The sequence below is a fragment of the Ipomoea triloba genome, chromosome 14 (genome assembly GCF_003576645.1).
Source record: "Ipomoea triloba cultivar NCNSP0323 chromosome 14, ASM357664v1".
Taxonomy (NCBI): Eukaryota; Viridiplantae; Streptophyta; class Magnoliopsida; order Solanales; family Convolvulaceae; genus Ipomoea; species Ipomoea triloba.
The window spans coordinates 12,024,539-12,093,279 of NC_044929.1; the positions used below are offsets into that span (position 1 = coordinate 12,024,539).

The window sequence follows — 68,741 nt, forward strand, 5'->3', positions numbered from 1 at the left end:
TCTAACCCCCCCCCCCCCCCAAAGTTGGAACATAGATTTCAATCATGTCCAACTTGTTACATATATATCACATAAACCATAAAACTCCACATCTAGAACTATAAGTCTTGAACCACATGAACCTTCGAATCATGTTGTGCCAAGTCAGTCCACAATGCACCTTGTCGCCCCAACAAAGCTTCTACAAAGCTACAAATCAGGCCAAACACCACAACCACAGCGCACCTGCCTCTCACACCCCACACCTTTATCACCGCAGCGCACCGGCCTCTCACTCCACAAACCTTTATCGCTGCTACCTAACACAAGTGTTTTCCCATTTTCTTGTTGCGTGCACACAAACTGGTTCCTCCTGAGCCATTCTTCTTCAGCCGCCGACCTTTCACAATAGTCGCGACATATGCCAGGTCTACAAGGACTGCCTTAACTCTCACACCTTAGCACTGCTCCAAATATGATACTAACCTCATATTAAATTAACTTAAACAAGCGGCAACAAAACAATAAACCAAACACAAGCCCTCAAGACTTATTGACACGACAAACCAAACAACTCAAAAACTAAACTTAAAGACCAAATCAAATCAAAACAACCTAACAAAATAAAATAAAACAAAATAAACCAACCGAATCCAAAAATTCATTACCCAACTATTCCCTTATTAGCTTCATCCTTAACCATCCATGATCCAATGCAAACCTACTGCCTTAGGTTCGCTTCTTGCACCACTTTCAAAGCACCTTTCACTAGTGGAAACCATACATTCTGGTCACCCCTCTACACAATTCACAAACCTCCATCTTCTCCAAAAAGAAAACCAAACCACCCCTCTGCTTCTACCTCGTCAATATCAAAGCAAACCAACTCCTTCGAACAAGTGTGGCACAACCCATCTGAAGCAATATTCTGCACAACCCCACGAGTTGAACGAACCAATTTTTTCGCTGAAAATGTCGCTGGAAAAGGCTTCCCGCACCTCCATGGGCCGGCGTGTGGTCGTAGGAGCTCTGATCAGCGGAGGCGCGTGACGGCTCCGTTGGCTACTCCGCTTCCTCAGGCGGCGTCGCCTCTATGCGCAAATCAATGCCCACTGGACTCTGATACCATGTTAAACAATAAACTAGCTATCTAGAAAACTCAATCAGTATTCGTATATATGTTATGTGTTTATATGTACATGAGAGTATAGCTATTTATACAAGTGTAGAACTAACCTAGCCACAAATTCCTAACACTAAAACCTAGGGTTAAGAGTAGATTTCTCAACTAACACCCTATATCTCTAACAGATCCAAACAATAAAAGGATTTGCTATCCATCGAGCTAGGGCTCACTATTTATAATTTATGAGTTCAGAAGAATTTTTTTTGTTGGGTGGCAAAGAAAACTTACAGCCACTACCAAAAAATATGCATAAGATAAACCCTGCCTTGTGATAACTAGTAAAGGACTACAAGAAGGTAAACCAACCTGGGTTGTTCATACTCAAACTAAGAAGACCTAGTATTAGCTCGAACCTCGAGGGATGACTAGGGCCAAGTCCAAATAGTTTGACCAAGTGTACATTGACACAGTTTAGAAATCCTGTACATATAGGTAGGTAAAACCTTGGTTTTGTAATATTACAATTGGTAACTCCAACCATTGGACAACGTACTGTAGCATGTTAACCCGCAAATAGCATGGCTCTTACAAACTTTATTCTAGTCCTAGACACGCCCAGCAAATGGGGCTATCTTCAGGCAGCTTGTGATAAAAGGACTTGCAAATTTGAACAATCACAGTTTGCATATTCTTAAGAGCATCACATGCACACTCAAGACTTTAATTTTTATTTTATTTTTTTAAGAATCAAATCTCAAAATAGTGGTTCCAAAGTGTCATTCGCCCATAGGGGTTAATTTGCAGTATCCAACAACAATGATGGTCAGTGGCATAACAACGCTCAATGGGTAAAGTGGTCCCTAACTCCATACAAGTCAAAATCCAATCAAGAAAGGTTTACTAGCTCAATTACATAACAGGCTAAGGAAAATAAAGAAGCTCCCCCTCAGCTTACATCATATTAAGGATAGGGTCCCTAGGAAGTATGAGAAAAAATTCTCACCAAAAGTTTTACTAGAACAAGCATGCAGCAGCTGAGGAAACAAAAGGTCACCCTGACTAGGCACAAAACAAAATTAAACTCTATTTAGAATATAGGAAAACAATTCTTCGCATGCGAATAAAATAGCATACTGTAGCAGAACCAGAGTGCATCAAAACAGGTTGAGCACGATAGCTCCTCGACTAGGGTGCTCGGCCAGGCGCGGTCCAAGTTTCTTGCAACCACCCCCTTTTTCGCAGGGGCGATTAGGAGGCTAACTAGCATATACGATTAGTCCTTTATCCTGCTAAGATATCACAAAATCATTGTAATAGCATTACACACTTCGTTGTAATCATCTTACACGACTTATTAATACATTTTGTCTCCGTGACTCAACATTATTTCTCTTGTTATTTATTTTGCTATTACACTTTCATATCTAATACTCTTGTTCTTAATTATTGGGTTTATTAATTCGGATTCCCGTGTTAATTAAATTCATTGTTGGTGATTTCATTGAGAACTCGACGTACCAGCTCGAGCATGCTATTTTTCACTAGCTAAGACAAGGTCGAGATCTAACTCTCGTAATCCGAACAATTCCCACCCAATCCAAGTCTGTATTGGCACAGTTGAGCACCCATATACCGGCCCGGGACTTGCTAGGGCTGAGGCCAACCACGAATGAACCCCCGGTGGAGGAAACATTCTCACGAAGGTCGTCGGGTCGTGGGCTCCGAGCCATGCTGCAACATGAACAAGCCTCTCGGGTAGAGCGGTCGAGGAAAACTAGTGAGCTAGCCCCAAGCTCTCACCGAGATGAGGTTGAGCAGTTCCGGAAGCGAATGGACGAGCTCTAAAAGGGGGTGGTCGCGCTCCAAAAAACTACCACCTTGTTGGCCCACCTCGTGGAGGGGATCCAAGGAGGTTTTCAATCCCCCCAGCTCAACCAAGGGCCTCTCGATGGGCACCTACACTTACCCCACTCCTCTCTAGGGGGCGTGATAGGTCGAGCACCCGGCTTCCCAGAGCCTAGGAACTCAAGTTAGTTGAGGGCAACTCACTACAACCCTAGAATAAACGAGGAAAGGGTAGTGCCAACCGAGATAAACGAGATCAACCTCGATTGCCCAACGTCTGGCCTCGGGACTTCGAGACGAAGTGGTCATAATCCAACAAGCCGCGACCTTGCCAAACCTCCTCGTCAAGGGGCTACAAGGAGTAGTGCAGCCCCTTCAACTTAGCACCAGGGCACCATAGGGAGTCGTGCAAGGGTGGTCGACAGTCGACCCTCGCCCCAACCTCTCTAAGACCAAGCGAGATGTTGGAGACCCGGCCTCAACGAGTGTAAGGAACCCAAGCTCGGCCACAATAGGCGTAAGGGGCCCGAGCTCAACTGCTAGGGCCACAAGGAGCTCGAGCTCGACTACCAGAGCACAAAGAGCCCTAGCCCGGATACCATGAGGACGAGGAGTCCAAGTTCGACCACTATGGACCCCCGAGGAGCCTGGGCCGCGACTAGCAAATTATTTCTCTAAATGCGTGAGAACACGAGCCCCGTCATGAGGCTTGGGACCCTTCAACTAATCATTGGAAGGAGTATAGACGATTTGGAGAACCAAAGAGTGGGTTGGACCCCCAGGGAGTCTTCAACCGAGATTGTTGTTCCGAAAAAGGTGCACGGGACGACCCCACCCTAGAAGCCCGAAGCTATTTTATTTTTTCAAAGGTAAATGGGGGACTTAACGTCAAACATCGACATATATGTATATTGATAAGTGCTTATTTGTTTATATTTTTCTCCCGTTCACTAAGTTATTTTGCTTTTAGATCATTCCAAATTTCATGAGAATTAGTGCTTATTTGTGTTATTTGGCAAGGAATATGAGGGTGAGAGCATTGGAAGCAAAGACGAGGATTTTCATGCATTTTGGATGCATTTGGAGTCAATGGGAGTCAAGGAGAAACTTAGAGATGGGTGCAACACTTCCAAGGGAGCCTAAGAGTTGTATTTTCAATGGAATTGGTCATTTGGGCAAACTAAAACAAAAGAGAAGCAAAAGGTCAATGTGTTGAAATTTCTACACGTCGACATCTTAGTGATTGGATCATATCTCAGCCTAGGAATGTCTAAATTAAGTTATCTTTGAACCATTGGAAAGAGGACTTCAAGAGCTACAACTCTGCAAGAAATATAAATTTCGTAATTATGAACGAAAAATGGTGAAAAATAGCCTATAAGTCAAAGCAACTACACAGAGTTCGGAAATGTAGTTTTTGGAGAGGAGGCATACGGCTAGACAAACAGCCGTATGCTAGGCTGGAGGTTTTAGGCCCAATTACAGTGCAAAGAGGCAGTTCCAGGGGTCTGGTATCCGTCCTAGCATACGGCCGTATGGCACTTGCTCGGCTCACTATTTAAGCTCGTTTTGAGCATTTTGAACTCGGTTTTGACCCATTGTTAAACCTTAGACACTCCCATTCACTTCCTTTCATATTTTTAGGTTAGATTAGGCATAGATCTATGCTCTTTAACATTTTTGGAGCTTGTAATCTTGGATTTGAAGCTTGGATTTCAAGATTGCACCACCCATTTCAATAGAGAAGCTTTCTTTCCCTTATCTCTTTTCTTTTGCACGATTTATGTTTATTACTTGTGATTTTGTGTTCTTTATGCTATTTAATCATGAGTAGTTAGTTTATGGGCTTGAGTTAGGGCTGTATTATCTATTTTGATGCTTAAGTTGTGGTTATTGTGAAAAAGGGGAAGAACCCCACCTAGGGTTCTTGAGTTTGAGTTGGGTCTTTAATCTATCTTGCAATAGTTGATACGTAGCAATTGTTGTTTGTGTTTGGAAAGTCTTTCATCTCAATGTGAATTGGATGAAAGACTTGAGTCTTCCCACTCTCGAACCCAATTTCCCTTCTATAGAAATAGGGGTAGATTGGGGCTTAAATAGCTTTTGTTCTTCAAGAACTTGGGTTGATACACCACGGAAGTAGGGAAATCCTTGTTCTAATCCTTGTTTTGACTATGATTTATTTGTGCTTGCCTCAAGACCCTAGGTAAAATGTTCTTCCCCCAAACTTAAGTGTTAAAGCATCAATAGAGTAATACCCCTAACATGAGTCCTATTTCTTTAATTTTTATTTATCTATTGTTTATGTGTTTGTTCCACCTTGTTGTCATTTTCTTAGGTTTCTTGTTGATTTCCCTGTGCTAGTGCCTAGTTTTGTGATTGCATATTGTGTGTCATAACCCCCAATCCTCAGCGGAATGACATTTCACACCCGTACACTCACCATCACTCATTTTTGCTACACATCATATTGTTTAGGTACGTGGAATCGTTCAGGTGCAGGTATAGCTTCCCATGTAGTTCTGCGGTTGACTCAAAAAGATGCACCGTAAGAATACTAACCACGTACCTAAAGTTTTAGCAACTGACGCACCTTAAGCATACAAATCATGCACCTTAAGAAGGAAAACAACACACCTTAAGAATGAAAACCACGCACCTTAAATACACACACCACGCACCTTAAGCACACAAACAAAGCACCTTAAGAACACAAGCCACATGCATCTAAAGCTTTAGGCCCTGTTTGGTAAATGGTTGTTGGCTGATTGGGTTGGCTGTTTGGGTTGGAAGGTATGATTTGTTGATAATATTAGCTGATTGTAGAATGTTGTTTGATAAATTGGTTGTTTGCTGATAGTTGTTTGGTATAATTTCTTTTCTCAAAAAGCTAATTGAAAAGGCTGCTTTGAGTAGCCTTTTGAATTTTAGCATTTTGGAGTTACAAAAAGCTTATTAACCAAACAACTAATAGTGGTCAAATAAGCCAAAATTGGCTGATAGGCTGATTATTTACCAAACAGGGCCTTAGTTTGGCGCACCTTAAGTACACAAATCACGCAACTTAAGTACATAAACCACACACCTTAAGCACACAAACAAAGCACCTTAAGAATACAAAACATGCACATAAGATTGAAACGGCACACCTTAAAAGAAAAACCGCGCACATAAAGCAACCGCACAACCGCACCCAAGAAGGCCAACTGCACGGGAACCCATTTATATTGAAACACATGATTCTTTACAAGATAATATCTGTTTTAATTTATACTTTCTCAAACTTGTTTAGCCCAAAAATCAATGCGCTCACTACCGGGGTTTGACATATAATTTATACTTCGTATATAATTTAATGCACTTGTGGAAAACATGGCACATAGGTCCGAAAGAACGTTGCTGGACTTGATAATTTTGTACATTACATGATTACAAAATACGAAATTGGATTAAAAAAAAAAGTTATTGTTTAGTGTTGCATTGTCCAACATTGTTAACATGTTGACATAAAAATAACACTCTTATTTTTGGGTTCTTAACAAGTTAAGACACGGTATGAACTTGTTTAACATATTAAAATTATTGTGTGTACATATTTACATATTTACACAAACTTATTATATGATGTGTTAACATTATGTATAACATGTGTACTATTTTAACATTTTTATTTGAAATAACACTATCAACAATAACCAAAACAACAACCATAATCATTATTAATACTTATATGAAAATAAAATTTATATTTGGATTATTTTAATATCAATTTCTGTTTTAGGTAATTTGTAATGCATTTTATTATAATACTTATCAATTTTAAAAGTTAAAAAAAAAAAAAAGTTTAAAGGATTTATTCGTCATTTCATGTCAAGTTGTCTAGCAAAATATGAAACATGTTAACTTATTGTGTCATGTCATATCAATCTATTATAAATTTGTGTTTCTGTATGCATTCCCGACCCATTAAGCTAAATGAGGTTGTGTTCGTGTATGTGCCCAACATGTTAACACAAAAGTGAAACTGAAACACTAATTTCCAGGTCAAAATGTTGCCAATCTCATAAAGTTTGAAATGGAAAATGTATCTTTCCCAATATTTTTCACCGTCTAACATCTCTTAACGTTACTAAGTTGAAGGTCCTACTAAATAGAGAAGATTAAATTGTAAATGCATTTTCATTAGTAAAAAAAGTATGATTTGACACATTTCCTATTTAGATGGCAAAAATGTGGTGAATAATGGAGTGAGTTGAAGAAGATTCTTTTTAAAATATTATTAAAATATATTTGCCTTAGAAAAAAAAAAAAAACAATGAAAACAAAATGTACTAATTATTGCCAATTACATGTAGTATGATGACATCTCGATTACCATTCTAAATCAATGATCATAAGTTCAAACCTTGTGGTGTACTGTGAGCTTAGATTCTTTAAGCTGAAAATGTATATAAAAACAAAAAGAACATAGAGCAGATACTATTTTATAAAGAATCTGACTATTAAAAAAGAAAAACTCCATACTAATTATTAATATAGTCATTCAAATGAATAGTTGGTCAAGGACTGTCGTCATGTCGTGGCATAATATTTATTTATTTATTAGAAAAATCAATTTTTAAGATTTCTTTTTGAATGGGAAAAGTGAAATTTGACCTGTCTAAAAGGAAAATGTTTTTTTAATCCTTGAAGCAAATATTGATTGAAATAATATTTATTTATTGGATAAGACCAAAATAAAAGTCCTAGTTTAGTTTCATCCAATCGAATTGTTACAATTTATGCGGAAATTTTTAAATGTAGAAAATTTCATTTCATATGACAAATTTGAAATTAGTCTATATTTATTTTAGTCAAGTAACTACTGCATGGTATACAATAACTTCACATATCAAAACTAATTATGTTCGTGTTAGATAGGGTCTCAAAATGTGACAAAACACTTCTTCATATGTTTTAAGATATGTTTTAAGATAATTGTATTTTCAAGACTGAAATAAAAAATTTCTGGTTCAATTACAATAACTCCACGCATCAAAATAAACGTTCTACCAATTACTTCTCTCTATTTTCATTTAAAATTTGAAGAGTGTGAGTTAAATTTGTGATCTTTTATGTGGAGGTAAAGTAAGATGAACAGAGATCGAAGTAGTCTAATAAAAATCTTATATAATTAATGGTGATGAGTAACATCTAATTTAGATGCAAGATAAACCCTTTACAAGTGGAAAATGTCTAACTTTGCAATTACATTAGTAGTAGTTCACTTACTAATTGCCACAAATTGGTGGGTTAATATATGTAGGAATACGAGCGAATAAGAATACTGCCTTAAATATAATTAGGTTAAAAAGATTACGGACTAATGTTGCTAGCTAGCTATCGATTAGAGATTATTATGGCTCTAAAGCAATGGAAAAAATGTGTTATGGTGATAATTTTGTAAATAATATAAAATTTTAAACAATAAAAGTGCAACATGTAAAATTACAAAGTGCATTTGATGATACATAAAAAATACACTCAACATTTGTGACTCTAAATATGCATCCAATGATATGTAAAATATAAAAATGCACTCAAAACAAAATGATTGGACTTTTGCATATTATTAGTTGTATTTTTGTAGTATTATTTAGTGCACCTTTTTACTTATAAAAATGAAATAATATTTGTCAAACTTTAATTTCATTGCATTTTTCACCTACCTACATTAAAATCGTTGATTATCTTAAATCATATCGGGTACTAGCATTAATCCATATTTTTGTTGTGAACTCATCCCTAACACCTAACCCATGCATACCATTAATGTTTCTTCTGTCATTTTGATATTGTCTTTGTCAAAGTTGAATCTAATGAAGTAAATCGATAAATAGTGTATATATATATATGTCTTGTCAAAGTTGAATTTAATGAAGTCACCTAACCCATGCATACCATTAAGAGCACCCCTATCAGGAGTGATTTCTTGGTTCATGTCAGAGTTTATTGTGAGTTGGATGAGAGATAGAAGAAGATAGAGAAGAATGAGCTCTCTCTGCAAATGTTGGGGTTATTTCAGAATTATGGGCCCCACTGAGTACACAATCAGCCACATAACGCGTGCGTGATGCGGTAGTTATGCGCCCAGCGGGCGCGTGTACTGCACGCGCCCGCTTTGGTGCGCCTAACTTTCTATTTTTTTTAAATTTTTTCTTTAAAATTATATTTGTTTTATTTTTTTTCCTTCTCCCCCATTTTCTCTTTTCTAATCACACTTACAAAAACTTCTCAAATACCGCGAAAAGACTCTATTGATAAGGATGCTCTAATGTTTCTTCTGTCATTTTGATATTGTCTTGTCAAAGTTGAATTTAATGAATTAAATAGATAAATAGTGTATATATATATGTCTTGTCAAAGTTGAATTTAATGAAGTAAATAGATAAATAGTGTGTATATATATATTGGGTTTATCGATGCAAACCCCACTCATCTTTCGAGTATGTGAGTAAACCCTAGTCCTGGCAAATGAGACGGTTTTGAACTCAGGACCTCACGACCGCGAGTGCGATGCAAACCCTAGCCCTGGCAAATGAGACGGTTTTGAACTCAGGACCTCACGACCGCGAGTGTCTTGGTCTTGCCACTCAGGCTGCCCTTACGAGCTATATATATATACACAACCTCCACCCACCCACCCCCGATACATATGACAAATCAAAGATTCTTCCTACTCCTCAACCCACAAAAGATTAAGTAGCTTTACTCCTCCCCTCCTATATATTGGCTGGAGAGAGAGAGATAGTGATTGGAAAGATAGAGAGAAAAGAAATGGGCACCATGGTTGGTCCTGATGAATATTCCTCAGCAGAGAGTGTCGGAGATGATGCCCAGAAGGAAGTAGATCAAGATGCCGGTGCCCTCTTTGTCCTTAAATCTAAAGGTACGTACCTCACTTTTACTTTTACTGCAAAAATTCAGCAATTTAATTAATTAAACCTCAGCTTCATCGTCTTAATTTCCATCTTATTATGTCCTCCGGCCTGTCCTCGTGTACATGGCAAATTATACAATTGACCAAATATACCTTACATTATAGACCCTGATCCAAAAATAGCATTCAGATTCTGTAGTTGTAGTTGACACATTCTATATCTACAGTTGAAAGTTTTTTTTATCTATAGTTATCATATTTTGTGTCAACAATTATTAATTCATTTGTTTAATGTATAGAAATGGTTAACTGTCTTAATTGAATGTACAGAATTTTTGTATAAGAGTTTACAATACAATATGAACCCTGATCCATAGTATGATAATTTCATATACATACAGAATTTTTGTATCAGAGTTTACCACGATGTTCTTAGCTATGTTCCACAACAAACATTAATAATGGAGTTACTATACCTCCTGCCAAAGCTTAAGGCCTTCCATATAATCATTAATTTGAATGATCAGTCTTAGCAGGCTGCTTCTATATTTCAAAAAGTGGGTCCACAGTATTACTACTGCAGCTAGTGCTGATTGTGTCACGGCCCGCACTCAATCAATTTATCCCATAGTTGGCATGTGATTTACGAGCTATTATACCAGAGTACATAAAATTTATTCACTCAATACAAATTGAGTAATGACGATTACGAGTTGCATTTAAATTAATTACTTCTTTAGTGTAATTTACGAGTTATTAGATTATAGCAGAATTTATTCCGTGTATATCATCTCATTCAGGAATAGTGATTTTGAATTTTTCTAGCCATCCAAAAAAAATATGTTTCAATTTTTACTTTTTACTTTTTTTTCTTTCTTTTGGTCTTTCCTAATAAATTAGTGTTGTAACAGATAATTAAGACCATTCATGTTAATAACTTTTACTTATTCAGTGAATCAAGTGTAAAGAGAAATATAATATTAATATAATCTGTCAGACAATGAATAATATAATTTAATTTATTGATTGCAAATAATAAATTGCAGGATCATGGTGGCACTGTGGATACCACTTGACGACGTCAATAGTTGCGCCGCCGCTACTGAGTCTACCGTTTGCTTTTGCACTGCTGGGATGGGCGGCCGGAATCGTGTGCCTCGTCGTCGGCGCCGCCGTCACTTTCTATTCCTACAACCTAATGTCACAAGTTCTTGAACACAATGCTCAAAAGGGGCGCCGCCTCCTCCGCTTTCGGGACATGGCCACTCATATCATGGGTAATTTACATTAATTATTTGGGAATAAGGGTCAAATAGGCCACCGAACTACACACGAAATTGCAATTAGGTAATCGAACTCAAAAACAATGCAATTGGGTCCCTGAACTACACAAATTCATGCAAATTAATCCAAAGTAACTTATTGACTTGATCATCGGGTTATCAACTTTAAAAATAATATTTTAAATTAATTAATTAAAATTAAAAAAAAAAAACAACAACGACAACAAACAGGAACAAGTCAATTGGGTCCTTTTTTAAATTTTAAATTTTAAATTTAATTTTAATTAAGTATTTTATTTAAAATTATTTTAAAATATTATTTTTAAAGTTGGTAACCGGAAGATCAAGTCAAACAAGTCACTTTGGGTTAATTTGCATGAATTTGTGTAGTTCAGGGACCTAATTGCATTGTTTTTGAGTTCAATGGCCTAACTACAGTTTTGTGTGTAGTTCAATGGCCTATTTGACCCTTATTCCAATTATTTGTATGTGGTGGCCTAATAATATATATTTATATGATATTATATTCACATCATAGCTTAATTTGCATAAGTTCGACACTTAAATACATCAATTTGAGACATTTAAGATCATTTCTATCTATATTATTGGAAAATACATTTTTTTTTTAAATCTTAATTTTGAGCCGTTGATCTATTTTAGATAAACGACTCATATCTCACCGTATTTTTCACCTAGGAGAGCGTGAACCATCCCATATATATATATATATATATAACATTAAAATACCCCTTTAATAAGTAAAATTCTAATGGTGTTTAACAATTATATTGCTCCAAGGATAAAAACTATATTTTTAAAAAATGTTAGGTGATATATTACAATGGCAAAAAATTAAAAATTAAAATGATTGGTATAAAGTAATTGAGGGACTAAAAATTTATTTTCTCATATATTAATATTTCGATTATAGTACTCCGTGTATTAATTTTAGATATTATTTAGATGAGGTTTTTAATTCCCTGAATTTATGGTGATAGTAGTGTGAGTATTAAATGCATGATTAATGACTTAATGTGATGTACAATAACAAAACGTACAATATTGACCACATTTTTTGGGCTTTGAGCCTTTGAATATTAATGGCAAGTGGTATGTGTCGACAGCAGCACCATGACTTATCAACTAGTAAACGTAATGCAACTTGTACGATTTTCAAAATTAGGCAATTTTTTTTTAAAAAAAAATAAAAATTATTGCAGATTACTTCTTATATTTTGTGCGAATTACTCCTTCCAATCCATTTTATTTGTTTTGTTCAGTTAACAAGATTTGACTGAAATTATTTTTAATTTAATTTTTTTTAATATTTAAGTTTAGTATTAGTATACAAAATTTATATATTTAGAAACTACCGTAAACAAATAAATTTTGAATATATATATGAGATTCAAAATTCATGTTACACTATGTATCAATATGGGTGTGGGTACAATATCTCTGGATGATCCTCTGATTCTTCAATTGATGTCTTGACGCTCCATTGAAGGCCCCCCAGATCTCTAGTGGCTTGATCTTCAAAGAAGAACTTATATGTTTGTTCTTCTGAAGGGCCTTCGGGTTCAAATGGCTTGATTGTTTGTTCTTCTGAAGGGCCTTCGGGTTCAAATGGCTTGATCTTCAATTGGAGATTTTGATCAATATGATAGGCATGGAGGAGCTTTGGACTTTCAAGGTCATGGGGCTTTTATTTTCATGATCATGATCTCTAATTCTCTAAATAAGCTTCAAGCTATTTCTATGACTTTTCCTAGGATGAATACATAGAAATAAAATGTCCTATTTATAGCTGTAAGATAAAGAGTTTTGATAAATTCAAACTCTTTTGATATTATCTAATTAACAAATTAGATAATATCAATATTATCCAAATACATTTAAATATACTAATATTAAAAAAATAACAATATTTAGCAAATTTTCAGTGTCAACAAATGCCCCCTCGAGACTTGCTTGTACGCCACTTGAGAGCATATACCACTCGAAAGTATGTAGTGCAAGTAAGTCTCGACACTACAGTTAAGATATAATAAGGCCGTTTTGACTCGTGCCAAGGAGCATGATATGAGGCCGTTTTTACTCGTGCTAAGGAGATATAAGGACGTTTTAACTCGTGCCAAGGAGTATCATTTAGCTTCCTCCATTTCAAATTTCATATGGGGTTTGCCCCCATATCGATGCCTATGAAGAGATGAGAGGCAGAGCTGTCCCACTGGGCGTGCCAATTTGTAAACAAATAAATTTTGAATATATATATGGGATTCAAAATTCATGTTACAATATGTATCAATATGGGTGTGGGTACAATATCTCTGGATGATCCTCTGATTCTTCAATTGATGTCTTGACGTTCCATTGAAGGCCCCCCAGATCTCTAGTGGCTTGATCTTCAAAGAAGAACTTATATGTTTGTTCTTCTGAAGGGCCTTCGGGTTCAAATGGCTTGATCTTCAATTGGAGATTTTGATCAATATGATAGGCATGGAGGAGCTTTGGACTTTCAAGGTCATGGGGCTTTTGCTTTTATTTTCATGATCATGATCTCTAATTCTCTAAATAAGCTTCAAGCTATTTCTATGATTTTTCCTAGGATGAATACATAGAAATAAAAGGTCCTATTTATAGCTGTAAGATAAAGAGTTTTGATAAATTCAAACTCTTTTGATATTATCTAATTAACAAATTAGATAATATCAATATTATCCAAATACATTTAAATATACTAATATTAAAAAAAATAACAATATTTAGCAAATTTTCAGTGTTAACAAATTTGTAAACAAATAAATTTTGAATATATATATGGGATTCAAAATTCATGTTACAATATGTATCAATATAGGTGTGGGTACAATATCTCTGGATGATCCTCTGATTCTTCAATTGATGTCTTGACGCTCCATTGAAGGCCCCCGGATCTTTAGTGGCTTGATCTTCAAAGAAGAACTTATATGTTTGTTCTTCTGAAGGGCCTCCGAGTTCAAATGGCTTGATCTTCAATTGGAGATTTTGATCAATATGATAGGCATGGAGGAGCTTTGGACTTTCAAGGTCATGGGGCTTTTGCTTTTATTTTCATGATCATGATCTCTAATTCTCTAAATAAGCTTCAAGCTATTTCTATGATTTTTCCTAGGATGAATACATAGAAATAAAAGGTCCTATTTATAGCTGTAAGATAAAGAGTTTTGATAAATTCAAACTCTTTTGATATTATCTAATTAACAAATTAGATAATATCAATATTATCCAAATACATTTAAATATACTAATATTAAAAAAATAACAATATTTAGCAAATTTTCAGTGTCAACAACTACATTAAAAGTATTTTAAACACAAAAAATCAAATTTAAAAATAATTAAAAACTACAAAAAATAAACAAAGAAGAAAGAATTAGTTTGACCAATAAATAGTAAGTAGTACATGAAATGGGACATAATGAATATTATTTAAAAGGAGTTAATTCTATTTTTGGTATTAGATTTATAGGTGACAATTCACTTTAAGTCCTTTTTTATTAGAACATCCATTTTTAGTCCTAATATTATTGTTGCATGACCATTTTTGGTCCTTTATCAACAAAATATATTAAATATCGTTAAATACAATGGCATTTCGGTTTTCAAATATGGATTTAAAAAAAATAAACATAAAAAGTATAGCGGTTCAACCTACTTTGTATAAAAAAGATTAAAATGTCTTTGTGTTTAATGACATTTCAACGATTTGGTTGAAAGAGGACTAAAAATGGTCATGCCACAATAATACTAGGACTAAATGAGGATGTTCTAATAAAAAAGGACTAAAAGTGGACTGTCACCTATAAATCTATGACAAAAAATATAATTAACTCTATTTAAAAGCAATGTTTATTTAGTGCACATCGTCAGATAGTGACAACAAGTGACATCTAAATATTTGAACTAAGATTTTAAACTTATTTAGTCCACTGAGTCGACTCGGTATATTCCTAATAAGTTAGGGTGCGAGCTAAGGATTTAAAGGTCTTTCATGAGACGGCTTGACTCATCGATATTAATAATAATATTTAAAATTTTAATTTCATATTGAATTTTAGCATTTGAAAATTTTAAACTTGCTACTAATTAATTTTGTTTTAAATTATTTAGACTCGTTATTAACTTTAAATTTTTGTATTAATATTTGTTTAAAATGTTTAAGGTTATTTTATTATTCAATTATTATTAACTTTTGAAATAGTTTTTAAATTTATTTTTTAAAGAATTTGGCTGGCTAGACCGCAGGCTTTAGCAGAGTAGGGCAAGTGCATTTTCTAGTCCCAACTCATATAACATGTCAACCCGCACCGTTAACCCCGAGGACCCGTTTGGTTTGCGAAAAATATTTTAAGGGAAATGGAAGTAAAATTACATGGAAAAGTAGTTATTCGGGAGATGAATTTCATTGTTTAGTTGGGAAAAAAAAATTATTGAGAATATTAATACCGTTGTTTAGTTGGATTTAGAATTATAAAGAATAATGAGTATAAAAACCTATATACCCCTACAAATTTAAAAAATTAATAATAATTAATAAATAACACAAGGGGTAAAATAGTCCATCCACAACTTTTTCTTCCCATCTTCCATGAAAAACAAAATCCATTCCTCAAATTTGAGGAATTCATTTTCCAATGAAAAATGAATTTCATAAACCAAACACAAGAAATGAGCATTTTCCATGATTTGAGGATAACATTTTTCTTAGAAATGTTTTTCCTCCCAACCAAATAAACCCGGATAGTATTGCATGAGACTGGCATGAGATACAAATGCAAAAGCAATATATAAATACTCCGTAATAAAGACTTGGTTTCAAAAATAAAAATAAAAACTTTAAAAGAAGAGTTGAGGTAATTATGTATAATTTTAAAATTCATGTTTGACTTATTTTAACTTTTATACTTTTTTTTAATACTATTCACTCTTATACAATGTAATATCTGTTCATACATACTTTCTCAACCTATTAAAGCACAAATAGTTAAACTTGTGACCTCTCATTTGAGAGAGCCACAATTATACTGCTTGACTATAAGATTTTTGACAATTTTTATACTTATTTATTATTCCGCTTAGCCAAAAGTTTGACTAATCATTTTTAGTACGAGCCTAACTTTTGGCCAACTTTGACTAAATCTTTGTTTTATAAATGAGTGCAATGTGAGCAAATTGTCAAGCCGCAAGTTTAAAACAAAAACTAATAATTAGTTAGGGAGAAGAAGAAAACAAAAACTAATACTCGTAATAATAATATAATAATTAGGTTTAGTAGTTAGTAGTAGTTGTGGTAATTGTGTAATACAAGAAAAATGTCTTTTAATCTTCCGACATTATTGGACTTTTGGTTATTTTAATATCATATTGAAAAACATGTTATTTGATTTATGAGAACGTTCGCAGCGTTATCTGAAGGTCTGCTTTGCATAAAATTCATTTTGAGCAAAAGTGTTTTGTCAGAATAAAAATTTAAATTGATAATGAGGTTACCACTTTATTATTTTATAAAAAAAATAAAAATTGTCAAATAAGCACATTAAGTCTATGAAATAGTGCAATTAAGTACAGCAAAAAAATTATAATGAGGTATTCTAAATTGATAAAATAGTTCAATTAGGTCATAATTTTGCAGCCATGGTTGTCTTGTACATTGACGGATTGTTGTTCTTCAATGGAAGCAATCATTGGCCTTCAAGCCTTCAACAATGGTCGGTGTTTTTTTAAAAATAAATTTTAAAAATAAAATTTTGTATGCGTAAGATCCAATTAAGCATCAAGACACCACGTGCTAACTTAGTCAGTGTCATATCAGTCGTGACATACTGAATAGATAAAATTAAGGTCTAATTGCACTATTTTGTTGATATAAGTATGTCATTTCATCCTTTTTAGAAGCTCCAATTGCACTATTTATTAAAGGACCAGTTTGATACTAATATATATATATATATATATATATATATATATATATATATATATATATATATATATAATACTTAACACAAGTTAAGAATGTGAAAATGAAATTGGGCAGGGCCAAGATGGGGCAGATACTTCGTAGGCCCAATTCAACTGCTGGTATGCTATGGTGCAGTGATTGGCAATACTTTGCTTGGAGGACAATGCCTCAAGGTTTGTCACCAAAATTTTATATTACATAAACAATATTATTCCATCAATTTTGGCATAGTTCTTAAATACACTAATGTTACTTAAATGCATTAAATTTTCTTGGAATCAGAAGCAAAATACTGTAAATTTGAGTGCATATAATATAATACGGAGTACAATATAATGTTTTGTTTTTGTTGATGAAATTCAGACAATTTATCTGCTGTGGAATCCAAATGGGAGCATGAAGCTGTACGAATTTGTGACTATATTTGGGGTGGTGATGTTGATTTTGGCTCAAATGCCATCTTTTCACTCGCTAAGATACATCAACTTGGTTTCTTTGATTCTCAGCCTATGTTACAGTGCCTGTGCCACTGTTGGTTCTATCTATATTGGTATGTTTTCTTACCATGACTTGTGAGTTTTGAGCTTGAACTTAGAATCTTATATGAATAGCGTAATCAATATTGGAAAATTTTTGAAATGATGCTCTGAATTCGACTCTTGTGAATGGAATAGCCGGTATTGACTAATTAAACTCATATTTGGTAAAAATCTGCATTATATTTTATCAGGAGTTTCATCCAAGGGACCAAGGAGGGATTACTCTCTTAATGGCGATAATGAAACACGTATTTTTGGCATATTCAATGCGGTGGCTATCATCGCCACAACATATGGGAATGGCATCATTCCAGAAATTCAGGTCACCTTTATCACAAAGTTTTAAATTCGAATCTTGTGAATGAAGCAATAATTAGGTACTTACCCCGGTCTTGAATTAGTATACTGGAATGCCTTGAAATGATCGAAAGTGTTAATTTACAGGCAACATTGGCTCCACCCGTGAAAGGGAAGATGTTCAAAGGACTGTGTATTTGTTATGCAGTAGTGTTATCAACATTCTTCAGTGTTGCCATTTCTGGGTATTGGGCATTTGGGAACCAATCTAAGGGACTAATTCTCAGCAACTTCACAGAAAATGGCAAAAATTTGGTTCCCAAAGCTTTCATTTTCATCACCAATCTCTTTACCATTATGCAACTCTCCGCTGTAGCTGTGGTAAGAATAATGTATTCTGTTATACTGATTTTTCGATAACATATTCTGTTTCAATTAAAAATTTAGGCGGGTACTGATTTTTCAATGTTTTGGCTATGAAAGGTGTACTTGCAACCAACAAATGAAATGTTGGAAAGAATGTTTGGAGATCCAAAGAGTGGAGAATTCTCTAGCAGGAACGTGATTCCCAGAGTGATATCACGATCATTATCTGTTGTGGTGGCGACTACGATAGCTGCAATGCTACCATTTTTTGGAGACATAAATGCAGTAATTGGTGCATTTGGGTTTATGCCGCTGGATTTTGTGTTGCCTGTGGTTTTCTTCAACTCAACCTTCAAACCTTCCAAGAGGAGTGTTGTTTTCTGGTTAAATTTGAGTATAGCTGTGGTGTTTTCCATCTTGGGAGTCATAGCAGCAGTTGCTGCAGTTAGACAGATTATCCTAGATGCTAAAACCTTTCGATTATTCGCTAATGTTTGATTCAAACAATAAAAGGGTTTGCTACCCACCAAGGACTCACTATTTATAATTTGAGTTGAGAAGAATTTTGTTTTTGGGTGGCGAAGAAAATTTACAGCCACTTCCAGAGAATATGCATTAGATAAACCCTGCCTTGTGATCCTAACTAACAAAGAACTACAAGGATGTAAACCAACCAAGGTTGTTCATACTCAAACTAAGAAGGCCTAGTATTAGCTCAAGCCTCGAGGAGTGACTGGGGCCAAGTCCAAATGGGTGGACCAGGGGTCCAGGATCAACCCTCTACAAGGCAGTTCTGATCTGGTTTGGAAAGTCCTAGCTCCTAGACCAGATCCTGTTACACTGTTAGCTCCAAGCCGGTTCAAGATTAGTTCAATCCGGAACTAGCCTGTGGCCCCCTCTATTCAGTACAATCTAAAAAATTAGTTGAGTTCTACCCCGTAAAAATCGACACCTTAAAATTTCCTTATAATTAAATATGCTTATCCTATTAGTTGGCTGGTTGTGTTCATCATAAGAGTTTAGCCCACCTCAACAACATAAACAATGTTCACTGAAATAATATATTGAAATAATCATTGGGAATTCCATAAATTAAATTCCTTACCTCAAAAAATTCGGAATCAGTTGACCAGATGATATGGCTAACCCATAACCTCACCAGTAACTAATCATTAAATTGCTTTGGTAAATCATTGTAATTATTGCTTGAAGCTCTGAATGGGAAAAAGAAGAATCAATAACTGACCAGTAGTTTGTGTATTTTACTCATCTTCATATATGTGCATATGCCCATAGAGTTTTTGCCAGTGAGATGCTGCTTCTTCTGGTGTCCGAAAAGACCATATGTGAGGCTTGGTTTTCTCCCGCTTTTCCAAAATTTCCTGTTTCATGAAACCCAAGAATAAGGAGCGATAATATCACATATTCAGAAAGTTTATATAATGGAATATGCAGTTAAAATGGATATTCCCCAATAAATTTCAGACCAGAGTAGTGATGTGGGATTGTTTTAAGCCTTGCAATGAATCAACTGTAAACATAAAATTCCATTGTGTATATGCTTTGGGGTAAAGATGTAAAGTATGTCAACCCAATTGAAAATTTTAAGTGTTACAGCCAGGAGAGGAAAAATTATTCCTAATCCAAAATCATGGTCCAATACTAAGAAGCTATTCAGTACATGGACACAGTTTGAAAATCCTGTACATATAGGTAGGTACAACTGTTCTCTGACTCCAACCATTGGACAGTGTATTGTAGCATGTTAACCTACAAATAGCATGGCTCTTACAAACTCTATTCTAGTCCTGGACACCTAGCAAATGGGGCTATCTTCAGGCAGCTTGTGATAAAAGGACTTGCACTGTATTCCAGCTCACCCAAATTTGAACAAGCACAGTTTGCATATTCTTAAGAGCATCACATGCACACTCGAGACTTTAAAATTTTTTTTTTGAGAATCAAATCTCAAAATCGTGGTTCCAAAGTGCCATTCGCCCATAGGAGTTAATTTGCAGTATCCAACAACGATGGCCAGTGACATAAAAACGCTCAATGGGCAAAGTGGTCCCTAACTCCAAACAAGTCAAAATCCCATCAAGAAAGGTTTACTAGCTCAATCACATAACATGTTAAGGAAAATAAAGAAGCTCCCCCTCAGCTTACATCATATTAAGGACAGGGTCCCCGGGAAGTAGGAGAAAAAATCCTCACCAAAAGGTTTACTAGCGCAAGTATGCAGCCGCTAAGGAAACAAAAGGTCACCCTGACTAGGCACAGAACAAAAAATAGCACCCCACAACACATTTGCCTTCATGTAAGACAACCATCAACACCAGAAAGATACTTATTCTAATGGTATAAAACACAAAAGAAGGGTAAGTGTGATACTATCTGTCTATCCCATATCAGCTCCAAAAGAGATTGTGGAATGTAACTTAAGTTGGGGACAAACCTCCACTCTTGAGCTAGCTAGCTTTGTAGTAGAATTAGAGTCTTGGCTTAAGTAAAGTACCGTATTAATGAAATTCTATATTATATCACCTTGTCCAGAAAATATCTTACAACCCTAAACCTGCTTTTAGGCAACTAGTGCAACACCAGGAGGGGATTGATCTCAAAGGTAACCTAAGAGTTGAGAAAAAGCAAAGACCTAAACAACACAGCACAAGCTAGCTAGCTAGCAAGCAACCATATAACCTTCCAATAAAAATGATCCAAACAATTTCTAAGCTACCATTTCTGTTTTAAATGAAATTAATGCAGTTTTGGTTGCATTCTGTGTGCACTATATCCCTTCTCTAAGACAAATCGATAGTTTAAAAACTTTAAACAGTAAAATGAAAGCATACCTCCACTTCAGCTTGGCGTTTAGTTTTTAGAGTCAAGCAATCATAAAGGGCACTCCATTTATCAGAACAGTTGTCGAGGTTACCGAGCCTATAGTACTGCTGCATTTGATGGACTGGAGCTGCCACAACGTAATGAAATTCCCAATTAGAGAAATTGAAATTGTCTCAGATATTGATCCGTATTATAATCTCAAGATATCAAATCTCATAAAAACTCCCTAAAATTCAACTCTAATCAGAATATAGGAAAACGATTCTCCGCATGGGAAGAAAATAGCATACTGTAGCAGAACCAGAGTGCATCGAAACAGGCTGAGCACGATAGCTTTCGCCGCGCTTCCTTCTCCGACCCCATTACACTCTACTCTCTCCTCCGATGCCAAACTTGGTGTTGTTCGGACTCCGGTTGTTTATTCTTCTCTAGGGTCTTTTTTTTTTTTTTAATAACACAACTTTCTAGTAAATTATAAATAAAAATGTTACTACATTCCCTTTCAAAATTTATATTTTAATATTATTATTATTATTATTATTATTATTATTATTATTATTATTTTGATTTCTATTGACTCGGTTACAATGTAGTCTCTGCTCATAGCTACTTTCTCAACCTATTGAAACACAAAAAGTCAACAGATGCTTACACTGAGCCCGAACCCACTCCCTTCCACATGGGAGTTAAAAGCATAATTTTTGTGCTAAAATATCATTAATTTTAATATTATTTGATTGAACTAATTTTATATCTCAAAAAATAATCGCGGTTAAAGCATAATTTTTGTGCTAAAATATCATTAATTCAATTCTTATTATTACAAATTCTCATATCAAAATGTCACAAATTTAATTTTTGTTAACAACTTTCAATCAAATCTATCGCACATGCTTTTTCACTTGTGTTGTCGCTATGGTTTCCCCATTTCTCTCTCACAAAAACAAAAATAAAAAGATTAGAAGAGCACATGGTAACTGTCAAACTGTTGAATTGATCAGAGTAATGAGACTGCGAATTTCCCTCTTCACCCCAAAAAAATACAGACCACCATTTTCAAATGCATAAACCAGGAAAGGAAAGGAAAGGAACAAAACTCAACCTCACATGTATGGAAATCAAATTAAGGTGTTAAATGACAGGATATTGTGACGCATTAGATTTTGAAATGACAATGGGCAACCAATGAACGCTTCTGAATCACTTCTTCTCATTTAAAAATATTAGTAACTAAAATACATAGGGTATGAACAAACCAATGCAATAGTTACAACCAATCCATTCATTCATTCCGCCATTTGCTGCTTGCTATTCATGCTACACAAATCAATCATGTGTAAAACCTGACGAAACCATGACTGCAAAAAACAACAAAAATAAGTAGTAATAAAACCTTGTCCTAGAACCCTAAAACCTCACAGAGCACAATGTAATCGTGCAAAAGAATCGCAAAAATGCAACCAGACCCAGACTCTTCCTATCTATGCCTATGCCATCCACCAATCGAAAACAAGCAAGCTCCCCATTACTCCCGCCAGCCCTCGCAGCATTTTCTTGTTCAACAACCCGCCTGCCGCCTTTACCTTTTACATGCATGGTGTGGGCTTGACGTATAAACAAATTTTACAAAGTATTGTTGGTTGTACCACGACTTCAATGAGAATGATAGACTTAGAGCAAACCGGCAAGCAAAGCACCGGGATCTGATTCTGACGTAGGTTGGCTAGCTGGCTGAGGTTGCGGAGGAGGCACTTGTGTGGCAGGCCTGGCAGCTGCCGTAGGAAGGGCAACTAATTGTTCCTTAATATACTCCTTCAACCTATATGACAGATGATTAAGCTGATCAATCTTTCATAATGTTCTGAAAGCAAAAACACCCAAATTATATTTGACATACTCAAAAGTTAGCGTAGGATCCCCAGAAGCAACTGTCATGCGCAACTGAGTTCTATCTGCTGGATCTGTTTCTATTCGTATCTGTGTATTGCAATGATATTAGATCATAGTTGTAGATGAATCTATTTAATATAAACACACACGATAAACTCAGAACTCAGAACCCATAACCAAAAGCCTAAACATGTGTAGAAGTGAGTATTTTGAGTGAGTGCTTAATGGAAATGGACAAAGTCGGTGTCCTTCAGTGAAGTGATCATTTATATTTTCGATCTATTGAGGGAATTCAAACTGGGACTTCTGTATATGCTTACCAAACACAACATGGCTCTTGTACTCTCTGAATAAAAAGTTGTGCTAGCAACCAAATTATTTGTATTAGGATCCTGCATTATTAAGAAATTAAAGTGCAAATTTCAAGTTAATTAAGGACATCAAGATTAATAATAATAAATAAATAAATATGGAATAAATAAATTGAGACTCAGAAAAAGAAGTGTAGGTCACTTACAAGACCCGGACAAACCATCAATCGGAAACTGTTAAATAAGTTTGCCATTTCCGCAAGTAACATTGGTCTTACACCTCTAACCTGATCAATATCATAGCTAAACAAGGTTAGATTTATACATTTCCTGATACTGTGTATAGACGATTCTTATCTTAAGCATGCAACGGTATTTTAAAAGCACAAACCACTTCTTGGAGCTTCAATGGTGGTCCAGATAGTGATCTCCATTGTGGAAAAAATTCTTCGGCGGAAACAGGTATAGGCTGAAGAAACTTATTCAAGACAGCTGGAAGCCGAAGTTTAACATTGACCTTTCAATGTGCAGGAATACATGGTTAGCCATGAAATAAGGCATTTTCTGTCCATTCTTTAGTTATTGCCTTTGTTGCAACAGATTTTAATTTAAAAAAATAAAAATAAAAATAAAAGTTGATAACTGATGATACCATATGTGTCCCAAACTTGTAAGAGAAATCAAGAACAGCTACATCCCTGCTTGGACGGAGGTTGACCACTTCAAGTGGACATTGAACCTGGTGAAGTTTATTTCAATCTTGAGATACAAGTAAAATTTAACAAACATGGATCATCATTCAAAAAAAAAAAAAAAAAAACATGGATCAAATAAAAGAAGAAAGTTATCACAAGTTCCACTTGTGACAAAAAGTAGAATCAGCAATATAACCTGTGCACGTGGAGGAATAGTCTCTGGTACTAATGACAGTTCCATTTTTAGATGTGATGGAGGCAATATTATAGCTTGAACTGATGTGAGTGGAGAAGTATTCTTGTTCCCCAAAAAGAGGACAAGCCGTCCCTGATGCACTCGCCACTCAGCTTTTATACCAATCTAGAAATAAATAAGCAAATATATATAGATTAGCTTAAGTTCACATTTAACAGTTAAAAATGCACTACAGACCGATTCTTTACCTGAATATAAGGATCTTCATATAATACACCACTATCCTTGAGACATAAAGCTTGAAACCTTTCTGTGATATTTCCAATTGGCTGTAAAGATCAAACAAGACACTTAGATGCACAATGGATCATAATAGGTAGCAAGCACTCTTCTGGACATTGAATCATTAGATGCTTCTAGAAACCAAAGATGAAATAATTGTCTTTCCGGCCTTCAGCAGCTTAGACACCAAGGGATGCTTAAACTTTTCTAAAGAAGAATGCAATTTTATGTTTTCATTTAAAAAATGTTTACAGCCTTGAGCACCAGATCACAACATAGTGATCCCAAGCACAGTACACACTTGGAAGAAAAACAATTAAGTTCTAGTAATGACATTGAAGGATTTGAAGCTAATGTGTCCATTTTAAGGTCTCTAACTTGTGCAGCAACACAAAAGTAATTTATAGTATACAAGTCAAAATCCTGTCGCTTACAAGTTTAGGTTAGCTACATCAGTCGCAATGGCTGTCGAAAGCATTAAATTGGCAAAACCATAAGAACCTAATTCACAAAGGGCAGGGGCTAAACATTTTTCAGCTACTGAAGAGTAGAAATCAGTAGTAATTATACAATTAGTCGTCTCTAGCTGAAGGACTTTAGAATATACAAGTAGTCAAGAGTACCTGCACAGTATTTGTCTGCTCTTCAACTGGTGCAAGTGCTAAAGCCTCCTCCACATTTGAATCACCTTTAACACCAGAGACCAAATGCTTCTCACCTTGGACATCACCAGGATGGCCTTCAATAGCCAGAGTACCTAAAAGATCTCCAAGAAGATCAGGAGAAGGCGCTGAAGGGGGTTGAGGATCAACTACAGTCAAAGTCCCATTTGCCTGTGTAATCCCTTGGTCTACTGAGTTATGGTCCTGTTCATGCTAAATATCTAATTGTTACCAAATAGACAGATGCTGAAATCAATCTTATAGTCTATATAAAAATCTAGTTGGGGAAACCTTACATTGCTCACGCTTGGAATTTTTACAAGACCTAGCTGGCTAACAGGTGGACTTCCATTAGCTGGCCGTTGGTCAGTCACTACCAGTGCATTAGAAGGCTGTTGCTGCTGTGCACGCAACTTGATAGCGCTTTGCTCAGCAGTATCAGCCTCAGAGTCCTCAGCCTTTTTTATCAGCGCAGACTGAATTCAGAAATAAAATTAATACTTGCTCATAGGGTTAAAGAATAAAACAATTAATATTTAAATATTGCAAACGTGAACCATGCAGGAGCAGTCATTTTTCCTAATAAGTGGATAAATCATATAAAGAGCCAGGTCAGTGTGAAAGCAATTATGCATACCTGTCGTTCAGGGAACTTTGGCATTTCAGCTAATACATCCATCATAACTGCACCTTTTTTACTCAGCTCAAAGTATTCTACAGCCCGTTGCTGTATTTCAACATCAATGCAGCTTTCATATCTGAAAACATGCACTTTATCAAGTAACTTAATGGTCTTTTAATATATCAGCAAGAGAATGAATATGCTGGACAAAGTACAATTCTTACTTTCTGAAGATTGCCCAAATTTGATTCTGTAGCTCTGGATCTGCTGGTTGGGTGTGCATCAAAATCTTAGCATATGTTGAAAGGAGAATAGGAATTGTTGAAGTCCTGAACAATCTCAATTTATTTAACTTATATATGAGCTAATGGCTATCAATGGGAAGACAATATCAAAGGCCAAAACTTACGAAACAGCAGGAAGCTTCTCATGTATCACACTAAAGATTTCCTTTGGACTACACCCAGGCCGTCTTGACAGAAGATGACTGTACTCTCCAAGGACGTATGCACTCACCTGTTACATTATATAAATTCAAATCATACTTCAATGATCCAAATTAAAATGCCAGCAAGGTGTTTAAGTCTATATTGTTAATCTTACTATAGAGACCACCTACCACATCAACATTCTTAAATTGGCAAGCAATGCTCTGATAGAGTACAATACATTTCAAAAATCATTAAGTGTAAAGGCAGATAAACATACCCTGACCATTGTCTCGTGAATAGCAGGCTTATCAAGATACTCTTTTGCTTTCAAAGCTGCATAAGGCTAATATAAGGGGGGAAAAAGAATGAAGTTACTTGAGCAATTGTTTAGAAGAAGCAAAAAGATTTATCTGTATGGACGAGATCAGGTATTAGTTACCTGTAGATCCTCATTGTTTGTAACAAACTGCACAACACGGAACCATATGTCATCACTGACAAACTCTCCAGCCTTGTCAATCAATTGAAGGATCACATCAACATACCTGCCAATAAACCCACCACAGAGAGGGTGGGAGATAACTTTACTGTATTGTGTATGAAGACAGAGACTATCTTTTCAAAGAAATTTTATCTAAATCTGGATCTTAGCTGAAAGAATAATGCCCTTAAATAAACAGAACACTTCATAAAGAACATTTTGTAAGTTTAGTTACCTTCACATAAAATAAAAAGGTGACTAATCTAATGATAAGACACAATATTCATCCACATTGAGGAATTTGTACTATGACACAACCATGTCAAAAAAAACAAACAAAAAAAAACAAAAAAAACAAGCAAACAAACAAACAAACAAAAACAAAAACAAAACAAAACAAAAAAAAACAAACAAACAAACAAAACAAAAAAAACAAAACAAAACAAGAAATCAGTGTACAAACAAATAAATAAAATACCACCATATACTTACCATGACAAATCAGGGGCAAACTTCTCTGCAAGAATTGCAATCTTTAGTGACAGCTCCTCGCGCATTGCAAACTCTGCTGTACTGAGATACTGAGAATTAATAAAAGTCAGTAGCAGTTTTTTCAACATTATAGGGAAATTTCAACAAGATTTTAATAGACAACATTACAAGAAAAGCTTGTCAAGGAAAATTGAACACGGATCAAGAATGACCCAGTGACTTTTACCTGTAATAATTCTTCAACTATGTCCTTTGCATTAGAAACATCGCACATTCCATATAGCAAATCAAGAGCACGTCTTCTAATACTGTTTGGATTAATTTATCATCAAGACCAGAAAACAACAGAAAGTAAATAACTAAAGTTTATCATAACTTTGGAAGTTTCAAGTGCATATGTGAAAACACAAGGAAAAGAGTAGTATGTTGTAATGATTAAGATATGTCTATATGGAGTTTCTTGACATATCTATCAGATAATTGCATCTGACAGCCAAATTTATTACTCCGTATTTATGTCTTAGATTTTATCTAGTTTCAAGTTCTGCCATGGACTTTTGAAATTGGCCATTGACTAATGTCTCCAACAAACAATGAGAGATCTATGGCTCAAGCAAGGGGAGGTGAAGAAAAAGCACTTAACCTGATATCAGGATCCTTCAGTGATGTAATAATCTGTGGTTGGTGTCTTTTGATAATGTCCTGTACATCTGTAACCATGAGCATCCGAGTCATATTTTCCTGTAAATGAGAAATAACCATTAGAAATTAGTTTTTGCAGAATCAGTTATTCAAACTATGATGTACAAGCAATAAGACAGAAATAGGGACAACAAAATTCTGAAAGGGGGAAGATGAAAAAGAGGCCTATAAAAGTTAATGGTAAGAAGTGAGCAAGCTGATAAACAAACATATATGGCTTACCAAACCAAGATATCGAATATTTGGTTCACGAACAGCAATAAATTTTCCAAGCAATGCAACACATTGAGACATCATTTCTTTTTCTGCATCCAGATGCATGACCTGCATCATAGCAATCAGAACACAGTGACTAAGTGAGACATGAAAGTGACTTTGAAGGTGATAGCTGAAAACAGGGAAACATAAATAAATAGAAATCGCACACAGTTTTAGCAAGAGCACTGTAGCAAAAATTAACAGAAGTTCAAGAATTCGTTGAACACCAAATAAGGATCTGAACATATGTGAAATAAGTAGATGCTGGAAAAATATGTCAAATAGTGGTCAGCCAGTATTCAATTGATGTAGAAATAAATAATATGTTAATATGTAGTTAAAGAGATAGCAGAATAAGGGCAAAGCAATTACTGTAGGCACCATTGCATTTATTTAAATCAAGGAATGAAGGAAAATGTAGAAACTTGTTTTGAGTGTGAAGAAATTGATCTAAATGTGAAAAGAAATGACTTTGTCGTAACTCGTAATCAAGACAACAGCAAGCTGTGTACTTCCTATTAAAACCAAATACAAAATTAAAATAAAAAGAAAATCTAGACAACAATTAGATCAGGAAAATATCAACTAATTACATTTCAAACAGCAATGCTTCTCCATCTTTCTAGTGAACTTACAAGAGCAAGAGCTTCAAAGAGAACTGCATGTGAGGCATTGTTCTTGTTCACATTCTTCACAACATCAGTTCCCATTAGTATCCGTTGTAAAACCTAATCAATGATCAAGAAACCCAATTAAAAGAATCCCACAAATGGTTTACCATTAACAAAATATATTTCCTTGTTTTTGTGCTAAGGTGAAGGAGACTGGACCTCAAACAATGATCTCCGAGTGTTTGGATCTTCTATAGTCGGAAAGTATTGAAGAGCTCTCATTGTCTTCACCTGCATAACATAAAACAATAAGTAGGATGCTTAATGTTATTGATCAGATTAAGCTCAGTATATTATATTCCCTATCAATAGTAAAAAATCTCCTCTATGCCCGCCTCAACCATGCTCATTGTTCTTTTTTATCAGTATGTCAAATTGATTCCTAAGCAGAGTTAACAGTTGAAGTGTCACATCCATGGGCCCCTATTCAGTGCTTGAAAATTCTCCAGTTTTTTTTTAACTGAAACAGGAAATGGCAAATTGAGGAATCTTCTACTCAAAATGTATTGTTTTCTAAATTGGAAGGTAGAAAACGAAACACATTGGGGTCGTTTACTTCATTTTTCTGTTTTTCTGTTTCCAGTTTTCTATTTCTCCATTTCTCCAGTTTTCCTTCTCCATTTCTCCAGTTTTCCATTCTCCAATTTTCTGATTTCATTTTACACATTTAATTTTTAAATAAAAATTTCAGTACACTAATACTAAATGTGCAAAAGGTAACAAAAGTCGATAAAACATATTACAAAATAAATTACAAATATTTCAATCATTTTAGTACATAGTTTGAATAAAAATTAATAATAATAATAATAATAATAATAGTAATTAAAGGAAAAAACGATAAAGGTATATAATAATAATCATAATCATAATTAATATTAATAATAATAATAAGACAAAAACTTGTGTGAGACCGTTTCACGAGTCTCAATATGTTAGACAGATAAGATCTTTGAATAATAAGGTCAAATATTCGATTCATTAATCAAAGATCCAACTCGTCTCACAGATTGAGACCAGTGAGACCGTCTCACACAAATATTTAACTAATAATAATAATAATAATAAGTAGGTTTTCAAAAAATAATAATAAGTAAATAATACGGAGTAGTAATTAAAGGAAAAAGGGTAAAGATATATAATAATAATAATAATAATAATAAATATGTTTTCAAAAAATAATAATAAGTAAATAATACGGAGTAGTAATTAAAGGAAAAAGGTTAAAGATATATAATAATAATAATAATAATAATAATAATAGTAGTAGTAGAGGGAGGTGTGACGTGTGTGCAATTCTCAGAAAAAGGGTGAAGAAATAAAAAGCACAGCTTAGGTTTCAAACCGTGGACCTCCCGTATGTGGTACTGTAGACGCGTGTTTTTGCCATATCTCCATTTGGAGAGATCCAAATTTCCTTTCTCCAAAAGTGTATACAAAGTGGAAGAATGGAGAGGAGTTAGGTAATTGGAAAGATGATTTTAGTAAACAAACTTTCCATTTTCCATTCTTCCACTCTTTCATTTCTCTATTTTTTTGGAAAATCCTCTATTTTTCCAAGTTAGTAAACAACCCCATTGTTTCCATCTATCTTAAAAAAGAAGGTTGGGGAACACCAAGAAGATGTTCACCAAATTTTCTACAGTAAATGGAAATAATTTTTCCATAAATTTTCTAAATTCAAAAACACATTAACCATCACTCACAATTATCACCAGCTATCTCTCTCCATTACGAAAGCAACATCATTATCACCATTATTATCACAGCCCACTTCCACCCACAACACCGTTAATACCACCCTAACACAATTATCCAACTTTCATTTATTACCACAATCAGTACCACTAGCCATCGAAAGTATGCTTTCATCAACCACCAAAACTGATTATTATCGCTCACCACACACCATCCACTATAAAGGGTCAGGCGCATGTTATTTGGATGACACAAAACTCAAATATTGAATTTGAAATTTGACTTGAAATTTATATAACCAAAAATAAATTTTTTACTTTATAGAGTAAATTTTCATAGTGACATTTAATTTGAGATAATTCTGTGTCATGTCACAACCAAATTTGGATATGGCAATCTAAACTATAAATGTGACTCAAATTATTCAAACAATACAAAATTTATAACAATATATGACTTTACGAAACTCAACACAAAATACAACAATCTAAAATCCAAACTTCATCTTTGAATTGGTTTTATAATGACTTTTAGACGCTAGAAGTTTCAAATGTCAAAATAGTGGTGGACCATGTTACAATCTAAATTGAAAGCAAACAATTCACACCAATATGCGAAATTTTTAATCTATCTCGAATATCATTCACCACAGAATCTTAACTCCATATTTCATAAATAGGAAAATATTAAAATAATTAAATTTGAACATGTTTTCTGGTTTTCCCATGGAAAATTATAACTTTAAATACTAGAAAACTGAAAATGGAAACTGTAAACTTTAAATCTAAACAGGCCTCATGTACTTCAATAAGGTGCATGGATGACAAATTCAGTTTTTAGTAATTAATTAGAGTTTAGATTACTGGCACTTCTAATCACAGAGAAAAATGTAGACAAGACCTGAAGCCAAGGAGATGGAATTCCATAATAAGTATATTCTTGAGGAACATCTTGATTCCTGGCAAGTCTTTCCAATATCTTAACGCACTTTGGAAGACAATTCCAATATGCTTCATGGTTATTTGATACTAAAGCAACCAGTAGACTCATGGATGACGTTAAGACACCCAAATCGCGTTCATCCAATAGTTGTGCCATTCGATCTGACCTGCAGTACAAGAAAAACTACAATCAACTGAAATAAAAGTTGAGTAATTCCATAAATAAACTATATGAAAGCATAATCATACTGACCATCCATCTACATTCACAACATCAGGATTTTTTCTAAATAGGCGTAGGAGACACAATCCAGCTTTCTTCCTTACAAGTGGCCGGCAACTACTTGAAATCTGAGCAGAAATTGAACAGTCAAGCACATCCTTTGTGATACTCTAATTCTAAGAAAATGCTAAAACATATATCCTCTTACCAGCAGCCTTTGGACATCAGGTGCCAGAGACTCAGCAAACTCTCTTCCACCTATGTTTCCAACCTACACAGAATATACAGCAATTGAAATTGTGCACAAAGATAATAATCTATAAAAACTTGTACCTTAACAAAACAGAATAGAAAACAGAACCATGACCACAAGCAGATTGGGAGTAAGCTTAGTTGAGTTGAATTGATTTTAGTAGATAAGAATTTGGAACTGCAAGTGGACCAATGATCATACCAATGTTAGTGCTAGACACTGAAATGTCTCATTGCGTCCAATTATGTCATTCCGCACAGTATTAATTGCTAATCGCAAGAAGTCGTGATTCTCATTGAGCAAACATGATGTGACTATGTAACCAACCTGAAAAAAGTTAAAGCAATTAATCAAGCATAAGTATTCTCATTACTGAACTCATTAAGAAAACAATAGCATCTAAAAATAGAAAACACTGTGCGCATGTCTGTACACTCCATGCACACAGACACATATGTATATCCATTATCTATATTCAATATTGCATTAATTTGTTGATACACCAATACTATTATGTTTTGATTCACATAACATCTTAATTGATCAAATTTCTAAATCAAAGAACTTGAATTTATTTGTTCCTTTCTTGAATACAAGCCTGCAATTCTTCTTGACCATCTAGAGTTGCATAAAATTGAACTTAAGGTTTATAATAACATAGGATTTGTACAAATTTTCAATACCCTAATTCAACCCCATCCACGTCTTGAGGTAAATTAGGACGTTCATCATGTTTGCTCATAATAGATATTATTTATGTACCTTATTAAAATAAATCAACCAATGAAAAAGGAGCACAAGTCCCATGTGGTGCTCTTGGTATAACTATAGCAGCTCATTGTTCACAAAATACTATAGCAAATTAGCAATTACATTTTTGGTCAATTCCAGAGGAATTGCCATTCTTCATTTGCTTGATCTTTAATTTCACTGAATCCCAGTTCCTAAAATAGGAATTCCCCTTTCCCCTAGAATTCAAACTCCTTGTGCTCAAGGAATTGAAAATGTTTTCATTGGAAGAAAATACTTCCATCCTCTGCGTGTCTGTGTGTGTATACTGAATGAAGCACAAAATTATAGAAATACAAGAATAATAAGCACATTACCTGCTTCTCAGGATACTTCGGAGCAGATATTAGAGAAACAGCTTCCATATGACCAAAATCCACATCATAACCAAGCATAAATATGTAAAGCATTTTCCAAACATATTTCTTTTTCTCATAAGGTGTCAAACCCTGTTAAAAGAAATAAATATAAAACGGGAGAAGCAAAGTCACTACATAATAAAACAAAAACAAGCACCTAACAGATGAAGAGCAAAATTCAAAATAGCAAATGCTCAGTAACTAAATTAAATTCTTTATCTTGATTTTGTCAATACATTTATATGCAAAATGCATAACCAATAGTTCATACTTCATAGTCTATCAAAATGTTTGCATATGAAGTAAAAGAAAATAGACCAAAGATAGAACCACTTATAGTTGTATATCTTCCAATAAAATAAACCTTGTCAGTTGTCACTCACACTTACTATATGAGGCAACATGCAGAGTTTACAGAAAGAATACATTGGGTCCCACACTTTATTAAAGGAAATGCAGAGCTCACAAAAAGAATGCATTGATTTATCATCATTTCACTATCTGTCCTTGTTTTTGAAAAATAGACTGTATTCTGATTTGACAGATATCCAAACATAGAAATTCTGTTCAATTTACTACTCTTTAGGCAATGGAAGCTGATCAGTTTGTTGATGACCTCAATTCTAACCAAATATGAGAATAACAGGGCAGATAGGTCATTATATTTTATTTGTCTCAGATCTTAACAAATTAAGAAGTCCTTAGAGGAATATGCCTCATCAAGCATTCAAGCAGACAAAACTTCTGATACTAGAGGAAATGTAAGCAACCTAACAAAATCTTCGTAAAGCCTTCAAGATATCCATTATAAGGCCAAGGGAAGAAAGTTTCTCAACAACAATAAGCCACCTTTCATATGTTACTTGAGTCACAAATATATCTCTTCCAGAGACTAAACATTAACCTGAAAGGCTGTGTTGTTCTAGACAAGTCTGCAGTTAATTTGCCCTCTCCATGACAGTAAGAAAGTCAAGCACATGATTCATTATTATTGAGTTAAGTGTGAGCTTCCAAAAACAAAGAGTGGCAACCTTTCCAGCAACGAACCACCCTCAGTGTTCAGGTAGATCAAATTTCGTTTCACATAGGTCTGAATTAGAGCAGTATCATAGATTACAAAACCTAATGCAATCGTAAAATGCTCTTCACAAGAATCATTTCATTGCACACACTATGGTTATCACTTCATAACTTACTCCCAATCACATTAGATTGGCAAACTCAGTTGAAGCATATAGTCTGACAAACCACAAGCAAACTCGGGTCAAATGGAAATTTATACTGCTATCTAGTCTTGGCTTAACAAGAAGGATTGTTTTGTGCAGTTAATTCAATAAAATAAAATTATGTAATTGTAATCCCATAATCAGGAGATCACCCCAACAAAATGTGGTTCAATTGCTGCTCTTAACAAAAACTATTAATCAGCTTTGAAATACATTCTTTTCTGAAATTACACCTCCTTAACTTGTACTCTCATTTCTAAGCTCGTAAGCATATAACCTAATTATACCAAGCTTATTATTTCTCCTAAATTCAGCATTATTCTCTAGGAAACTATCTCCTCAGAGCTTTCGAACTAATAGCCTAATTAGTAATTAGACCTGTCCACAAAAATGAAGTTCAAACAATATTCACCAAATTCCATTTGAAAACACCATGGAATAGTGATGCTTCAGCTGGACCTTTTCAAGGTCAGATTCAAAAGTGAAATGCACTTGACAAAAAAAGCAAAATCGCAACGCAAGGGAAAACAATCGTACTCCAGAGCATATATTGGAGCGAAGTAAAATATTTTAGGCGCGAGTGAGGCGAGGCGTACCTTTTCGTTCTTGAATCGAGTACGGATATTCCCGAGCTCCTTGTCGACGCGGAGACGCTCCTGCTCTTTGTTCTGGCAATTGCGAATGTCGCTTATGAACACCGACAGACCCCTCATGCCAGACAACGCCATCTCCCCCGGACGCTCAGATCCGATCCAGCTCAGAGGCGGCTCCCAATTTCTTCTCGATCCAACGTTTCCACACAGGTCTTCCCTTCAAAGATCGAGCCTCCAAACCCACATAAAAAATGCGCTACTGTCAATTCGTCTCCCAGTGTAAAAACGCGCGTATGTATCTGTATGGATAGAGAGAGAGAGAGAGAAGAGGAGGGAATAGAGAAAGTGTATTGTGATCTAGAGAGAGAGAGAGAGAAAGGTGGACTGAGAAAAATTGGAGCAGCCGTCGGCCAGTGGAGGAAGACGACTTTCTTATTGGTCTAATTTCGACATCATTTTGTTATATATATTTGTAACATTTTACTATTAAAATTTTAACAGTCTCAGCTTTCATATTTGTATTTATTTAAGGGTTCATTAAGGATGTTCCTGTGGCGAAATAATTTGCTGTATGGTAAATGCAAGGCTGGAAGTGGGTGCTGGGCTGATAACTTCTAAACAAAAAGTGAACTTTTTGGAGTTGTCTTTTATTAGAAAGTTAAAAATTTGATGGGCATAATGAATTAGCAATACCTATACTATGGACTCGAGTCTATAGTTCACCGTTCAAATTATAAATATTCAGTATGTAAATTGTGAGTATTTAATTGTAAACATTCAGTACATAAATTATATATTTTAGATTTAGATTCACAGAATAATTTGCCATGAACTAGAGTGATACGATCTTTCAAATGAGACAAATTATATCTTGGATCATTGATACATATTTATTTTTTGTGTATTATAAGTTTATTTTAAATAGTATACCAAAAATAAATTTATATTTTTCTAAGAATCAATATACATATTCGTTCATAGTAATATGATAGTGATCCACTTTGCATCCTGTTGTGTAATTAACTAATTTTCATTTGTGTGGCTTAATGTAATAAGTTTGAGATCTTTAATTAATATACTCCGTATGTATTTAACCTTATAATATATTTAATATAGGCAAAAACTTGTGTGAGACCGTCTCACCATGAGTCGGGTCGGGTCGGATCAAGATGCAAATGGAACACTTATATGCACAAATGCCATACGTATATGTTCAAATGTAATACTAATCAGGAATAAAATTTTTAGGGTAAATGTAATACTTTTAAGGGAAAATACAATACTTTTACATTTCGATTTAAAAGTATTACATTTTTCCTCAAAAGTTATTATATTTGCCTTTATAAGTGAGAGGCACTTGTCAACATTACTTATTATGAAAAATGTATTACTTTTTCTCTTATAAGTAACAAAAATTGTATTTTTTATTAGTGTTATATTTGAACATATAAGTGTGAGATTTGCACATATAAGTATGACATTTGCATGGTGTTTTGACCCGACCCGACCCGTATCACGAATAAGGATCCGTGAGATGGTCTCACACAAGTGTGACCCTTTAATATATAATATGAAGATAAATTAAAATTGTAGAATATGAAAATAATTCGCATTTTCATAAAAAATAAAATAATAGAGACAAATTCACTAATGTTTTTTCAACAAAATTGAAAAACATCGTTATTTTGTCATCCAAATAGAAAGCAAGCAGCTGAGTAAATAGTAAAATTCATTTACGCCTCAACTGCCCTTTGGAAAACTAGCAAAAGGGACAATCTGCCTTTTTATCTTCTCTTTTCACTACCTCCTCCTCCCTATTCTCTCCATTTTTAAATTAAACAATGAAAATTTGAAAACAAAAAACAAAAAAAATCAACTTAATGAAATTAGCAATTTTTAAAAATTTATATTACGTGTGCTCATATTTTACATTATACTCTTTGAGGTGTATCATTGATTTTCAAATTATAAATCCTTTAAATACGTAGGTAAACCAAATGTGAGAAAAGATAATATAAATAAAAACAAATTACTATCAACAAGCGCTCGTGGCCTAATGGATAAGGCGCCTGACTTCTAATCAGGCGATTGTGGGTTCGAGTCCCACCGGGCGTGTATTTTTGTTAAGTTTCAGGTTTGTTTTTGGCTATTAACGCCATTATAAATACCATATCTAATTTATCAAATCCCGTTATTTTAGATAGCTTGGGAAAGAATGCAGTAGTTTCCAAGAATAGCGTACAAATCTTTCCAACAACTAACTTGGCCATCATCGAAACAATCCATTACGTAAAACTGCTGGAAGATTACTTCAAACTTGATCCATTACGTAAAACCACAAAACAAAATGGTACAACATGCTCCTCCCTCCTCAGTATGAGCAGCAGCAATGACAATATTATGACAACAAAAGAACAGTATGCTTTCAGTGAAAAAGTAGCTAAAGCTCTAGTAGCATACTAGACACAATTCTGAACTAAATCTATTGTCTAAAGACATTGATACATGGTTGCTTACAACTGCAAGCAAGCTATTGTAAGATTGGAAAACCCACAGAAGAAAAAATTCTACTCCGTATATCATCTGGACAACATAGGTTTACTTAACATCTTTAAATGCCCTTCAACTTGCAGTTGGCTTTGAAATTGCCTTCTTGATAGCCTCAGCATATGTTCTATGTTGGTATGTGAGTGTGGATTCAAGCAAGTCCCATAACGATGTCTTAGGATTCCAGCCTGCTCATTACACACACAACTGTCAGATTATATTCTCAAATCTCCTAGTGTATTTATTTAACAGAATATGGGAAAAAGAATGAATACCGAGTTGCTTGTTGATTATTGTCATGTCTGGAATTCTCTTGTCACTATCATCATACCCCTCACCATAGAATTCTTTAGAGCTTACATCTAAGGTTGGACTGTCAATTGCAGCTTCCCCACTGACCTTCGAATATACCTGAGTCAATGCAAAGTAACAAGCTAAGAAAACTTTGCAAAGCATAAGCATTCTGTTACAGTGTGCCCCAAATTCATTCATCTCACCTTCGTCATCATTTCAGCAAGCTGCCTGACAGTAACTTCATTGTTAGGATTGCCCACATTAAAAATATGGCCATTTGCCCTTGAAGGATTTTCCTGAGGAAAATAAAATAAGTAATCAGCTAAAACATGTGTTAAAAAAAAAAAAAAGCAAGCAAAACAGAAAGCATGAGGATGTTAGACCCACAATCATCAAAACAACAGCTTCAATGGCATCCTTGATATATACAAAGGTTCTCTGAGATTGACCTCCATCAACAAGCTTCAATGGTTCACGTCTCAAAAGGTTCTGAGCAAAGAGGAGAACAAATAATAAAAGATATTAGATACCAAAAGGATAACCACTAATACATATTTGTAAGACATCACAGGGTTTGCAGTTTGATTAATGGTGAGCTAAATCTACTTCCAAGCAATAGATTTGGGTGCAAATCTCACCACCCTCATATGTACCAAAAATAATACAGTATATAAAAGACATCATACATACATTACTGAAGCATGCCAAAACTCTTGGAACACCCTCACTGGGACCATCAATACCAGGAATAAAATCCATCCTAGGACCAATCCAGTTGAAGGGTCTCACAATGGTGAATTCTAGACCATTCTCAGCACCCTCAGCTGTTAAAAAAAAAACACCAGGAAGTGAGAAATGCTGAAGAGATATTCAAATTTCCTATACCAGTTAGATCCAGAGTAGAAAGTTCACACACCATAGACCAATCTCTCAATCAATTGCTTTGCACATGCATAGGACCACCTCTGCTTCTCAATGGGACCAAAAATGCAAGGAGATTCATCTTCCTTAAGAACATAGTACGCAGGATCCTAATAGACATGGCACAAATGATTTAGAACATGCCCAAGTTTAGTCTAAGCATGCCATTTAAAACGCTGAGGCATTTTGAGAAGTGAAGAGTGAAAATTTTCTGGTAGTCAACCAACACTTCAAAAGCAAAGGCAGTAAAACTGCAGGAGGTATATTCCAAAAATGTATAATATCAAAAACTGTGAACCAATGACATAAGTTTAAAGCATCAGTTACCACTTTATCTCATGGACTTTGAGTACAGAACTTTTGGACATCAATCATAACCAGAACAAGAGTCATAAAGTGTCACAAGAGAAACATAAAAGAGATTACAACTCACACTATTTTTGAAATCTCTCTTCTCCCATGAAACCATAGATCATTATACAACTCCAGTTTGTTTTTAAACTTCTCAAATGTGTAAAATGTAATAGAGATAAATTTAACATTAAGCTGAAATTCCATTATTTACCTAGCAAATATTTCCAACCAATACCACCCAATTGTTGTAGGCTAACTCTCACTTCAATTAAAACTATTCATTTATAAGAGTTAAAAAGCAAGTCTGCAAGTCTATGGTAAGAGTAACTCAACACTCTGAAATTACAGGCACGCATCAAAGACACGATCAGTCCAAAGTCAAAAAGGATTCCACAACACAATCATTCCAGAAAGGAAAATATCAAATCAGATCCAGTCTCTACTTAGTCATTCAAAATTAAAAAATGTAATAAAATACAGAAGACACCAGACACTGAAAGCTCACCTGCCGCAACGGACTATCTTTGGGTAAGAAGCAGCCTATGGTTTTTCCATAAACTTCACAGGTAGAAAAGTGAATAAGACGCTTGCTATTCTCTGAACAGTACTTGACCTGAAGTCAGAAATCCACATCAATGTCAAGGCCTTCTAATCCAACAAAAATAGTAAAACCAATCTTCTTTATAGGGAACAACCAGATTAGAACAGTCAATTTCAACTAGAATCAATAACACTGTTGAAATTAGAAATAAACATACCACAGGCAGAGCATCAATGAAATTGCTGTAAATTGTGTCAAGAGGACGGGTGTTGTAATCAGCAGGAGTGCAGATCGCAGCAAGATTTATGGTCTACAACACGATATTAAAATGTCAATACCAAATTACATTAATCACCTTGGAGACGTAAAGAATAGCCAAAAATCAGAGCAAAGCAGACAAATATCTAACACAGTTAGCAACAGAACAATTTAAAATAACATAACTTAACAATAACTTTATCACGTTACGATAATTGAGACAAGTTTTCTCAATAATCTCATTATACACAATTAGATCTCATTTCCACAAACTACATCGTAAGCGAAACGAGGTCCATTAACATGAAAAATCAATACGAATACTCTCTAAAATGTAAATAAAATTGTTAAAGAAATTTTAGGAGGCGAAGGTGAGAAATGAAAGGCAGTACTCGAAAGAACGCCATGCAACGCCAATCTAAAAATTAAAATCTACGCAAAATTCAGGTGCTTCAAACGCAGCCGCAACGTGGAAATGCAGATAACGGAATGCGGATAATGAAGAGAATATGTACAACTAAAAGAGCAGCAGTCCAGTAAAAGTGAGAGAAATTACCAGATCTGCCATCTTGATGAGGCCTTCAAGGCGAGAGTCGTTCTTGATGTTGAGGCGGTGAAACTGGATGCGATCGGCCCAGGGGTGGGAGGAGGCGGGCTCGAGGAGGTGCTTGATCTTGTCATTGTACACGTCCACCGCGAGAACCGTGTGCTGCGTCTCCGCCATCAGCTTCTCGCAGAGGTGGGACCCTATGAACCCTCCGGCGCCAATCATACATATCTTAATCGGCTTTATCGGATTCCCGTCCAGATCTACTCTCCCTGCCATTTCCGCTGAAATTCGCACTCTCTTCTCTTCTCCTTCCTCGGCTTTCAGTTTCTCCCTTTTCTCTATACAAAAATGGCGATATTTTTCTGGATTTCACGGTGGTAGAGGGGAGGCTTTGGGCATTTAAAGGAGGAAAAAGGAGGGAGGGGAGAGATGCCCGGAGTCTGTGGCCCGGCTTATTTCCTAGTGTACGCCGTTATCTGCACACGCTCGCGTTTGTAATCATTTCTACTCGCTGTTCCAAGCTGCCACGTGGACGATTGGAGAATCAGGGAATGAAGACGATAGCACCTAATTTGATTGAAATCATACTTTTACCATCGATAAGGAGAGGAGACTTCTTATCCGCAAAACTTTCACCATTTTCCCACCTTACTCATCGTGTATAAAATTGTGTTGCAAATTTTATTTTTTTTTAAAGAGTGCATTTCAATACACATATGACGTTAGCCTTTAGCAATAATAATGCAAAAGGTTTGTGTTAATGCAATTTCTCTCCTTCAAGTTAACAACTTCTCCATTTTGTTCAAGTTAACAAGTTCTCCCTATTATTCAAATTAACAAGCTTTTGTAGTGTTTCAACCTTTTTCTTTCCCTTCACATTTATGGCTACCATTAAAGTTGGTTGGTTGAGTGCATTTATTATGAGGTACGAAAATGGCTTCAGTATGGAGACCGGGAAGAGGTATGATGGTGAAAGAAATCTCGTCAAGCCTCTTCTCACCTTATACTTTTTTCATGAGAATGATTTGTAGAGAGTGTTAGATGGTGGGCCCTGCTCTTAGAACACAACGTTCTTCCACAACTCAGTGCGAAGAAGTCCTATGAACAACCATATTATGAGATTAATGAATGGCAATAGAGACTAAACTGAAAGAGATAATGAACTAAATAGTCTCATGGTTAATTATTTTCAAATTTTGTATTATGAGGATAATGGAGATATTCATTATGTTTTGGACAATCTGAAAACAAAAATTGACCATATTCAGAATGCTAGCCGACCTTATGAGAAAAATTCTCCAATGAGGAAATTAAAGATGTTATATTTGACATGAAGCCTGACAAATCTCTCGGTCCGGATGGCCTTCTGCATTCACACAATCAATTAACATATTAAAATAACTAATGAACAGATATACTACATTGTAACAGAGTCAGTAGTACTAAAAAAAACATATTAAAATAACTAAATTTCATATATTACTTATTAAGATATTAACTCAATAAGATATCAAAAAGAGTAATTTATTATTTAAAAAAAAGAGTAATTTACATCCAACAAAAAGAAAAATTTACAATTCGATGTATCTTTAATCTTAAGTAATCTTCTTGGTGTCGTTTTTACTTCTCAAATTTCTCCTCAATCAAGATGAGGGTTTTGTGCTAAGAATAACATATATTTGAAGATTCATTGAGGGATTTTGAAAAAATTTACAAAATGTCCAACATATCCTTTAATAATTTAGAAATTCAAAATAAATTATTAATGTAACAAAATCTATAAATAATAGATTAAAAATGCCACATTTAACATAACTAAAGGAAAAAAATTATATAAAGAGTAATAATTTATAGATTAAATCTATAATCTAAATATAAATCATGAACTAAAAGCAAAATTTTTCCCTAATAATATATGTTCCATCATATCTCAGAAGTTACACATTTGCTATGTGAATATGTGGCATTCAACCAATGAGCTGTCGCTGCTTCCTGTCACGTGCTTCACATTATAGATTATTTTTATTTATAATCCGGATCGCAATACTAGGTACGTTAGATCACGCGCCCATGTTACGGCGTTACTCTCGCATTCTTGCTCTTCACTTACAAACTTTCTTGTATGTTCTTCCTTGAGCAAATAATATTATATATATCCTTCCAATTTCCATTTTGAGTGTGTCACAAGAGAAATCTTTATGACTTTATAGTGCATGATATTCTGATTTTTTCTTTTTATTTTAATAGTAAACTAATCCAGTATAATGCTCCAAGTAATCACACTTTACATGCCAAAAGAGTTAGGATTGTCTTAAATGACAAGTTAAATTTGAATTCTTATTATATACTTTTCGAACGATGTTATATATTCTCATTCTGCCAAGCATATTGTGCTCAAATAACATGTAGTAATTCCTATATGACAGGTCATGAGGTCGAGTCTCAGTGGAGATGATATTAACTCTTTGTGTTTCAAAAGGTTGAGAAAGTATTTAATACAGTTACTTGCATTCAAAAATATATAATGCAAGTAACTGTATTAGATACTTTCTCAATAACTTCCTTAATTAAATATTTTTCTTGCATTCAAAAATATATAATGCAAGTAACTGTATTAGATACTTTTTCAATAACTTCCTTAATTAAATATTTTTAAAAAACTAAAATTAGAATGTATATATATGCATTAAACATCCTTCTTAACATGGATCTCTTTTTTCTTTTTCTTTTTTTTTTTTTCTGCACAAAGAGTCAACAGCCACTCAGGCTCGAACCCACTCCCATCATTCATGTGAGAGTGTTAACCAGGACATCGAGTGCCACCAAATCACAAGGTCTTTAGCAACATAGATCTCCTTAAAATACAAGAAAATATCTTGTTAAAATAATGAAGAAATGCTTAATGTGGTCAAATTATGTCTGAAGAATAGCATTACTCTTTACACGTCTAGCCTTAAAAATATGCAGAAAAAATAGCATTGTTCTTTACGGAGACTAATATTGAACTCTAGTTAAAAGGGAAGAGATTCACATAATCTCATCAATGCTCTCATTGGTTTAGCAATACTTTGATTAATAAGTAGATTCCATTTTTAATGTAGGGTGGGTGGTCAATCATGATGGTAACAAAAAAATAGTTTGGGAACAACCCTAATCGAGTTGGTCGAGCTATTGACTTGATAACCCTAATGTTACAAGTTCGACTCTCAGAGTCTCAGTAAGAGCAGTCTATTGACCTTCTTAGTTTGAGTTGGTCAATTATGAACAACCTAGTCTAGTTTACCTCTTTGAGGTTTTTGCCAATTAGAAACACAATAGTTTACCTCTTTCAGGTTTTTGCCAATTAGAAACACAATATGAGATTTACTTAATATATACCATCGAGTAGTGGCTACAAATTTCTCCCCTCACTCAAAAAAAAGTTTTATTGTCAGTTAAAGATATTAACATTAGGAAGTTCGAAGTAAAATACTGAAGCAAAAATCATGTTTGTATGACGTGTTGGAATTTTAGCTTAAAATAGCATTTAAGTGGTTATTTTGTGGTACAAATATATATAGGGTCCACTTTCAATTTGGGTCGGGTCAAAGTTGATTAGAGTTCTTCGTAGTGTGACGAAGAGATTGATATATTGTACGTTCAAAATGGATAATGGGTGAATGAGAAATTGGTTCTCAAAGTATACTCATTTGAGTTGGAAAATGAATGTGGAAAGGCTGTCTTTGTCCCACATTAGTTTCGAAGTGGGTTTGCACCACTATATATACAAAGGGTCTTTCTAAGGCATATTGAATTATATAGCATAGAGGCTTTCTCTCACGGCTTGACTCGTGTACGTGACTGTCAAATCCTCTCGCCTTGTAAGTACCACAGAATTAATTTTAAATTGATTCCAATTTTGCTATGCCAAATCCTATCGCCTTTGTAAGTACCACAGAATTAATTTTGAATTAATTCCAATTTTGAATTACAAAATTAATTCTCAGGTTAATAGTCGACTTTTGTAGAGGTTATATAGACTGATTTTATTATTAGTGTTAATGCCATTAGTGAATGCTATGTATAATGTATTCCATTATCTCCTACAAATAGCCTTGCTGTTGGGCAGATTATTTGTACTGATTTTTGAACTTACAAAAACATTGTTTTCTCTCATCTCTCTCAAAATTGTTTTCTTACTAAAGAAATTTTGCCAACATCTTCTATAATATAGTGTATCGATTTATTCACCAATCTCCAACATGACATGTAAGAAAACGATCATTTCAACAAGAAGCCAACCTCTTGAGAGCAAGTTCACTTGTTTAGGTTTTTTCTTGATTTTTATAAGTCCAAGTAGGGGAGAGGAGAGAGAAAGAGTGGATGGGAAAAAAAAAAGAAAAACAATTTCTGAAAAGAAGAAGAAGCTAAAGTCTATTTTATGCACCCAGCCTAATGCGTGCAAATTATGCTATGGACTCGGGTCGCAAGGTGGACCTAAGTCAATGTTTACAATTTTAAAACTTTATGTTTACAATTTTAGAGCTATATGTTCACAATTTTAGAACCTTATAATATATGACTGTCAAAGCGGGTTGGCCCACCCCATCGCGGGCCTAATTTCTGGCGGGCTATTGCAGGCTAGCCCATTAGGCCCGCTGGCTAGGATTCATGCAACCCTAGCCCGCCCCCCGCGGGTTGGCGGGCCCCGCGAGATCACATTGTAGTACACGTGAAAATATTCACAGCACTGTGAATATATATAGTGCGGGTTCGCAGGCGGCGGGTCAAGCCCGTTAGGCCCGTTCTTTCGAGGGTCATCTTTATTGTAGCCCTAACCCGCCCCATCGCGGGGCTAGTGCGGGTCTGCCCGTGGGTTTCGGCCCATTTTGATAGTACTACCTTATATTAACAATTTTAGATATCAATATACAAAATTATATTACTCAATATTCACAATTTTGTTATATAGATTCAAAAATTATTTATATTATTGAATATAGAGTTATGAAATTCTGAATATAGTTCGAAAATTGTGAACATAGAATTCTACAATTATGAACATAGAGTTCTAAAATTGTGAACATGGACATGGGTCCACCTTGCAAGGTGGACCTGGGAGGTGGACTCGGGTCCATGGCATAACGACCGGTGTTATGCACGCGCCTTACTAGGTGCACATTTACGCTCAACGCGCAAAAACAAACCTTGCTTTCTTCTTTTCTCTCTCTGCGCAAACCCCACTATATAAAAACAAATATTTATAGGAGAAAAAATCAATGAAAAACCATCTTCTCCATTTGTAAAAAATCATTTACTTGATGACGCATATATGCCATGAGGGTAATCAATGCGCTGACCTTCTTGCGAACCACTGACAATCTACGACATGGGGCACCACTATCTTCGAAGTTCCTCATATATGCCGTGAGGGTAATCAATGGTCTGGCTCATCTCTTGGACAGTGACGCTCGGGCGTGTACTTACAGAAGAGTTCGCTAACTCCTGGAGCCCTTTGGCTCCTTCCTTCCACCAAAAAAAAAAAATCATTTACTTGACTTTTTTACTTGCCAAAACCAAGTAAAAATCACTAATGGGAATTACCTAAGTAGTGTGAAATGGGTACTAAGTAGATTATTGGCAAAGATTGAATGTTTTTGGTTTTCTTTACTAAGACTATTTGAATTTTGTCAATATTTATTATAGCGATTTAATGGGTACAAAAAATGTAGTAAGTTTTATTTCATTGTCATTATTGAAGATTTCATCCTAATTCCAAGATATAATTTTTAATTAATGAGATATATTTTTATGGAATTGTATGTGAGAAAATCCGATTTTCCCTAATGTAATATCTAAAGAGGTAATATATGGAGAATATTTTTATTCAAAATATATACAAACTATCATATTAATTTTTTTAAATAAAATAAATTGGTACCTAATAGGGTTATAGGGCAGCCTACGTACCATATGTGGTTAACAAGTGCACTTCCTAATCTTTAGAGGGCTTACAAGTGCACTTTCGAATCTCAGGAGGATCTAAAAGTGCACTTTTCGACCTCAGGAGGGTAAAAGTGTACTTCCCGATCTCATGAGGGTCTAAATGTGTATAGCAGCACGATTATCACACCACAACCGCACAGGCACTCTCACCTCTACACCTATCTCTTTTAGAAAATTATGCACCCAAACTATTTCACAACACTCTTACTCTTCCACGAGACCAAGTTGCCTCCCACAAATACACAATATCTTGTTGTAGACCTCCTGTCATCAGGCGAACCAGCCTAATCTGCATCGGAAAACGCCTCAACATCTGTGTGTCCACGATCAGTATAAAGAACCCCTTTCCTAGGTGCACCCTTCAGATATTTCACAATACGAACAGCTGCTTCCTAATGAGTTTGTGTAGGTGAGCTCATGAACTAGCTCACCACACTTACTAGCAATGCAATATCTGGACAGGTAATCGTGAGATAGTTCAACTTTCCTACTAACCACCTATATCTTTCTGGATCTTCAAACATCTCCCCCTCACCTGCTACAAGCTTAACACCTTGTTCCATGGGCGTATCGCAGGGCTTCGACCCAAGTAATCCAGTATTATCAAGAAGATCCAACACATATTTCCTTTGTGAAAGAAATATGCCTTTCTTGGAGCGAGCAACTTCAATACCCAAGAAGTATTTCAGTACCCCCAGATCCTTAGTATGAAACTCAGTTCCGAGGAAGAGCTTAAGAGCACTAATTCCGTCTTCGTCACTACCTGTGATTACGATGTCATCGACATATACTATCAACAAAACACATCCACGGTTAGTGCGTTTATAAAAGACAGTATGATCACACACACTCCTCTGCATTCCAAATTCCACAACTGCATTACTAAACCTCCTAAACCACGCACGTGGGGACTGTCTCAGACCATACAAAGATTTTTTTTAACTTGCACACTCTCCTAGACTCCCCCTGAGCAACAAACCCTGGTGGTTGCTCCATATAAACCTCCTCAAGTAAATCACCATGCAAAAAGGCATTTTTCACATCTAACTGGTGCAAAGGCCAATGATTAGTAGCAGCCAAAGATATAAATATGCGTACCGAAGTCAACTTAGCTACTGGGAAAAAAGTCTCGGTATAATCTACACCATATGTCTATGCATACCCCTTAGCCACCAAGCGTGCTTTGAGTCTTGCAACAGAGCGGTCAGGGTTCATCTTCACCACATAAACCCATTTGCACCCAATGGCTGTCTTATCGGGCGGAAGATCCACCAAATCCCAGGTCTGATTCTCTTCAAGTGCAGCCATCTCCTCCCCCATCGCACGCCTCCAGCCATCATGAGACATAGCTTGTTTCAAAGATGCTGGAACTGAAACTGACTCTAACTGAGATATAAAAGCACGTGAAGAAGAAGACAAATGGGTATACGACACAAATGATGTAATGGGATGAACACAACGACGTTTACCTTTACGAAGAGCAACCGGAAGTCCGAGATCTGTTGACGACGATTTTGGTAAGGAAGGATCGGCCGGTGGACCTACTAGCGCTTCAACTTCTCTCGACCGCCGGTGATAAACCTGTGTAACAGGCGGCCTAGTCTCATCCCTACCCATCGAAGGAATGGTAACAGTGTATGTAAGAAAGTCATCTGAGATTGAACTATAATCAGACGGGGTGAGAGCTTCTTTAAACATGGTGTCCTCAAAGAACGACACATCAGCAGATACTAAGTACCTTTGTAAGTCAGGAGAATAATAGCGGTATCCTTTCTGAGTGCTAGAATACCCTAAAAATAGACACTTCAGAGACTTAGGATCAAGTTTCCCCCTAGGACGGATATCCTGAACAAAACAAGTGCACCCAAACACCCTAGGAGAAAGGGAAAACAACGGGGTGGATGGATAGACAAGGTGATGTGGAATCTGGCCTTGGAGTACTCTTGAGGGTAACCGATTAATCAAGAAAGATAGCTGTATGAACAACATCTGGCCAGAACATTTGGGAACTTTCATTTGAAACAATAAGGCTCGGGCAACCTCCAACACATGGCGATTTTTACGTTCTGCAACACCATTCTGTTGGGGAGTGACGACACAAGATGACTGGTGTATCACGCCATTTTGACTCATATAATTGGAAAAACTGCGGGAGAAATATTCAGTCCCATTATCACTCCGTAAAACTTGAATCATTTTATTGAACTGTGTGTTAACCATAGAACAAAAATTACAGAAGATCTCAAATAATTCATCTCTAGATTTCATGAGATATAGCCACGTGTGTCTTGAGAAATAGTCTACAAAGGTTACAAAATACTTGAACCTAGACCTAGTGATAAGCACCAAGAATAGCACAAATTAAGGGTCCAAAATAGGATAAAATATAAAGTTTTGCCACCCGTTCATAACAATCTCATGCATTTTAAGCTCAGATGTGATCAAAATCTTCTAACATTAATTTTAGGAAAAGTTTTGAAGTATTTTTACATATCGGAAAAGGATTTGAAGCCAAAACAGAGCAAAAGACAAACGAAACCGCGAAGCAGGAACTTCCCACGCAGCCCAACACGCGTGTGGAGGGGCGTGGAACATTTCCAGTAGCTCTCCACGCACGCCCACACGCGTGGTGTCGAGCATGGTCTGGTCACAAGGGCCACTTCGGGAATTTTAGCTTTGGGTTGCATATTTAAACCCCTTTTTCCCAAAATCTAAGGAGGGCAGCCATAGAATAGTTTAGATCTGAAGATTTCTTAGGGTTTTCTCCCCTATTGGGAGAAAACTTTCTTTCTTTCTTTCTTTTAGAGTAGATCCAAGATCAAGATAGGAGGATTGAAGTTTCAAGAACAAGATGTAAAATGAGTTATTCAACATGGATGGTACTCTTCTCTTCAATGTTCTGATTTAATGCTTGCTTACTTTGAAACTTTCATTTCTTCTTCTTGTTTCTTTGTTTAATGATAGCTTAGAGTAGAAAGGGCATTGGTGGCCCCGAAGCTAAACTATGTGGTTGATTTGATCTAACTTTGCTTGAAATATGTGAGCTTTTTGATTGTTGGGTGATAAACTTGTGTGGTTGATGTTCTTTATGCTTTGTGCCTAAGTGTGGCCACATTAGGTAGCAAACCCAGTGAAAGTGAGTGTGTGCGCGATAGCGGCCACTCACGAGTCCAACTCACCCACATCTCCGCCCTTAGTCCGAAAGGAAGAGATCTGAGAGGAGTGGTAGACAAGGTGTTCGATAAAATGCCTCAACCGAATGAGGATGTGGGAGTCCAAGTGTGACGCCACTTGGTGAAGTGCCATGAACTCCTTAGCTAAATCCACGTCATTTGCTTGCAAAACCCTAGATAGCAGACCACATAGGTTAGCCACGAGCCCCAATCTCCACCTTTCCTTTTCCTTAAACATAACCATTTTAAACCTTCCAACTTTCTTACAAAATGACCCCTAGCCTTAGCTATTCCCGTAACTCTTTCTTTTCAACCTCCTAAATGCCAACACGTATTCGTTCCAATTTGTCATCCTTGAGAGACACGACACTGGGGAGTCTTGACTCTTCGTTTTACCACTTCCATACCACCTACATCCATCTCACCCTAGACAAACAACCTTGTCACCTAGATGGCACTCAACACGCCCCCCTTACATCTGAATGAACTAACTGAAATAAAGACTCGACCCTTTTATTGACTCTAGGAGGATATGGTACCCGATAATGCTTAGCAAACTCGCAAGACTCACATTGCAAGACAGACAAAGATTCTAAATTTGAACATAACTTCTTCAAAACAGACAAAGGTGGGTGACCATACCGACAATGCACCTGGAAAGGAGATGTACTACCCAATAAACTAACCGGAGAACCTTCAGGATTAGAAGCGAATTGTTCCAGCACATACAACCCACCAGTTTCCTTTCCTTTACTAATAATCGCTTTCGTTAAAAGATCTTGAAACAAGCAATAACCAGGAAAGAACATGACACAACAGTTTAGATTTTGGGTGATTTGACTTATCGACAATAAGTTGAACGGAAACTTCGAGAGGTATAACACATGAGAGAGACATTGAGGGAGTTACACTAGCACTACCGCTACCCGAAACAGAGGTGGATGAACCATCCGCCAGGGTAACTGTAGTACTATACAGAAAAGGAGAATACTTAGAAAAGATATTTAGATTACCTGACATATGGTCACTGGCTCCAGAATCAATGGCCCACTGTCTGGACGAGGATGAGACACAAGCAGTAGGATTACCTGTTTGGACAAACGTGGCTGAGGGAGATGGTATCGACTCCTGATTGTCTAGAGGCTGTGGGGTAGGCACTTTCAATTGCTTGAACATAGCCAATTCTTCATCTGTCATCACAACTACATTACCTTCTGGTTTGGAAACAAAGTTAGCATACCTATGTGGTCGGAGTGGTTTTGGACATTGGTTGCGCAGATGACCGGGATCTCCACAATTATAACAAAACCTCTGACTTCCTCGACCCCCTCCACGTCCTCTACCAAAGCCACCACGTCCTGAGAACCGACCTCCGCGGTTAGTGGAACCCCCACTTCCATTATCTCCTTGTGTCATAAAAACATGTTTCTCCGAGACTCCACTACTTGTACCTGACGCATTCTGGACCATATGAAAACTTGATCTATTGAATCTAACTCTTTATTCCCAAGCAACTGAGACTTAAGGACATCATATTCCTTATCCAACCCCGAAATCCAACTAAACACATGCAATTGATCTTGTTGTTTTTTCATTTTATTCACATCATTTGTGACCGACATAGCAGCACATAACGCTTTACTCACACTTTTGAAATCATAGAAATAATGTCGGATGTCCTGTCCATTTTGAGAGGGACAATGAACATCTTGAGATAATTGGTTCAATTTCCTCATGTTATCTGTTCCACTAAACCACTTATTTACCAAGTCCCAAACTTCTTTCACGGTTTTACAGTGTTGCATAGACAGAATTATTTTTCTATCAATACAATTTATTATAGGGGTGAGCATCGGTCGGTTTCGGTTAATAATCGACCGATAACCGAATAACCGACGGGATTTTTAAAGGCTTCATAACCGACCGAACATTTAGTTATAACCGACCGAAACTGAATATGTCGGTTTCGGTCGGTTATTTCGGTAACCGAATAATCGAAGATGTTAACCTACTCATACATTACACATACACTAATGACTCATTACTCATAGTCTCATACACTCATAGGAGTCATAGGCTCATACAGTACCAATTTTCAAGTTTCAAAAGTTTAAATTCAATAATAAATGAAATACAAAACATTCAAATATTCAATACAAAACAAAGTTTAAATCCAAACATAAACTCCAGTTCTTCAAAGCTCCAGTACCATCAAACTGCCATTCCAAACTTGCTACTGCCAAATGCCAATCTTCAAAGCTAAAGACATGCTACTGCCAAATGCACATCTTCAAAGCTAAAGACCTGCTACTGCCTAGTTCATCCAAAAATAAAATAAAAGTGAGTATATAAATTTGAGATGTTATAATGTATACACAATCAATTAATCTAAAGTCTAAACAATTAGTAACTTACACTATCAATTGACTCTTGTTCTTCTATTCTTCTAATCAATCACCGGATCTAAACTCATCTTGGACATATCTAAATCATATCAAATCACAAACATTAAATAAATAAATAACAATAAGGAAATTACAATATTTAAGATAAAGAAATTATTTTGATACTAACCCATGTCAAGTTTATACATCTCTCCAACGTCATGCTCAACTAAATCATTCATTGAAATGAGATTTTCTTCCCGTAACCAATCTTGAGTGCACACAAGAGCTTGTACAATTTTAGGAGTTAATGAACTCCTATAAGTATCAAGCACACGTCCACCTGTGCTAAATGCAGATTCAGATGCTATGGTGGATACAGGAACTGCCAATATATCACGAGCCATGCATGAAAGAACGGGAAATCTATGAGCATTTTCTTTCCACCATCGGAGAATATCAAATTCACCACCACCAGTCTGAGTATCAAGCTCTTCATTGATGTATTTGTCCAATTCAGATTTCTGCTCCCCACGTCCAATTTCAACCAAATAGTTTTGAAAATCAGTTTCAATGTTTAGAACATTATGTGGTTGATCATCACAATCCTCATTAATGACACTCAATGATTGAGAGAAATTGCTACCCTCACCTTGTGAAACTTTCAACAACTCATTGTATTCATTAAACAGCTAACCAGTCACTTCTCTAAGTTTAGAACACAACACCGAAGCTTGATCAATTGAATACATTCTCTTAAAACAAAAATCAGCAAAGACGTATTTCCTTCTAAGGTCAAGAACAGTTGCAACATAAAGTAGCATATTCATTTTCTCAACATTCCCCCAATATTTGTCAAATTTCTCCTTCATTCTCTTTGCCATAGCACTAAATTGAGGGTCAGAACTCCTTATCCAATCACGCAAAGTACAATACAATTCACAAATTTCAGGAAAGTATGCATTACAAGTCACATATGTAGTACCGGAAATTTTCAATGTGAAGTCATAGAACCGTTGCAAAAACTTGCTCATCATCCTAACATTTTCCCAATCATCCTGATCGGGTGTGCCATCATTGAACACAAGTTCATGCCTATAATTGTGGTCAATCTCTTCAAATCTCTCAAATGCTCTTTCAAATTTTTGAGCGGCCTCTAGCATCAAGTATGTAGAATTCCACCTAGTGCTACAAGCCTACAATCCATGCTCAACAAAGATTTAGATTGAATTTTTTCCAATTGTACACATTCTTTAAACCTATGCAATCTAGCCGTTGATTGCCTCACATACCTCACCGCGGATCTAACACGAGCAATTGATTCATTCACTTACTTCAACCCTTCCGTGACAACCAAATTAATTATGTGTGCAACACATCTCATATGAATGATTTTTCCCTCTAAAACTGTTCCATTCACATTATTCAACTTCTTTCTCAAGTATGTAGTAGTCACATCATTTGAACTAGCATTATCCACGGTAATTGTGAAAACCTTGTCTATTGCCCAATCACGCAAGCATTTTTCAATCATCTTGCCAATATCTTTACCTTTATGACTACTAATTGGACAAAAATTAATTATTCTCTTTTGCAATTTCCAATTATTGTCAATAAAGTGACAAGTAAGACAGAGATAATTTTCCCTTTGCAATGATGTCCAAGTGTCTGTGGTAAGTGATACCCTAAGTGAAGACAATTGCATTAACTTAGACAACTTTTGTTTCTCCTCTAAATACATAGCATAACAATCCCTAGCAATAATCCATCGTGATGGAACCTTAAACCTAGGACAAGCAATAGACAAGCATTTTCTAAATCCCTTAAACTCAATAAACTTGAAGGGCATTTCATGATTTATAATCATTTCAGCAATGCTCTTCCTAAGTTCCTCGGCATTATACTTTGCACAACCTAGTGATCCTTCCCCTTCACTTGATGGGACAAGTAATTCAGTTTAGCTAGGGTCACTACTAGCACAAGGCATTTTTGGACAGCTTGTAACATGTGCTTTTAGTGAACTAGTGTCATTCAGTTTAGTATCAGTAAACAATTCTTTCATACAATAATTGCATTTAGCTTTTTGCTCACACTTTTCATTACTAATTTTAGTAAAATGATCCCATACCTCAGATCTTTGTCGGCTAGTCTTTCTTTTCTTATTTTTATTTTCTCCATCATTACACTCAATTCCAACACTTGGTGCAGTATCTAGCTCTTTTTGAACCGTTTCATGACTTTCATCAGCATGCATTGATCTCACGGTTGACATCTATAATTAAAAAATAAATATTTTAATGCTGGAATTTAATACTAAACAGTGAATAAACTGACATTAAAACTAAACAAAGTAAATTTAATACTAAACAGTGAGTCAGTGAATAAACACTGTAAATTGCAAAATATAAACTGAATAAAGTAAATATTGTTTACTATTTAAATAAACTAAATAAAGTAAATAACGTATACTATTTAAATAAACTAATTTAATGCTAACTTAATAAAGTAAATAAACTAAACAGTGCTCAAACTTAATACTGAAATTGCTTACTGGAATTTAAACTAAAAGAAAGTTTAATATTGAAATTTAAACTAAACAATGCACAAACTTAATAAAGTAACTTAATAAAGATAATAAACTAACTTAATAAACTAAACGGTCCACTAAAATTTAACAAACTAAACAGTAAGCTGAAATTACTAACAGAGTGTTTAATAAATTACTAAAACAGTGCACTTAATACTTAATAAACTGAAATAAAAGTTAAAAATTACCTTGAATAGCTTATTGAAATTATGGAGCCGGGGACCTTGATTTATATGGAATCTGGACTCTCAGACTTTGGATTCTGGAAAGCCGAAAGTGGAATCAACCTATCAACCTTCAAAAAATAAACTTCAATATGATTTTTGTTATATAAATCAACCTATCAAAGTATCAAACTATCAAATTGAACAAACAATCACTATGCAAGAAACTGAAGAAATATTGTAACTCACCCTTGACTTGTGAAACTGAAGAACCAAGGCCGAAGCAGTGACCGGTGAGAGTGTGAGACTGAGCGGTGAGCCGGCGATTGGCAGTGAGTGGCGACTCCAATGAAGGCAGCGAGGCAGTGAGTGCTTGAACGCCCACCGGCGAGACCGCGAGAGGGGAGGATTTCGACTTTCGATCGAGAGGAGTTGAGGACTTGAGGGCTTAGGGCCGAGGTTGCGATTCAAACGTGGAGATTTAGAGCGAGGCAGAGAGGAAGAGGATAGGGTTTGGCTTTGGTGAGTGGCTGAGATCTAAAATTATTAGATTAAGTCATTTAGTTACGCGGAGGCAGTCAGGCAGAGAGCAAGTTATATTTTATTAATGTATATATTAATATATATATATATATATATATATATATATAAATGGTGTTGGTTATTCGGTGTGACCGTGGTTTTGAACTAGCAATAACCAACAAAATAACCGAATGGCCGAAAAATCGAAATTTTTTTTGCCTTATAACCAATAACCGGCCGATAACCGAACTTTTCGGTCAGTTCGGCTATCGGTTATTGATTTCGTCGGTTATTCGGTAACTATGCTCACCCCTAATTTATTATACGGGATAATAAAGCTTTATCATCCCTTTTCCACTCTTCAACCCTAGCTTGCTCGGTTGGACATGTTCCAGTCAGGTGTTCATCTTTACCCATACCCCCTAAATTAATTTCAACCAAAAACTTCCATTTTCCAAAATTAGACCCATCCGGTGTAAGCACCACATCAACTAACTTAGATGGGGTCGACACAACATTACACGTAATATTTTTCGTATCTGCCATAATAAAGAGACTGACCGTCCTAGAAGACCAAACACCCCTTAATACGCAGATACGCAGATACAACGACACAGATCGGGAGAACAATGGAGAAAACTTGAACAAAACTTCTCACTCTCCACCTAGGTCGACCACCTTCTTCACGGCGAGACGACCGGTGTAGTCGCCGTCGCAAAAGGTCGCCGGAAACACCCTCACGCGCCGGTGCGTGAGTCGGCGATCAGACTGTGGCGGTGGTGCGTGACGGCGCGTGGAGGCTCTAGTGGCGCTCACAACACCTCGGCGAAGGTTCGCCGCCTTCTTTCGAGCACCACCCACCTCCTCACCGTCGCCGGAGCTTTGATACCATGTTAGACACACCACTGCTAGTAGGTAATATATGTGTTTGCATTTACTGTGTTTAAAGTACACTGGAAGAAACCCTATATATACAAGCTAAAGACTGTACATAGCCATAGAATTCAAAATTCAAACAAAGAGTTGAGAGTGATTCTCTCAACTAAACATTTTTCCTCTAACAAAAGGAAACCTAGTAAAAGAGGGGTGGTAGCATTCAAATTTCAAGCTCCCTAGACCACTCATATAGACTTCAAAGATGCAGTCTGTAGGGAATGGAGCAACGAAAACACTATCATGGTTAGCAATAAGAAATTGGCAGGTTGTTTAACAAAATGGGATAAGGAATGCTTCAGCAACATTAACTAGCGAAATAAAAGAGGTGTTTGGTGAGATTGGATGGGATCCAACGTGCTCTGTTAAACAAAAGAAGTTCGAGAATGCTAAAACTATACTATAAACTAAGAGAATAATGGTAGGATATCCTTTATCAAGAGGAACTCCACTATTCTAGAAATCACGCAAATATTGGATCATATCTGGAGACAAAAACACAAAGCTTTATCATGCATCAACAGTAGCTCGTAGAAGGAATAATAAGATCACCTCATTGTGATAGGAGGATGGTTCGTGGGTATTTGACAATGACCAAATCAAGCAAATGGTCCAAAACTATTTATGTAATTTGTTCACAAAATATTACGGTGCAAGCATAACTCAAGGGCCAGTCATTAGTTTTCCTACAGTTTCTACAAGCGTGTGGGAGGAAGTTCAAGCACCTATAACCATGGAGGATGTTAAGGCAGCCCTCTACGCTATGGCTCCCTACAAATTAAAGCACCCGGACTCAACAGTTTCCATGTAGGATTCTATCAAACAACATGGGATTTTGTTGGGCAAAAACTTTTTGAAACTATGGATAATTTCTAGCGTACAGGCTGCCTCTCAGAGGTAATAAACAACACATGTGGTTCTCGTACCGAAAATTCAAAAACCAGAGTTCGTATCCCACCTGTGCCCAATTAGCTTATGCAATGTGGTGTATAAAATCATTACGAAAGCCATGACCAACTGTTTGAAAACTATCTTGTAGGAAGTGGTTGGACCTGAACAAAGTAGCTTCATTCCCGAATGGCAAATCACCGACAATATTCTTGTTTACCAAGAAGTAATACATTCACTACGAGCGAAGAAGGATAGGGCCAGCTACATTATGCTAAAAATTTACTTGAAGAAATCCCATGACAAGTTAGATTGGGAATTCATTCGTGGTACATTATGGAGAGTTGGTTTAAACGAGGTCTGTACACCTAATATAATGGCATGCGTAGAGAGTTCTCGGCTTTCTATTATTTGGAATGATGAGAACCAAGAATTGATAACTCTGGGAGGGGGATAAGGCAAGGTGACTCAATTTCATTGTACTTGTTTGTATTGTGTATGGAGATGCTATGTCAACTAATTTGAGAAGCAACATAAATGAGCAGATGGAGAGGAATCAGTGTATCTAGGCATGAACCTCACTTGACTCACCTCTTCGTTGCGGATGATATGGTACTATTTGCAGAAGCAACATATGGACATATGGATATGGTCATGGAATGTTTGGACCGCTTTAACACCATGTCAAGATAAAAGATTAGCTCCCTCAAATCAAAGATTTTTTTCTCCAACAATGTGCCAATGGAAACAATGGTTAGAATAGTGAACAAAGCAAGTTTCCAGAAAACGGGCAACTTGGGGAGATATTTGGGAGTCCCCTCGATCCACGAGAGAGAGAGAGAGAGAGAGAGAGAGAGAGAGAGGGGAATGTAATGTTTAACCCATTATTGGAAAAGATAAATGCCCGGCTAAAAGGGTAGAATACCAAAACCCTTTCCCTAGCTAGTAGAGTGGTGCTAACCAAGGCAGTTAGTTATTAGCGCCATTCCCACGAATGCAGACTACTTTATTGCCAACTGGGATATGTGATGCTATCGACAAGAAAATTCGAAATTCTTTGTTTGGGGTAGCAACAAAGGAGAGGGAGTGCAACCTTGTTCAATGGAAGTAATAAATAAACCTAAGGAATGGGGCATTTTGGGTTTAAGAGGAGCTCGGGAGTAGATGAACACGGTCTTCGTGTCAAAATTGGGATGGCAATTAATTAGCTAGGAAGATAAACTATGGGTTAAGATCTTTAAGGCAAAATATACGCACGGGAAAAGAGGGATACATGGTATCCTTCCTAAGGGTGGAATATCTAATGCTTTTCAAGGAATATGTAAAGCTAAAACTACGCTTACCAAGGGGCTTCGAAGGAATGTTCACAATGGTACATTCACTAAGTTTTGGAAAGACAAGTGGATTTTGCCTCAACTCTTAATTGAGTTTATCAAACAACATGAAATTCACATGGAGGAGAATGTGAGAGATAGCGTCTTTTTGTCCCTAAAAGCATCAAGAACATTTACGGTAAACTCAGCCTATATCAGTACGTTGCAATTGGAAGATAAGGAAAAAAAGGGCTTGAATTGGGACCGAATTTGGAAACTTAAAGTGCTAAACAGAATTAGGACATTTCTTTGGTTGGTTGGACAAGGAAGAGTTATGATAGCGAAATAAAAAGGCAAGGATTTACAGTAGAAGAAAATTACCCTTGGTGCCTCAGAATCAAGGTAGATATCGATCATCTACTGCAATGGTGTCAAAGAACTAAGTTGGTTTGGAGAGCGGTCACGCTCACTGTGGTCAATGACAAAAACAATACAACTCCTTTTGAGATTTGGTTCTAGAACCATCCCATAGACTAGTAAAATTCAAATATAATAGGGGAAGCTACAACCATGTTTGCCATAACAATATAGTGGCTCTAGAACTAGCGTAATGTAGCTATGTTTAGAAAACACGACCCTACACCAGAATGGAAGTCTAGATGGTTATGCACATATGAATATGATGTCAAGATGGTGTTCACTAAGAAATTTGTTACAGGTGAGCCAAGAAGTGACGCAAGCACCTGACAAATCAGTTGGAGAAAGCCAGATCGAGATGTCATGGCATTAAATGTGGACGCTGGCATAGATGAACAAACTAAGAGGGGAAGTTATGGTGGGATAACAAGAGATGACAAAGGAGATTGGATTAAAGGCTTCATGGGTAACTTCGACACGGCTTCAACGATTGAGGCGAAGGCTTCCACCATACTAAAAGGCTTAAAATGGGTTTGCTAGGAACCCCGAACTTTAAGATTTTGATGATACCAATAGCAGAAGTTTAGATCCCCAATTTTTTTTTAGATCAATCTCTTTCTATCTTTCGACTTGGCCAAGATAAATAGCCGAATCTGTAATACCCCATATTTTACTAACATTATTATTTTAATAAATATTCCCAATAAGCTGCGATTGTACGTATCGGTCACGAACCATAAAAAAATTTTAAGAGTATGTGTTCTGTCCCGTTTTTTTTTAAGAAATGGGTTATTGGGCACCATGCTATTAACCTTGAATTTCCTATTCAATTAAATTAGCCTGTAGCAGTGGAAATTTATTTTGATCGTAGCATCGCTGTATTTCGCGGTGTACTGAACTAGCCCAATTTTGAGTTTTAGTCTGAGATAAATTTTTGGTTTCGAAAATTGTTCTGTTTAAATTATTTTTCTACCGAGATTATATCTGTTTTAACCCATAACAGTCTAACCGAAGATATTTTTCCTTACCCACCACAAAAATGTGACAAGTGTCACTTTCTATGCCACATGTCTTCAACCTTATCTTATAAGAAATAATATAAAAGCTTTGATCTCCCATTTTCTTCCCATTTGGCCGAAATTGGAGAGGGAAAAGGGAGAGGAAAAATACTTCATCTTCTTCCTTGAGTTCAAGAAGTTTCATAGTTATGTTCTTCACAAGCTCATCATCTATTCGGTAAATTTCAATTTTAATCGGTTCAAAAGCTTTATTTTCCTTCCTAGATCTTGAATCCAAGTATAGTTTCCTTAAAATATGTGGTTATGATGTTATATACTTCCTAGGATTTGTAGGAAAATTTTTGGGTAAGAAAATCCTATTTTACTAATTGTTTTAGTATAGTTAGTGTTCTCAAGGATCTAATATTATGTATGTTGTGGATAAATTATGGATTGTGTAGAAGAACCAAAGGAAGTGGAAGAGTGAGCATCTAGAGGAAATTAGTGAGATTTTCAAGAAGATAAGGTAATCTTTATGTCCACCAAAACCTTTTTCCACCATGATATTCATGAATTTCTTGATAAAGTATAGATATAAAGATTTTAGTAGATGAAAGATTGGTGTTGTTGGGTGAGATACTTGGGCCTGAATGTTTGGGCCTAGCCCATCGGCCCAGAATGATGTATTGGTTCGATTTGATTAGGAGCTTGGCGGAGGCCCAAAGTGCAAATAACCATCCAATCCGTATAAGTAGCTCAATTAAAGTTGGAGAAATACAATTATGTAAGAATGAATTGGGTAAAATAGCATAAAGTATTATTTCCCGCCCAACTTGTCGGGATTCAGTACTTTGGTCATATCTCGGCGTGGGAATATCCGAATCAGGCAATTCCGGTGACATTAGAAAGAAGACTCAAAGGGGGATGTTGGGTGAGATACTTGGGCCTGAATGTTTGGGCCTAGCCCATCGGCCCAGAATGATGTATTGGTTCGATTTGATTAGGAGCTTGGCGGAGGCCCAAAGTGCAAATAACCATCCAATCCGTATAAGTAGCTCAATTAAAGTTGGAGAAATACAATTATGTAAGAATGAATTGGGTAAAATAGCATAAAGTATTATTTCCCGCCCAACTTGTCGGGATTCAGTACTTTGGTCATATCTCGGCGTGGGAATATCTGAATCAGGCGATTCCAGTGACATTAGAAAGAAGACTCAAAGGGCTACAACTCTTATGTTACCCAGAGTGTATATCTGAAGATAAGATGACCAAAAACAACATAGAAGGCAGGGGTATGCTATTTCTCACCCTACTTGGCGACTGTTAGTATTTAATCATATTTCACAGTAAGAATATCCAAATTGAGAGATTCTTGAACTGGTGGAAAGATAATTCAAAGGGCTATAAACTTCATGAAGATCACAAAGCCATTCACGGACTTCATGATGGCCAAAAAGGAAGGACAAGACAAGGACATCCTATTTTCACCAAAGATCGCAGAATTGGAAGAAGAGATGCGCAATCTACAACGCCATTTAAAGGGGAAAGATGGACCTACCACTCGGTTTCAGTTGTCCATCGAACCTTTCTCTGCCAAAGTCCAAAATTACAAAGTCCCGAAGGATTTTAAGTTCCCGTCTATGCCTACTTACGATGGGTCTAGTGATCCTAGTGATCATTTAATGGGATTCCAAGCCAAAATGCTGATAGTTGGAGCTAAGCTATGTATTGCCGTGTATTTGTCTCTACATTAGAAGGAATAGCTCGGGATTGGTTCATTTCTTTGCCTCGTGGATCAGTAAGTACCTTTGAAGATCTAGCCAATCAGTTTCTTACCCGTTTCGCTAGTAGCATGCGAGCTAGGAAACACTTTACCGATCTTACTAAGGTAAATCAAGGGGAATACGAGAGTTTAAAAGACTACATCAAGCGGTGGGAAAAAGAGATACAGGCGGTGGACGGGATAGATGATAAATCTGCACTCCCGCCTTTGCTGCCTGTCCACAATCTACCATGTTTTCCCAACAATGCGAAATATTGTCGATATCACCGACGATCTGGGCATTCCACGGAGGAGTGTACAACGCTACAAAGGGAAATAGAGAGTCTGATTCAGAAAGGCCGGCCAATTGATCGACAGACGAACCAATCGCATCGACCGCCGCTAACGGGGCATAACACGGCTTCGCCTTCAGATAAACAAACAATTCCTACTCCAAATGATCGGGGAAAACGACCAGTGGAGGAAGAAGAAGGCCGGGAGGAGCAGAATTGGAAACACAGCAAACCAGTGATCAATATAATTTATGGCGGTCCGAAACACAGCAAACCAGTGATCAATATAATTTATGGCGGTCCGGAAGGTGGCGAACCAGTGATCAATATAATTTATGGCGGTCCGGAAGGTGGCGATTCGGCTCGCAATATAATTTATGGCGGTCCGGAAGGTGGCGATTCGGCTCGGGAAAGGAAATATGGCGGTCCGGAAGGTGGCGATTCGGCTCGGGAAAGGAAATAATGGGGTAGACAGCTTTATGTAGGGCCAATTCAACATGCAGTCGCCCCAAAGAAGCCTAGAAGGGACCCGATCATTTTCACGGATGATGATATACAGCATGGAACGGTCCCGCACCGAGATGCTCTGATGATAGCCATAGATATAAAAGGAACAGTCGTTCGGCGAGTGTTTGTGGACACAGGAAGCAGTGTAAATGTGATGTATGCAGATACTTTCAATAAGCTTGGTTTAGACCAAACGAAGCTCCTACCAGTTAGGACCCCGTTGGCTGGGTTCACCGGTGATAGCATTGAAGCTGAAGGACGCATCGTTTTACCTGTCGAGATCGGACAATACCCTAGGGTGCGAAAGCTGGACATGGAATTTGTAGTGGTCAAATTGACCTCCACTCATAATATCATCTTGGGTCGTCCGGGCTTGGAAGACCTAGGAGCAGTCGTGTCACTCGAACACCTCTGCTTGAAGTTCAGAACGCCTGAAGGAGTTGGAGTTGCAAGATGCGATCAGCGGATAGCTCGGTCTTGCTATCTTAAAGCCTGTCGTTCGATTGGGGAAAAAGACATGCGAATCCATACCATCGCAGAAAAAGCCAAGCAGAAGGAATCAGTTGAACGGCCGGAGCCTGCCGTTGAGTTAGAAGAAGTCGTCTTGGAGATTGCCCACCCAGACAGGACAGTGAGGTTAGGCCTCGGGCTAACCAAGGAGGTTAGAGAATCCATTTTGCAAGTATTAAGGGAGTACAAGATGATATTCGCGTGGGGGCCGGAAGACATGCCCAGGATTGACCGATCAGTGATTACACACCGATTAGCCGTCAGCCCAGCAGCCCGACCTGTGGTTCAGAGGAAAAGGTTTCTAGCCACAGAAAGACGTGAATTTGTGAAGAAAGAAGTAGCAACCCTACTCAAGATCGGCCATATCCGGGAGGTTAAATATCCAACATGGTTAGCCAATGTGGTGTTGGTTCCGAAGCCTCCAACATGGAGAATGTGCGTGGACTACACCGACTTAAACAAGGCGTGTCCCAAGGACCCCTTTCCCCTTCCGAGGATAGATTTGTTGGTTGACTAGACCGCCGGATGTGCCCTACTCAGTTTTATGGACGCTTTTCGTGGCTATCACCAAATTTTCATGGAGAAGGAGGACGAGGAGAAAACCGCCTTCATTACCCCAGATGGAGTTTACTGTTATAAGGTGATGCCGTTCGGTCTCAAGAACTCTGGTGCGACCTTCACTCGAATGATAGCTCGAATATTTGGGGAACAACTCGGCAAGGGAATGGAAGCTTACGTCGATGATTTGCTGGTCAAAAGTAAGGAAGCAGCCGAGCATTCCTCAGATTTGAAAGCCAGTTTTGAGCTAATGAAGAAATATAATATGCGGCTGAATCCGAAGAAGTGTGCCTTCGCGGTGAAAGGAGGAAAATTTCTAGGATATATGGTCACGCAATGAGGAATCGAACCCAATCTTGAGAAGGTAAAAGCAATATTGGACATGAAGCCACTGACTACCTTGAAAGAAGTCAAAAGATTGACTGGTTGCTTAGCGGCTCTCAGCCGATTCCTCTCAAAATCAGCCGAGAGAGCTTTGTCGTTCTTCGAAGTAATAAGGAAAAGGGATAGCTTCGAGTGGACCGCCGAGTGCCAGACGTCCTTCGAAGAATTGAAAAGGTACTTGTTGTCCCCTCCCTTGCTAGCTAAACCTAAGGAAGGAGAGACCTTGTATTTATATCTCGCGGTTTCTGACCAAGCACTCAGTTCAGTCCAATACCCTGTATATTATGTGGGAAAACTATTGAAGGATGCAGAAATAAGGTACACTCCATTGGAAAAAATTGTCTATGCTTTAGTGGTTACCGTGCGACGATTGATCCCTTATTTTTAAGCGCATCTTGTGGAAGTGCTTACCGACCAGCCATTGGCCAGTGTGTTAAGGAATCCAACATCCTCTGGACGAATGGTAAAATGGGCGATAGAGTTAACACAATATGGCTTGGAATACAAACCGCGTCCCTCGATAAAAGCTCAAGCCTTGGCAGATTTCATAGTGGAATGTTCAGCTAAGGTGTCTGCGGGCGATCGATCCTTAATCAATGACCAGATTGATTGGTGGGTATTGAACGCAGATGGAGCAGCTAGTTCAAAGCACTGTGGAGGAGGAGTTATGTTGACATCCCAGAAGGCTTCAAGGTATATTATGCCTTAATATACAAGTTCAAGGCTTCTAATAATGAGGCCGAATATGAAGCCGTGATTGGAGGTGTGCGACTGGCAATTGCTTTAGGTGCTTGAAAAGTTCGGATTCGCACGGATTCCAGGCTGGTAGTCGGACAAATTAACGGAACTTTCGAGGCCAAAGGAGAAAACATGAGGTTGTACAAGGATGTTGTCGAAGGGCTGCTCACCAAATTGGAAACTTATGAAATCCATCATGTGCCGCGGTTGGAGAATCAGGAGGCCGACATCCTATCCAAGTTATCCTTGGGAGGGATACCCGACCACCTGAAGCGAATATGCAAGACAGAGATAGTTGATATGCCAAGTACCGAAACCTTGGTAATCGCCGTAGTGTTCCCCCTAGAGGTGCGGACCCCGGATGATTGGATTGAAGAGTTAGTTATGTATATTACTCAAGCTGAACTCCCTAATGATCCCGAAAAAGCAGCTAAGATAAAAAGAAGAGCGCCAACATATGTGATATTAGATGGACAGCTGTACAAAAAGTCTTTTGGCGGACCGCTGCTTAAGTGTCTACTGCCCCAGCAAGCTCAGGAGGTGATGGAAGAAGTTCATCAAGGGGTTTGTGCTGCTCACTAGGGGAGCTAACACTCTGACCAGGAAGTTGATCATTCAGGGATACTACTGGCCTAGCATGGTTCAAGATTGCATCCAAAAAGTTTTACGCTGTGAGGTATGTCAAAAGTTCGCACAGAAGAAAACTCGACCGGCTACTTTTTACACCCCTATCACCACTGCAATTCCCTTTGCTCGATGGGGGGTGGACCTTCTCGGGCCATTACCTGTGGCCCCGGGTCGACACAAGTTCTGCATCGTGGCTATAGATTATTTCACCAAATGGATCGAAGCTGAACCACTGGTCACCATCACTGAGTACCAATGTAGAAGGTTCTTATGGAGAAAAGTCATCTATCGCTTTGGTTTTCCAGAACATCTGATTACTGATAATGGTCGGCAATTTGACAATCAAGCATTCACCGAGTTCTGCTCAACATATGCCATCCGACACACTAAAGTCTCGGTAGCTTATCCTCAGGGTAATGGACAAGTGGAAAATGCCAACCGAACCATTATGGAAGGCCTCAAAAAGATAATCGAAGAAGAAGGCGGTGCTTGGGTCGACCAGTTGGATTACATCCTTTGGGCTTACCGGACCACACCACGCCGAGCAACTGGAGAAACACCCTTCAGTTTGACCTATGGGTTCGAGGCCAAGGTACTTGTGGAAATCCTTAACCCGACTAGAAGGGTCCAGCTATATGATGATCAAACCAATGAGGAGACCATGCAAATAGAGAAAAACTTTCTGGAGGAACGAAGAGATGTAGTGCAAATAGAGAAAAACTTTCTGGAGGAACGAAGAGATGTAGCGGAAAGAAGAGTGGCTTTTCTGGAGGAACGAAGAGATGTAGCGGAAAGAAGAGTGGCTGAGTACCAACGCTCAGTCAAAAGGTACCAAGATGCCCGCACTAAACCTAAGTACTTTGATATCGGTTACCAAGATGCCCGCACTAAACCTAAGTACTTTGATATCGGTGACTTGGTCCTCCGCACTAAACCTAAGTACTTTGATATCGGTGACTTGGTCCTACGAGATAGAGAAGCCAGTCAACCAACCAGTGGAGGAAAAATGGCGAAGAAATGGGAAGGACCCTATAGGGTGTCCGCCATTGTCAGACCTGGTACCTACAAGTTAGAAACGATGGAGGGAGAATTGATTGAGCGTACCTAGAACTCTTATCGTCTCAAAAGATTTTACCATTAACATTTCCTTGTCAATGTTATCTCGTATTTTATTTAATAAAGTTATTTCCTTGCATATAAATTTTCGTATTTTATTTAATAAAGTTATTTCCTTGCATATAAATTTAAAGGAGTCATTTAATAAAGTTATTTCCTTGCATATAAATTTAAAGGAGTCATGTAATAAAGTTATTTCCTTGCATATAAATTTAAAGGAGTCATGTGATGGAATACAGACCAACACGGTCAAAACGAAAGGAAGATCAAAAGGCGTCCTGGTACAGATATCAGGCGATCATTCTAAAAAAGAAAGGTGGAAGGTATAAATGTATAAAGAACAAGCTAACCAGATAACTCAACTGGTTGAACAAGTTTTATAATAAATTTTTTACAAAATTCAAGCGAAGTGCTTAAATGGATGATAGAAAAGCAAAAAATTAATTTGTCAATTGGTTTGAGAATAANAGATATCAGGCGATCATTCTAAAAAAGAAAGGTGGAAGGTATAAATGTATAAAGAACAAGCTAACCAGATAACTCAACTGGTTGAACAAGTTTTATAATAAATTTTTTACAAAATTCAAGCGAAGTGCTTAAATGGATGATAGAAAAGCAAAAAATTAATTTGTCAATTGGTTTGAGAATAAGGATGGAAAAGAAGGTGGATGGTAACTTGATAATCGGTTAAGGACCGAGGATGGATTAAAAAGGTTAGGATAAGTATAAACTCTAGTTGATGATTAAGTCTATACTTTAAGTTTTGCAGGATGCCTAACCAGTATGTGGTTAACGTACTAGCCTTTCAGAATATGGCCTGGTGAAAGCATAATATTTCATGTATCCCCCTGAGAAAGGTTAGCTTATATATGTTCATTTTAATTAAGTTCGCATTTCACGAAATTCATAGCAATTGAATATTTTTTCTCCAGTAAGTTCAGTTTTTTTTAAAGATCCGTGCATATCGTTTCTTTGAAAAAAAAAATTATTATTATTATTATTATTATTATTATTATATTTACAAAAAAAAAAAAAAGAAAGAAAAAAAAAAGAGGGGGATCACGTTATCCATTGGGGGGTACACCTTCAATCATCACCGGGGTCACAACATTCACGAAGGAGGGGGGGCTCGCCTTCGACCTTCTCAAAAGTTCTTTCAGGGGGATATCCATATCCTCCTCGTCGCCCTCCGTACCAATACATGCGGTAGAAATGGGAGTCCAAGGGGAGCTTACAGAAGGAGATGAGGATATCATCGCTCTTCTAAGCTTTCTCTTTAAGTAATTTAACTAGAAGTCGGCATTCCTCAAACACAAGGTCTCGGGATCTAAGTTTGAACCCGGCATGTCAGACAGTAGCTTATGCCTATTTTTCAAAACCCCTATAGTCGCCCTTGTCAAAGCATCCTTCGGATTTTCTTCAAAATCCTGTCTGATGAAATCGTTAATATTCGTCCATAGTCTCAAGATGAGTTGAAAGAATATACCTGCACATTTTTCATTAGGGCTTCCAAGCTCTTCAATTTTCGATGGGGCCACCGAGGGATTCCCACTTTCCTACACCTTTCCTTGAGCGTCGTTTCCCCTATCCCTAACTCCTCCGCAGCTTGACAAACTGGCATGTGGAAATAGCTGGAAATAACCTCCCTGCTTAACGTTGATGGAACAGGACGCCTTCCTCTACCTTCCTTCTTGCTTGAATTATCCTCCACAATTGTCACTTCACCTACCTTAGAACTCTCCACACTAGTGTCATCACTGCAACCTATGAGGTGAAGTATTTGTTATTAACTATTCTTTAAATTCGCATAGGTATATTAATGTAGGTATTACCTTGGATCCCATTATGACTCTGTTCAGTGTCTGTTGGAGAAATTGGAGAGAGGGAATCGTTAAACCGCTCCGTTGCGGGGGTTACCTCGAAACAACTATCTGGCATGAACAAATGACGGTCCCAAAGGGAGTATCCCAAAACTGGGCAGTCAATAAGATCAGAGAAGGAGGATGAAGTAACTTCATATTCAAGGTTACACAAAGAAGAAGAAGAAGGGGATTCCATAAAAATAAAAAAAATAAAAAATAAATAAAAATAAATGGAGCAAGAAAGAGAGAGGGAAGGTTCCTGATTGAATTGGATTTGGAAGATGCCTTTATATAGTGAGTTCTAGGGGCAACTTCGGTATTCTGATTTTTACAAAAGTCGTAAAGACTACAATAACCTAATTTGTTTTCTTCAGATTTTCTAAAAGAGAACAGGACATGCTCGAGAGTGAGCATCTAGAGGAAATTAGTGAGATTTTCAAGAAGATAAGGTAATCTTTATGTCCACCAAAACCTTTTTCCACCATGATATTCATGAATTTCTTAATAAAGTATGGATATAAAGATTTTAGTAGATGAAAGATTGGTGTGATTGTGGTATATCATGAATATATGTAGAT

General features: G+C 36.6%; 4 protein-coding genes and 1 non-coding gene across 6 annotated transcripts; 2 read left to right on the forward strand and 3 right to left on the reverse strand.

The window, feature by feature from the left end:
- The first annotated feature begins 9,655 nt into the window (after positions 1 to 9,655).
- Positions 9,656 to 18,964, forward strand: LOC116004670 (GABA transporter 1-like). The gene is made up of 7 exons (XM_031244811.1): positions 9,656 to 9,878; positions 10,916 to 11,146; positions 17,232 to 17,329; positions 17,520 to 17,706; positions 17,887 to 18,017; positions 18,140 to 18,373; positions 18,476 to 18,964. Exons 1-7 carry the CDS (start codon positions 9,767 to 9,769, stop codon positions 18,854 to 18,856), a joined length of 1,374 nt encoding a protein of 457 aa, XP_031100671.1. The 5' UTR covers positions 9,656 to 9,766; the 3' UTR covers positions 18,857 to 18,964.
- A 432-nt stretch (positions 18,965 to 19,396) lies between these two features.
- Positions 19,397 to 21,636, reverse strand: LOC116005095 (uncharacterized protein C227.17c-like). The gene is made up of 3 exons (XM_031245337.1): positions 21,493 to 21,636; positions 21,211 to 21,329; positions 19,397 to 19,740 (listed from the first exon to the last, which is right to left on the reverse strand). The coding sequence occupies exons 1-3, from the start codon at positions 21,563 to 21,565 to the stop codon at positions 19,621 to 19,623; spliced, it is 312 nt and encodes a 103-aa protein (XP_031101197.1). The 5' UTR covers positions 21,566 to 21,636; the 3' UTR covers positions 19,397 to 19,620.
- Positions 21,637 to 22,873: 1,237 nt separating this feature from the next.
- Positions 22,874 to 35,405, reverse strand: LOC116004518 (AP-2 complex subunit alpha-1-like). Of its 2 annotated transcripts, none has more exons than XM_031244597.1 (27): positions 34,981 to 35,405; positions 33,117 to 33,248; positions 32,212 to 32,337; positions 31,966 to 32,028; positions 31,788 to 31,885; positions 31,494 to 31,701; positions 29,055 to 29,126; positions 28,860 to 28,952; positions 28,189 to 28,290; positions 27,908 to 28,005; positions 27,491 to 27,572; positions 27,265 to 27,353; positions 26,731 to 26,836; positions 26,569 to 26,634; positions 26,270 to 26,376; positions 26,085 to 26,189; positions 25,876 to 25,996; positions 25,535 to 25,714; positions 25,200 to 25,442; positions 24,543 to 24,623; positions 24,295 to 24,459; positions 24,056 to 24,142; positions 23,795 to 23,920; positions 23,610 to 23,690; positions 23,413 to 23,484; positions 23,100 to 23,179; positions 22,874 to 23,021 (listed from the first exon to the last, which is right to left on the reverse strand). In XM_031244597.1, the coding sequence occupies exons 1-27, from the start codon at positions 35,110 to 35,112 to the stop codon at positions 22,874 to 22,876; spliced, it is 3,063 nt and encodes a 1,020-aa protein (XP_031100457.1). In that variant the 5' UTR covers positions 35,113 to 35,405. The 2 variants fall into 2 exon arrangements, with proteins under 2 accessions (XP_031100457.1, XP_031100456.1); XM_031244596.1 differs by having other exon boundaries at positions 25,200 to 25,451.
- Positions 35,406 to 37,019: 1,614 nt separating this feature from the next.
- Positions 37,020 to 37,092, forward strand: TRNAR-UCU. The gene has a single exon. It is a non-coding gene; the product is annotated as a tRNA-Arg (tRNA).
- A 154-nt stretch (positions 37,093 to 37,246) lies between these two features.
- On the reverse strand, positions 37,247 to 40,836 carry LOC116005340 (UDP-D-apiose/UDP-D-xylose synthase 2-like). The gene is made up of 9 exons (XM_031245622.1): positions 40,449 to 40,836; positions 39,852 to 39,944; positions 39,599 to 39,706; positions 38,735 to 38,849; positions 38,509 to 38,642; positions 38,206 to 38,307; positions 38,022 to 38,114; positions 37,800 to 37,935; positions 37,247 to 37,712 (listed from the first exon to the last, which is right to left on the reverse strand). Exons 1-9 carry the CDS (start codon positions 40,716 to 40,718, stop codon positions 37,600 to 37,602), a joined length of 1,164 nt encoding a protein of 387 aa, XP_031101482.1. The 5' UTR covers positions 40,719 to 40,836; the 3' UTR covers positions 37,247 to 37,599.
- Between the last annotated feature and the right edge of the window lie 27,905 nt (positions 40,837 to 68,741).

Excerpts from the sequence above, each read along its gene's own strand:
- LOC116004670 (XM_031244811.1), top strand. The coding sequence starts at position 9,767 with ATGGGCACCATGGTTGGTCCTGATGAATATTCCTCAGCAGAGAGTGTC. Across the intron at positions 9,879-10,915 it reads CTTTGTCCTTAAATCTAAAG|GATCATGGTGGCACTGTGGA; the intron begins GTACGTACCTCA and ends AATAAATTGCAG. Across the intron at positions 17,330-17,519 it reads TTGGAGGACAATGCCTCAAG|ACAATTTATCTGCTGTGGAA; the intron begins GTTTGTCACCAA and ends GATGAAATTCAG.
- LOC116005095 (XM_031245337.1), bottom strand. The coding sequence starts at position 21,565 with ATGGGGTCGGAGAAGGAAGCGCGGCGAAAGCTATCGTGCTCAGCCTGT. Across the intron at positions 21,330-21,492 it reads TGCACTCTGGTTCTGCTACA|CTCCAGTCCATCAAATGCAG; the intron begins GTATGCTATTTT and ends ACGTTGTGGCAG. Across the intron at positions 19,741-21,210 it reads AACGCCAAGCTGAAGTGGAG|GAAATTTTGGAAAAGCGGGA; the intron begins GTATGCTTTCAT and ends TTCATGAAACAG.
- LOC116004518 (XM_031244596.1), bottom strand. The coding sequence starts at position 35,112 with ATGGCGTTGTCTGGCATGAGGGGTCTGTCGGTGTTCATAAGCGACATT. Across the intron at positions 32,029-32,211 it reads AGTGTCTAGCACTAACATTG|GTTGGAAACATAGGTGGAAG; the intron begins GTATGATCATTG and ends TATTCTGTGTAG. Across the intron at positions 23,921-24,055 it reads ACAAGTTTGGGACACATATG|GTCAATGTTAAACTTCGGCT; the intron begins GTATCATCAGTT and ends GCACATTGAAAG.
- LOC116005340 (XM_031245622.1), bottom strand. The coding sequence starts at position 40,718 with ATGGCAGGGAGAGTAGATCTGGACGGGAATCCGATAAAGCCGATTAAG. Across the intron at positions 39,707-39,851 it reads TCATTGATGCTCTGCCTGTG|GTCAAGTACTGTTCAGAGAA; the intron begins GTATGTTTATTT and ends TTCTGACTTCAG. Across the intron at positions 38,308-38,508 it reads TTTTGGCATGCTTCAGTAAT|AACCTTTTGAGACGTGAACC; the intron begins GTATGTATGATG and ends CTCTTTGCTCAG.